Raw genomic sequence first — 72,089 nt, 5'->3', positions numbered from 1 at the left:
AGTATTTTACAAGTATTTTTACAGTATTTTACAAGTTGCTTAGACTTATCTTAAACTTCGTACTGCTTGATAAGCCTCTCCTATATTTGTAGAATTTCAGATTTGCACACTAGGAATGCCCCACTCATTTTTTCTTAAAAAATTATTCGTGCCCATTAATGTTAATATTTTTCAATTTCACTCTCTAAACTTTATTTAAATAGTGATTTAGTGTTCTTTGAGTAATTCATAACTGTCAGTATCCTAGTGTTAAAATTTTTAATGTTTTATTTTTGTTTTTTTGTCACTTGGATTTAGCCATGCTTCTCTTTGTTTATATTTGCTGTACTATTTTTTATTTGTTCATTAAAGGAGCCATCAGTAGATTATATACTCCAATTTCGGGAAGAAAAAGTATAAAAAATTTTAAATAAATAAAAATAGGCATGAACAGTGCTGCATCCTTGTAATATTTGCTAATTGGGAGGTGATGCAAAAGTACATCATGTTTGAGAGAAGTCACAGAAATTTAGAAACAGCATGGCTCAAACAATTTTAAAAAAACTTGTTGTAGTTCAAGATATAGAATTTTTGGGGTAATCTCAAGTATTACACATGACCTAAAGATCCAGAATTGCCAGTACTAAATATGTATTCATGAACAATTAAATCAGAAAATCGAAGAGATACCTCTGCATTTGTGTTTAGTGCCAACATTTTTCTCAGTATTAAAGCTAGGGACTCAATGTGTGTGCCGATCAATGTCAAATGTTTAAACATATGTACTTATATACTATTACTACTTAGTTATAACATATTTTGTCTTTTAAAGTATTATAAGAAATACATGCAGGACTTTGAATTAAGTGAAAGGTGGCATGCAGATATTAAGTTGTAGGGGCATTTGATTCACATGTGGAAGTCAGAAATTTAGTGAGCAAAATTTTGCTCACCAGGTACTGTGTTTTGTGTAGGGTTGATATTATAGTAAAAGTCTCCATATTTTTATTTTATTGAGCATAATAGGGTCAAGAGTTTTATTTTACCACATAGTGAGTGTATTGTGTTCTTCATAAATACTAGTAGAAGGAATACAATAAGTTGTGAGAACAAAATTAATAATTATATGAAATAATGATTGTTAATTTGGGGCTGGGGATGTGGCTCAAGTGGTAGCGCGCTCGCCTGGCATGCATGCGGCCCGGGTTCGATCCTCAGCACCACATACCAACAAAGATGTTGTGTCCGCCGAGAACTAAAAAATAAATATTAAAAAATAAATAAAATTAAAAAAAAAAATGATTGTTAATTCTATTTAGTCATTTTACCTTGTATATATAGCATAAAATACCATGATATATTTTTAAATCAACAAATTTGTATTTGTCAATAAAGGAAATTCTCATGTCACACGAATGTAAAAATATAAAAATCAATTTATTATACTTGATTGTCATGTGTTGAATTCATCCAAATATTATGACAATAAGCTATGCAAGCTTTTATAGTCTTTTCTAATGTTTCTACAAAAAATTTTAGAGACATATATGTGTATATTTCTTAGTAATTTTTTTGTTCATATTTCTTTTTAAGAGTCCATTGCCTCTTTACTCTTGTTGAATATTTATGGAATTATCACTAAAAATCTACTAGTTATTTTCATGTTGCTATGTCATGGTAGACAAAAATCATTTTTTGGAAACTCTTTGAAAAAACCAGAAATGTTTGTATATGTTTTACATTTCTCTTATTCTACTGACAGTGAAGGTAGCTGGTAGATATTTCCTAAATACCCAATACTATCTTATGAATGATTCTTTCCTACACTTTATTATATTACTCTTCTTAATGATGTATTCCTCTTGGATACTGTGGTCTCTACAAGAATTTGGATAATATTCTCAAGGTAATTTTTTTCTGTACATTTTTATTGAAGTAATATATTTTTTGGATTTATGGTGACTTTGGACTTACTAATCTGCTACACTCCTCATGTACTTATTTTACCTCAATTTCATGTTATGTATGCAAAATATATTTTTCTCCATCTAATAGGTATTGCTTTTTTTTATTTTTGTTTATTTCAGACATGACTCCTAATCATATCCAAGAATATTCACCAGAAAATGACCTAAAACATATATTACATGAAGTGATAAGTGCAAAATATGGAAGCTGTGATCTTGACTATTTACCACAAAAGAAAATATGGAAAACTACAAGTGAGAGTGAACACCAGAAATCATATAAAAAATTAGGCCTTGTTCATCACCAGAGAATTTATAATGGAGAGAAGCTCTACGAATATAAAGAATGTTGTGAAGCTTTTAGTAAAAATAAAGGTCTCCTCATTACCACAGAGGAACCCACAATGTAAAGAAGCCCTACAAATGTAAAGAATGTGGAAAAGCTTTTGGTAGAAAATCAAACCTTATTTGCCACAGAAAAACTCACACTGGAGAGAAGCCCTACAAATGTAAAGATTGTGGCAAAGCTTTTGGTCGAAAATCAGTTCTTATTTGCCACAGGAGAACTCACACTGGAGAGAAGCCTACAAATGTAAAGATTGTGACAAAGCTTTTGGTCGAAAATCAGTCCTTCTTTGCCACAGAAGAACTCATACTGGAGAGAAGCCCTACAAATGTACACAATGTGGCAAAGCTTTTGGTGACCCATCAAACCTTATTCACCACAGCAGAACTCACACTGGAGAGATGCCCTACAAATGTAAAGAAAGTGGCGAAGCTTTTGGTAGAAAAATAGACCTTCTTCACCACAGCAGAACTCACTGGAGAGAAGCCCTACAAATGTAAAGAATGTGGCAAAGCATTCAGTCACATATCACACCTTATTTGCCACAACAGAAATCACACTGGAGAGAAGCCTCACAAATGCAAAGTATGTGAAAAAGTTTTTACTCAAATATTACACCATACTTGCCACAGGAGAATTTACACTGGAGAGAAACCTTACAAACATAAGGAATGTGGCAAAGCTTTTAGCAATAAAACAGGCCTCATTCACCACAACAGAACTCACACTGGAGAATACCCTACAAAAGTGAATAATGTGGAAAAGCTTTTAATAAAAATAAAACTTTATTCACCACAGCAGAAGACATCATGTTGAATGTGAAATGTGAATAAAGTAATAATACTTTTTTAAAGAAAGACTAAACCTTGGGCCTGGTGTTGTGATTCTGTGGTAGAGTGCTAGCCTTGCATGTTTGAGATCCTGGGTTTGATCCTCAGCATCACCTAAAAATAAATAAGTGAAATAAAGGTATTGTGTCCAACTACAACTAAAAAATAAACATTAAAAAAAAGAAAGACTAAACCTTATTAACAACAGAATTTATATGTCGGACTGCCCTCCAACAGAGGTTGAGGCGAATCACTAGACCCGCTAGTGAGTGTCTCCGGGCTGAGCGAGAGGGTGAGTGTCGCGACCCGGCCCGCCACCCTGCCTGGCAAAAATCACACCGAGTCGGGAGTTGAGTCAGCAGAGATGGCGCAGCAACTCAGTTTATTGTGGAGGGAGAGGACTTGTGTAGAGAGAGGAGAAGGGAGGTGGGGACAAAGGCAGAGGCCAATCAGAGATCAGAGAGTCCCCCAGATTGGGGTAGCCTAGGCACCCCAGTAGCAGAAACAGAGCCCCATTACCCTAGTTAGAGAAATAGTACCCCATTATATATGTGTGCCCCTTTGCTGGGGAGTTATTCTTTGTTTGTGGAAGCCATATCTTGGGGCCGATCAGGCACGTATATGGAAGCCATTACTCAAGTTCTAACTGTCAGGTACATGGAGAATCACAAAACCAGAATCACAAGACTGGGGATTTCCCAACAGTGGTTTTTCTTCCTCTTTCCCCAGAGATTGCACTTCCTTGGTCAGCAGAGGTCCCAACATTTATCCAAAAAAAAAAAAAAAAAAAACCTACAAATTGAAACAATGCAGCAAAGCTTTTAATAAGAAATCAATTCTTTTCACCACTAGGCTGCTTATTCTAGAAAGAAGACATCTAAATGTAGAGAATGTAGAAACATTTTTAATTATATATCATATATTACTAGACATCAGAGAAAACACACTGGAGAGAAGCTCTGTAAATGAGACCATTGTACCATTACCCTAAGAAAGGGACAACATTTAATCCTCACCACAATAACCATAGCGTAGAGAAAATTTTGAAATGTGAAAATTGACAATGTGACAATGCCTCTAAAATTTATTCACAAATACTCAGCACCTGTGGATTCATACTGGTTAGAGAAAATACAAATGGAAAAAAAATGTAGCTACATGTTTCTTAAACACTGCTTATTTTTGGAGAATTCATTGTGCCCAGAAACTCTAAAAAGTTAAATAATATTTCCAAAATGTATTTAAATTTTAAATTCATTGAACATCTGAAAATTCATACTAGTAGTGAACATTGAACAGATTTTGTCCAAAATGTATGCCTTATATAACAATGAAACATTTGTAATAAATGTGAGAGTATAGTAAATTTATTATCTATATATTACACCTTGATGTATATGAGGATCAGTAAAATACAGAACTCATTTAAGTTTAGAAAACAAGTAGTTGTCTTTAACTTTTGCTTAAAATTATTAAGCATTATCAAGTTATTTTGTAGAAATATCAGTCATAAATATATACATAGTGAAGAAACCTCATCTTTGAAAGAATATAATTGTTTTTCTAAATCAAAAATTGTCACTTTTGAATACTGAGAAAAGAATTATATGAAATCTATTTTTGATGTTTAACACTCAAGTGTAATATTTTAAACTTCAATTTTTTGTGTATTTCAGTTTAATTTTAGGCATTTTTATACACTGAGCCACATACCTAAGCCCTCTCTCCACTTTTTCAAATTTTGAAACTGTCTTGCTAAGTTGCTTGAAACCACACTAAGTTGCTGAAGCTGAATTTAAATTTCTGAAATTACTCAGCTTCCCAATTTGCTTGGATTACAAGCATGGACCATCATGCCAGCTTTACAGTGCATTTCTTAACCTATATTTAACTTATGTATGCAATATGTCTTTATAACTGAATATTTGTTTATGTGTTAACTCTCATGTGTTGCATCCTGTTGTTAAATGACAGACATCATATTGTTCCACTTGACTAAATCTTCTATGTAACAGTAAAACGTACTGTTGAGTGAATAATACTCTAGCATCTGCTAATACTTTACACATTTTAATCAAACTTAATGTGGAATACAATTTGCATAAGTCAGATCATTATTTTTTTTCTGTTTGTATTTATGGTGAAATTAAGAACTATAAGAAGGATATAGATATAGGAAATAAGCCCCAGATTTTCATATCTTGATTTATAAATTTTAAAATTTTAACTTTTTAACATTTTAACATTTCCTAGTGATTTTAATAGACTGAATTTCCACAAACTTAAAGGTAGCTCTTGCTCTTCCAAGAATCAATTTTTTTTCTCTCTCTCTGAATTTTCCTGGGACACATATGGATACACACATGGCCAACAACTTTCTCCTCCTTATTTTCAAGTGGTTAGAGTTCCTTACTAAGGGAATTTTATTTTTGTCAGAGGAAACTCTGAAACTTCAAAAGCCTGACTGCGAACACCAGTCTTTAAATCCTTCACTTACATTAGGTATTCAGTCAATGTTTAATTCCAGCAAATACTTGCTGGAATGGCATTCCATGCAAAGAAGTGCCTATAATAAATATTATTTCATTTTCTTCCTAGGTATATTGCATGTGGAGGGAAAAAATTAAGCTAGTTTTCCTTATAGGCTTTATTCTGACTTACAAGAAGGAACCGGTGGTCACTGTGAGTTTGATAAATGCCTGATGAACTCCAGGATGAACCACATACTTTCCTAGGTACTACTGATTGTATTAAGATCAAGTTGGGAAGAATTACTATTATTCAGTTTTCCAATGTACAAACACAGTATATCTCTCTACTCATTTAGATTTTTTGCTTGTTTATTTGTTTTATCAGAGTTTAACAGTTTTCCTGATGTAGGTACTCTTAAAATTTTAAACTTATACCTAAATGTTTTATTTTCATTTTGGTTGTAATGGTATTGCTTTTTCTAAAGTTTTGAATTGCAGTTACACATTGTTGGTATATAGAGATCATTGACTTTTACAAGATTATCCTTATATTCTGCAACTTTGCTGTACTAGCTTATTAGTTACAGAATTTTGTTCTTGTCAACAATTCTTTGGGATGTTGTATATAGACAATGATGTCATCTTTCTGCAAAAACAGCCTTTTTCTTCCATTCTAATCTATGTACAATTTTATTTCCTTTTCTTGTCTTATTATGCTAAGGGGATGTCCAATATGATTGAGTGGGAGTGCCTTCTTTCTGTTCTCAGAAGAAAAGCAGCCAGTTTCTCCCCATTAAGAATGATGCAAGCTGCATGTTTTTTAGATGTTCTTTATTAAGTTAGAGCAGTTTCTGTATGTTCCTACTTTGCAGGAAATTTTTATTATGAATATATGTTGAGTTCTGTTAAATCTTTTCTGATCACCAGTTGATATGATCTTAGGCTTTTTCTTCTTATTCTATTGATTGGATAGTTTAAATTGATTAATTTGCCAGTATTGAGCCAGTCTTGCATAACTGGGTTACAATTTTTTGTCAAAGTGTACGATTCCTTTTATGTATTATTGATTATGATTTCATAATTCTTTGTTGAGGGCATTTGCATCTATGGTCATGAACAGTATATATAAAATGGCTGAAGATTTTCTGTCTTGTAATGTCTGTATTGAGTTTTGGTATTTGGGTATTGCCATCCTCACAAATTGAATCAGGAAGTATTCCCTCTGCTTCTTTTTTCTTGAAGCGATTATGGACAATTGATATTTCTTTCTTAACCGTTTGGTAGAGAACTCCAGTTATATCACATGGGCCTGATGGTTTTTGGGGGGAGGGTATTAGTTATTGATTTTAATAGATATAGGCTTATTCATACTATCAGTTTATCCTTGTAGTTTTTATTGTTTGTATCTTTCAAGATATTGGTATATGTCCTTTAGGCTGTCAATCAAGTTAATAGTCACAGAATTTTTTTTCTTCCTCCCCCACTACCAACCCTACAGTGCCCAAGATCATATCTAGGTCCTCTTATAGGGTAGTCAAGTGTTCTACCACTAAGCTACAATCCCAGTCTCAGCCCCAGTATCCTCTGATTTATTGATTTACTGAAGATCTCTCTTTCACTTGTGTAACTGATACTTTCTCTCTCTATCTCTCCTTTTTTGCAGGGGAGGGAGGCTGGGTTCATCTGATTACTGATAAAACAATTTTACTGATCTCTTCAAAGAGCCAGGTTTGAGTTTCATTAATCTTCTTTATTGATTTACTGTTTTATTGTAAATGTATTAAAATTATACTTAGGCTATTATTTTAAATACTTCCTTTCCTCTGCTTTTCTCAGGTTTGAATGATTCACCCTTATGTAATTTTCGAAGGTAGAAAAAATAGATTATTGGTCTTAAATCTTTCTTCTTTTTGAGTGTATGCTATCATCTACTAAATGCTATAAATTCCCCATTGAGCATTGTTTTTACCAAATCCTGCAGCAAAATAACTGGGGGGTGACAAGCAACTTGTGTACATTGATACAGCAGGAGTAGGAGCCCATTTATTGTAGGACAGGAGAGGTATTTATACATTCCACACAGCTTATCTTAATTAACATAAACTAGATACAGCAGTCAACCAATAAGAAATCTCCACACTTAATGGCTCCTGGTGTTACTTCACAAACCACTCCCCCTGGCAAAATACCAGGTGCCATCCTGACTTGTTTACAGAGTCTAACATTGACTGCTGCAAAATCCCACCAATTTTTAGTAAGTTGTATATTTATTTTGATGTAGTTCAGAATATCTCAAAATTTCTGTTGAGACTTAGTTGTGTTTTCTAGAAATTACTTGTTTAAGCTTCAAATATAGTATGGTCTTCTAGTTATTCTATTGTTTTATTTTAATTACCTTGTGATCTAAGAACATATTTTGTATTATCATTATTTTTTAATTCCTTGAAGTATGCTTTATAGCCTAGAATGTGACCTAGCTTGGTACTGTTCCTTGTTACCTTAAGAAGAAGAATGGTAATTCCTTTTGTTTTGTTTTGTTTTGTTTTACAAAGAATGGCATATATTTCATTTTGGTACAGTTGGTTGATAAAGCTATTGTAATCAACTATATACTTTCTGCTTGCTGGATCTATCAATTACAGAAAGAGGTAGGTTGAAGTCTCCAGCCACCAGAATGTGTATATCTATTCTCCATGCAGATGCACCAGTTTTGTATCATGTGTTTAGATGCAGAGATGTCTAGGACTATTATGTTCTTTGGGAGAATTGACTTTTTTATAAGGTGTCCTTTTGGATTTTTTTTCTTTCTTTTTTTTTTTTTTGTTCTCTTTTTTTGGTACTGGAGCTTGAGCCCAAGGTTGTTCTACCTCTGCTCTACATCCCCAGCATTTTTTATTTATGTTTTTAAATTTTGAGACCATCTCATTACATTGAGAAAGCTGACATTGAATTTGTGATTCTCCTTCCTCACCCTCTTTTGTTGCTGGGATTAAAGGGTGTAAGCCAATATGACCAGCCTACAGTGTCTCTCTTATTTCTAGGTATTTTCGTTGTACTAAATTGTGCTTTATTTGAAGTTAATATGCCTATTCTAATTTTATTTTGGTTTGTCTTTGCATTCCTTCTTGCCTTTATTTTCAGTATATATGGGTCTTTATATTTAAAGTGATATTTTGTAAGTTAATATATATGTGGGTCTTTTTTTCCCCCTGCTATGATAATTTCTTTCATTTAGTATACTTAAACCATTAACATTCAAATTGATAATTAATATATTCAGACCAGTAGCTGTTATGTATGTGATTTTTTCCTATCCACTGTTTTATTTTTTTATCCTTCTCTTTTTGTTTCTTCCTCTCTCTCCCTGCCAAAGCCAGGAGGGGAGCTATCTCAGCTTTTCACTTGTAGAATCTGTGGGGTTCTTCGAAGAAAGTCCACAAAAATGTGGGGGCCTTCACAAACTTCCCCAGGAGTTTCTTACTGCATTCTGCATTTAGACTCCGGTAAGTCATCAAAATTTATAAATTATTTATCTCTTACAGTTTATAGCTCCCTTGGCTTTTGCTTTAGTTAAGCAGGTCTTGGCTATGACACTGGATTAGCCTGTTTTTCTACATTTCAGCATAGTGTCCTTTCCTGCAATATTTATTCTCTGATAAATTAAAAAACATTATTGATTTTTTTAGTATGTATGTTTTTGTCTTGTAATGAAGACATGAAAGATGACTTTGAAATGTTACATGTTGAAGTTGAAACTTGAAGACTTAAATGCTTTTGTTTTGGTGATTGTGAGTATTAAATCATCTCTATGTAATTTTTAATGATTGAAATATAATATTCTCTAGAATATTTAAGATTCAAATAAGCTTACAAGAAAATATTAAAATAAGAATTATGCATTCTTCTTCCTTGAGTGTTAGTTCTTTCAATGTTCCAATGTTTTCAAGATTTTCTATTTTATTAGAGTATAAGTTTTCAAAATAGTTTCTGATTATCATCTGTATTTCAGTAGTGTCTGTTGTGATATTTCCTTTCTCATTATGAATTTTAATAATTTGAGTTTGCTGTCTCTCTCTTTCACTTTGTTAGCTTGGCTAATGATTTATCAATTTTATTCATTTTTTCAGAGAATCAACTTTTTGTTTTGTTGAGTTTTTGGATTCTTTTTTGTATCATTTCAATTTCATTACTTTCAGCTGTGGTTTTAATTATTTCTTATCTTTTACCGCTTTTGGTGTTGGTTTGTTCTTTTTTCCCCTAACTCTTTGAGATGTATTTTTTTGTTATTTATTTGGTGACTTATATCCTTTTAATGAATGAGTTCAATGCAATGAGCTTTCCTTTTAGACCTGCCCTCATATTGTCCCAGAGATTTTGATATGTTGTATTGATGTTTTCATTTACCCCTAAGTATTTTTTTTATTTCATCCCAGCTTTCTTTTGCTATTCTTTGGTTATTCCATAGCATATTATTAAGAGTCTAAGTGTTACAATAGTTTCTATTTTTTATTTTATCATTGAATTCTAATTATATTCCATTATGATCTGATAGAATACATGTATTATCTCTATTTTTTTGCACTTGCTAAGAGTTGTTTCGTGGCCTTTGATGTGGTATATGTTAGCAAAGAATCCATGTACTGCTGAAAAAAAAAGTGTGCTCAGTCATTGATGGATAAAATGTTCTAATATGTGTGCTACTCTAAATTATGAATTGTATCTTGTAGTTCTACAGTGTCTTTATTTAGTTTTGTTTGGAGGCTCTATGGAGTGGTGAGTAAGGTATATTAAAGTCACCCAGTATTATTATGTTATGGTCTATTTGATTCTTGCAGTTGAGAAGGGTTTGTTTGATGTATGTAGAAGCTTCGTTGTTTGGGTCATAAACATTTATGATTGTTATGTCTTGTTGATGTGATGTATAATTCCCTTAAGCATTTTGAAATTTCCTTCTTTGTCTCTTCTGACTAACGTTGGCTTGACGAGCACTTAATCTGATATGAGGATAGAAACCCGTGCTTGTTTACAAAATTCGTGTGAATGATATGTTTTGTTCCCTATCCTTTTTAGCTTTAATCTGTGGATTTCTTTGCTTAGGAGATGAGTCTTATTAGAGACAGTATATTGTGGGTCTTGTTTTTTATTCCATAAATTAATGAGTTTAGGACATATTCAATGTTATTATTAAGAAATGATTTTTATTGCCTATTTTTTAACTCCTGGTTTTTAATTTGAGTTAGTTTTTCATTTGATTGACTATTATAATGTAGTTCCTTTCTTTGCTGATTTTCATTTTTTCATTTCTTATTCATAAATAGTTTATTGATTATGTTTTTCAGAGCAGGATTTCTAGGTGTAAATTCTTTTAATTTTCTTTATCATGGAAGGTTTTTATTTCATCATCAATTCTAACACTTAATTTTGATGAGTATAGTATTCTTGGCTGGCATCCATTTTATTTTAGAGCTTGATATACATTATTCTAAGACCTCCTAACTTTGAGTTTGGGTTGAAAAATCAGCTGAGATCAGGATTCTTGCAGTTGAGAGATTGGTTGCAGTTGGTTTCCCTCTAAATGTGACCTGTTATTTTTCTCTGGCAGCGTTTAAAATTCTATCTTTATTCTGTATTTTAGGCATTTTCAGAATAACATTTCTTGGTGTGGAACTGTTGTAATTTTGTATATTTGGAGTCCTATAAGCTTCCTGTATCTGATTTTCCATTTCATTCTTTAGGTTTAGGAAATTTATTATATTTTTTCATTGAAAAGATTGTGTGTTCCTTTGGTCTATATCTCTGAGCCATCATCTATTCCAATAAACCTAAAAATTGCTCTCTTCAGATTATCCCATATTTCTGGAACTTCTGTTCAGGGTCTCTTAACATCTTCCCTCAATGGTCCACTACTTCAAGATTATATATTTTGTCTTCATTGCCTGATACTCTGTTTTCCAAGTGGTCTAGTTTGTTGGTGATGCTTTCCACTGGATTTTTAATTTGGTTTATTGATTGCCTTCAATTCAAGGATTTATGTTGACTTTTTCTCAGACTCTCTCTTTATTGAAGTGATCTTTCACTTCTTGCATTTTATCTCTGATTTCATTCCTTACATAATATTTTCCCTCAAAGATTATTTTAACTATGTTCATTCTAAATTCCTTCTCTGACTTTTAAACCACTGTGATGTTGATGAATTCTATTATTGAACTATAAATGAATTATATTATTGAAATATAAATAAACAAGGGAACTTGCTTATTTATGTTGTTTGTGTGTCTACTCATCTAACAGCAGGGATCTGAGGGAATAGTGTTTTACTAGTTAGACTTATAATATCCTTAAAATTTTCCAGTACTTCACCATTTAGAAGGAGAAAAATAATAACAACAAACAGTGCAAACCATATAGAGGACTAAACCAAACAGTTTCTGCTATGATGTCTGCAATGTTGTCACAATAAACAAATTGATATGATCATTTATTGCCTACAAGATAAACATTAAGTTTGCAAAAGTGTTTGCAATTTCAAAAGTTAGGGATAGAAGTGATATAGGATGTGATGATAATGAGGAAGGAGGAGAAAAGATAGAAGCAAAAAACAAAGGATGAATGAAGGAGAGAATAATAGAGGTTGGATTTTAGCAGAAGAAAAGAGATAAAGAGAATCAATGGAAATAGATATGTGTGAGAAAAAATATATACGAAGTAACAATTTAAAAAATTAAAAATGAAAAATAAAGATAAAAGAATTCAAAACAAAATTTAAATATACTAATCAAACATCCTAGTCCTCAAAAGACTGACCCATGACAAATAACTGGCTTCCAAAATTTACTAGAAGTGAGAAAAAGCAAATATGAACATGTATAAATGTCCATGAACTAGGAAGGGCACAATTAAACAGATTTAAAAAAAAAAAAAGGAAAGGAAAAGGAAAAAAAAAAAAGATCTCAATGAATATAAAGGGTTGTTTCCTTTGGAGTTCAAAAGATTCTCAGCTTCCCTTCTCAGAAGTGTTAGGTGGAGTCATCTGGAATATGATACTTGCTCCACCCTCAGGGTGGAGCTGCTACAGTGAGAGTTAATCCTGTAGGCAGAATTCCTGGAGGTGGGGTTTAAGCTTATATAGCTCTCCTGGCTGCCACTCCCTAATGCCATTCTGGATGGGAGAAGAAAAGAACATTTCCCTCAACATGACTTAATTACTGATGACTTTCTTATGAGTTGCACTCAATGCTTTTTTTTTAATCTTTATTGAACTCAGATTAATGACTCACTGTGTATATATCAGGAGACAGCCTCTTGTTGAAACTAACTAATATATTCCACTAAAACTCAGCCTCCAGAACTTACTTAAAGTATCTTGCTCATCACTTTTCTGGGCAAGTTACTTTTGTCTCATTAATTAAGAGTGTTGAATCCCATGTCATTTTCAATATAACCTAAAGAGCACTTGCTAGCACCAGACTGTTGGAAATGGATGTGCATATTAGCTACTAGTCTATTCCACCCCATCCAGGAACCACACTATACAGCATATCAGAACTTCCCAATGCAACAAGAGCTTGCTAACAATCCCACAAGAACTAAGAAAACTGAATTATTCTAATAAATTTTGCACTTACAATGAAACTTCAGAATTTGTTAAGCTTTTGGAAAAGTACACCAAATATTTTTTTTATCAGTTTCTTCACTTTTCCACACATATGAGTTCCTAGAATTAAATAAATCTTTCATTCACTTATTCTCCTTATCCAAATCCCAATCAGAAGTCTAATTTTTATAATGGTGGTTATAAAGATATATATATTAGGAAATGAATAGGTAAATATGTAGAAAGAGATGTATTTGATACATAGATATATTTGATATACCCCTTGGTGTGGCAAGTGTCTCCTAGGGATATTCCAATACATGCGATTTTTAGATTTGCCCCATTTGCATATTATGGCAGTAGAACTCTTAAGCCTACAGCCCCCTCTACTGGGTGGATTTTCCAAGATTTATTATATGTACCTTAAGAAAGGGGTCTTTCCCTATTTTCTTCAAGTGTTCTTGATCATCCCTGATTAACTCAAAATTCTAGCTCTGTTCTAACTTATAGGACCCTATATGGATTCAAGCTTCTCAAGTGCATGGATTCTCTCTCAATAAACTTTACTTTTACACACTCTGAAGATAGTTGTTGGGTCTGAAGTGTATGTTTACCATAAAAATACATGTATTTAACTTTTCCTCTTCTCAGACATTTGATATCACTAGTTCATGAACTTCTCTAGGGCCCTAAGCTAAATAACTGATTATTAAACATGATATATTAGATAAAAATCATGTATACCATACTAGAGTCTGCAGTCACATAGAAAGTTCTCAGGTATGTTGGCGTATTTCTCAATATGATATTAACATACACATTTTAAAAAAGAAAAACAAAACCAATCACTGAATATATAGTAAAGATAACTTTTAAATTTGTTTTCTGAAACTATCCTAATGTGCCTTTTTTCTTAAATATCAAGATATCAAGTTCCCATAAGACTATTCCCAGACACAAGTCAACAAAACTTGACCCAAGCACAGTGTTGAGCATGATTTTCTTCTCTGAAGTCCTCATATGTAAGAGCAATATGGCTTGGGCCAACTGTCCATGGAGGGAGAAAGAAAATTCTATCATAGTCTCATAGGTAAATAAGGGATTCCCATCAGGAGAACCTTGCCCTTCAGGGGAGACCTTCCTATCACAGGAGGAAGAGGCCATGGTAGTTGCCAGATCTTCAGAACTTTGTCTCTAAGGAGGTGGTATTTGCCTGTCTTGAAAGTCCATGTGTAGACAGGACACAGGGAAACTAAAAGAACTGACAATTTTAGTTCCTCTGGGTAACAGTAATGAACACATTAAAATCAGAGATTATGTGTGTATCCGAACACAAAATTGTGAAAGAATTTAAAATCAAGTAGGCAAATGGTGCAAACATTGAAATTGGAACTCACATGGTATTAATTGTATCTTTCATTAGCAATCATCATCATCATCATCATTGATGACATTCATTGCCATTCCTTATGTTTAAGTCTTTTCTTACTATTGTTCTTTGCAGATAATAGCCAAATTGTAAATCAGTTTTGAGTGCTGGAGGTTTTACAAAGACAAAACCCAACAACTAGAGGCATTGGGGAGTACATTTTGGTTATGTCCTTATGTTGATGACAGTACAGAAAGATAGAAGCTGCCAAAAGTGTGAAACTTGTATTAGCTTTCTATGTTAGGTTTTTGTTTTGTTTTGTATTTCTGCATCGACTGTGCATACAGTATTAAATGAATTCTCTGGAAATAAGCTTGAAAAAGCTAATCTGTAGAATGAGAGAATTTTATAGATTAACTTTTCCTCCCCTCCTTTGCTCCTTCCCTTTTTTCTTCTCTTCATCTTCCTTTCCTCGCATCTCTATCATTTTGTATCTAGGACAGAGCTTTTTAAGGATTTTGAAACTTTTTCATGATCTTTGGTTGGTACCTGGTTTGGTTTTGGGGTGGGTGCTCCTTAAAACACCATAGCATGGATTTGTTTGCTCTTGAATTGTTATAAAACATATCTGAAGGCACAAAGCTTCCCTGTTGACAACCCTTAAGTAATACTGGATATACAAAGGGATCAAAAATAACCCATTGTGAAGCTGGCCATGTAGGCAGCATTAAACAGATGGCATAAACATCTCTTTAGGAGTTGGAGATTAGTGTTAAAAAATACACTGAGTTAAGGCAGAGGTGTTTTCAATCTTAATGCTTATTTAATTCTATTTTTTTAAATTTGATTTTTCTTAAATTATGGCCACTTTTTTAGGGAAGATCTATGAATGACAAAGTCCTGGTACACAAGAACTAGGACCAAAATAACAAAGTAGTAGCTCCCATCCAAGCCTGAGGTTCTTTACATAGGGTCCTGGTTCCCTCTGACACCCTGGACTTTATTTTCCTTTTTTCTCTATCAAAGTCAGATTTCAGAAAGAGATTCAAAGGTAACTGTCACGAATTTGACATTGACAAAGAGCTGATGGTTAATCTTTTCATCTTTCTGACATTTGCATTTTAATGACAAGTATGTTTTAAGCAAAAATATTGGAAATTTTTATCATGGAATTTCAGGTATTTTTGGTGCAATTGGTGGGGAATGTATGTGGGTGAAGCATGGGTTCTCTTTGGTCCTGTTTTCTTGTTCTTTCCTCTTTTTTACTGAATTCCTCTTATATAGATATTTATGAACATCTGAATCTGAAACTTGGTTCAGTCATTAGCTAGAAGTATTCTTAGGCAAATTATTTAACCTATCTCTGAGTTTCACTTTGCTTCTCAGCAAAATCAGTAAGAACACAATGAGTCATTTAAAAGGTGTCATAATATCTGTCCCCTGACATTAGTTCTTCACGCATGACAAACGTTTGTTTTGTAGAGATGAATGGAATCATTCTCATCTCTTCTTTGTGGTCAAAATAAAACCATTCTTTAACTGTTCTTCCATTCTTACTTCTTCATGTACCAAAAAATTTGCAAACTCTCTTATGTTAACTATTGCAAAAAAAATGCAAAGTGATTAACATTTGGGGTATTAGGCATGACTTTAATAATAACAGAAAGAAAAAGACCTTTTAATTTGAAGATCATGGTTAAATTATTACATTACTCAACTAAAGCTTCAATTAACATATCATTTAGATGCTGTTGATAAGGTGGCATGATAGGAACAAAAAAAAACTAGTTGAGAAGTACATAATAAGGAATGAAGGGACAAGGGAATAAAATAAGAAAAACTACAAAGATAGCAGTAGAAGGATCCTTTGAGATGGTGAGCAGTGAGGGTAGAGAAGTCCTATGTGAAGCATAACCAAGATCAGTCTGGGTCTTCTAGGTGTCAGGGAGAAGGGACTGGACACCCATGCTCTACCCACATACATTTCCCACCAATTGCTCCAAGAACACTTAAAATTCCAGGATAAAAATTCCAATCTTTATGCTCAAAACACAGTTCTCATTAAAATGCAAATGTCAGCAAGACTGGAAAAATTAACTATCATCTCTTTGTCAATGTCAAAGTGGTATCATACATGAGGACTTTTCCAACTGGGGTGACTGTGACAAAAGAGAAAGTCTGGACATCTTTCTTTTACTGAACTAGTTTTCCAGGCACTTCTGTCTTGGTCTGTGCAAAGATAAAACCAAGAGACATTGAAGGCTACCCATTTCAGTCTGGGAAAACGTTCCTATCACAGAGCACCCGCTACTGTTTTGATCCACTATTTTTTTCTCCTTCTTCTTCTGCTTATTTTTTCCTGGAGCCAGTTCACAATGATGAAGGGTTCCCCTTTGAGAAAGTCAGCATACAGGCAATTCCATTGGCTTGCTCTTTTAAGTGACCTTTGTTAGAGATGTTTTCACATTTTCTCTTCTTCCAAGCCCCAAATTAAGTCCAGGCATCCCATCAGTCCATTTTCAAAATCACGTCACTTTATTTTTCTTGCATTAAATGTACAGATGGTGAGTCTTTTTAATAAAGCACTCATTCTTTACTGTCAGCTTCTTACAGGAGAGGGCATATCTGTAAGCTATCAGCTATTTGTAATATAGATAATTAAGGCACTGGAATTTGTGTTTTCTAATCTTTGGCATGCAAAAGAAAAAGATAACATGAAACAAGTTCTTTTATCATGGAAAGATTTGCTTGGCTTGCAATATACAATTCAACTAATTGCTCTTTCAGTAGAGAGTTGTTGGGGTGGATTATTACTTGAAGGCTGAGGCAGGTATAGTCTGTTATGTTGCCATGCACTTTGCTCAAAGTGAAATCGGAAAGGGGAAAGATTAATTTACTGAGAGTTGTGTTATTAATTACCATGTTCTCCTTTCCTTTGACAATTATAGCCTAGGTATTTGTGCTAAATTATTGCAAGAGACAATGTGGTCTGTGCAATGAACAGTATCTAGGAAAGGAATGGATGGGACATAGTTCACACTTTTTGTAGCTATGAGGCATGTAACCTTTATTCCAAGGGACCTCCACTTTCAGAGAGAGGAAATTTTCTCAAGAAGATCAAACCTATGTGCATTGGTTGGAAGCCGTGGTGTTTATTCTGCAAGTAATAAGTATGAGTAAACATAAGATAGAGGCACAAGTCTCCAAGGTCTAATCTTGCTGCTGATTAGGACCATATTATTAGCCCTAACTTCAGTGAGTTCAACAATTGAGATTTATCTAGATTAGGTTCTCTTCTATGCAAAAAATTAACTTGGTGCTAGAATTTGAAATTGGAAGTCAGAAAAAATCAGTGGCGGTGTTACCGTTGTTTACTGGTGACGAGTCCTTGCTTCCCCAAATGTTGAAGAATAAGACCAGAGAAGCCCGCCGCCGAGGCAAGTTTAGAGTGGAAAGTAGAAGCTTTATTAAAGAACAGCAGAAAAGACTTCTCCCCGGAAGAAGAAGGGGACCCAAAAGGTAGAATCCGTAGAAGGGGGAGGTCTTTCCTCTTTTATAGCTAAGGTCTTCTTTCAGCTTTCCCACACTCATGTCTTTTGTTTCCCTTTATCTTTCAGTGGTAGAACGCAGGTGGGAGATAGGTGGGCTGAAGGAGTAATCTGGGCAGGAAGGGCCTGGGGCAGCTTTTGATCAGCATTTCCCTGTTTGCTGGGAGCTGTTTCATTAACAGTTCCTTAGAATGGGTCCCAGGCCTTGGGGACATTAACATTTCAATTTCCCCAAGTGCTGCTCTGGTTTCCTGGACTCCATTCTCTATAATGGCCTCCATTTTATTTACCTTACCCTGATTTAACTAACTACACTAACTACCTATCTTTAAATCTGGCTTCAGTGGCATGATAGATTAATAGATGGTGATTGTGTGTGTGTGTGTGTGTGTGTGTGTGTGTGTGTGTGTGATGAAGGGCACATTTGAAAAAGACTTTGAATTAAATACAATGAAGCTTTAATCATGTTCTTTGCTCTTAAGCAATTATAAATCAGTGAACTATATAAAGGAGGTAAGCAAAGAGTTAATAATTTGCTAATTATACCCATAGATGTATGTCTGTGATTCTTCAGGAGACATGAGTCACTGGGAGGTTTGGGAAGGTAATGAGGAGGAGTTTTAGCCTCCATCAGAGATGGAGTTTGGGGTCAGGGAGACAAAATGGGCAGACAGAGGGGCAAAGAGTTTCGATGTTTCATTCCACATCCTGACATCCTGAGCATACGCCATACCAAATGAATAAATGAGTGAATATCTGCTTTGCATAGTACATTGACTTTGCAATGATCCCCTGCTGCATACACATAGCCATTAGAGAATTCTTTTCAGGGTGTTTCCATTTACAGCCATTTTGGGATGTGAGAAATTACATTCAACAGCCTGGAAAACTACCCCCAGAGCTTCCATTAGCATCTGCGTATCATCTCCTTGTGCTGGTTAATATCTCGATTCATGTCTCCAGTCACTCTGCCCCAGTTTTAGTGCTGGCTAATAAAACTCAAGCACTCATCAGAAAGTAAAATATTTACCCTGCACACCACCATAAACAAAGCTATTGGAATGGTGGTGCACCATTGTAATCACCATTGTGCACATGAATTTAATGGGATAACTGATGTATTTTATCAAGGACATAAAGATGTACTGGTAGCAGCCAGAAGAAATGTAGGGAGGAGCTTCCCCAGCTAGAGGCCCCCCAGGAAGATTTCCCCATCATGGTACAATGAGAGTAGGGCCGCACTCATGCAAATGCAAGCTTAAAAAGTCTATGATTTGGATAAAGTCTAGTACTGATTATGCTCTAATTCAACAAATACACACACAGCATCTATTGTATGCCAGGAGCTGCTCCAGGTGCAAGTGGAGCGCAGCTTTCAAGGCAGACACTGTCCACTCACATGTGCCATACATACTAGTACCAAGAGGAATATACCACGTGGGTTGCAGAAGCGTTCTCTGCCTCTGCAATTCAGGTTTTGAGATGGTTTTTGCAGGATGAGTAGGAGTTTGCCAACAGGTAACAGCATGTACAGAAGCATGACATTTTAACATTGTGTGATTTATTTAGGAAATTACATACAGGTTCAAAGGCAGCGGCTAGAAGCTGCAGTGACCAGGACACTTTTCATGGAAAAATCTTAAATTCCCACTAAACCAGAACACTTGGAATCATAGTCAAGGGTTGGCTATAGATTTACGGTAGCTTTTCCTTCAACTTTGGATGAAATCCCTAAATGAACTAAAAAATAAATCTTTGTCAACGTCCACTTTGGCTTCAGAAGCATCAGATAGTATACTACCTGCATGAAAAGAGCAGACACGATTCATAGATCCTCTTTCCTCTGGGTCACCCATGCCACCAGGCCTGCTTCAGAGTCCTGCACACAGTGATGCAGCTGATGCCCAATTTTCTAAAAATAGGCACAATCAATGCATATCAAAGAAGGAAAAGGAATAATCTAACCCATCTTGTTGGCTAGGCATAAGTTGCATTCAGAAGCATCAATGTTTCTATTGGAGTTCCCCAAAGGCTGCTGATTTATTACCATTCCTGATTTATTAAGTTTGTACTGACTCCGACAGCTGGGCTCTCCTCCCTACCGAGGCACAATGCTGAGGTCCAGGAGAACCACCTCTCACACACCACTTGCCTCGTCCTTCCTCCCTCTCCTGTATTCTTACTTTGAAGCAATTAGTGAAATCGAATGTTGTCACCTTCAAAATGGTGAGTGAAGCAGCAAAGCCTCTGCATGATATGCAATTTAAAAACCAAGAAGCAAAAATAGAAACAAATGGAGCAGGCACTCACTGATGCTTTCTGCAGGGGACAGCAAAGTGACTGAGTGTGTGGGACCTGCCACATGCCTAGTAGTTTATCTCACCAGTGGTGAAGCAGAGAGACAAGGAAAGGATTAAGGCTTGGGACTCTAGGAAATATTCTTGGAGAAAGAGATGGGGCAGAGCTTGACTTCAAGGAAAAAAAACCCCTCATATATAGAGAGAGTGATGTTCTTCAGATAAGGGCAAAGACTGCAAACTAACTCTGCTGGCACACCAACAGACGTATACAGGTTGTCCCTAGGAGAGAGGTGAGACCAGCGTCCCTGCGGCAGAACAGTGGAAGTCAGATACAGAGACCAAATTCAGAGGCCTTGAGTGAGAACTGAGCGTTTTGGACTTGACCCAACACAAACCAGACTGCATTTGGGTTTTGCTCCTTTGAGTCCCTGCACCTTAGCTGAGATGGACTTGCAGGATGTGAACATAGAGACTTCTAGCATATTCTCAGCTGCTTTTCCTTCAAGTCTGATCCCTTGGCAGCATTCCTGCCCAGTGGTTGCTGGGTTAGCATCCTCAATTATTTAGGGACAAACAAAAGAAGCTGCTATAGGCTAAGCCTTCTCTGTTAGCCAAGCCAGTTTCTAGGGCTGAGTACCTAGAGGCAGCTCATAGTTTTCATTCATTTCTGTGTTTATCTGTGAAGCTCAGAGATAATCCTCGCATTCCAGACTGGGTCCTGACATGAGTGACTACATTTAAGGTCCAGTTTTGATGAAAAAAGGGCAGGTTTATTCACTCTAAAGTTATTGTTAGGGAAAATATCTCCGACTCCTTGCTGAAATTCTGAGCTGATAACAGGTCCATGGAATTCCTGTATGCTAATTCATGGTGAAGCTGAAAAGTACATATTTTGAAATGCATTTTCAAATCTGTTGTGTTGTGTGAAATATTATTAAGCATGTGCTATTACCTCAGTAGCTCTCCGTGTCCATTGAACTATCATAGAATTTCACAGCTTATATAATATTATCAAAATGAATCAATACCATAACCTTGAAGCTGATTCCTCAATTACTGTAACTACCAGTTGCTAATTGGAATGTTTTTATCCACGCTGTCCATGTGAACACAACCAAGGAGCACAAATAAATTGAGCATGAACAATTAGACCATTCAGCTTTGGGTGGTCTAAAGTGAGATATGAAATACTATTACATGGCATAGCAAATTTGAATCTCAGGGCTGAGGCTCTATTCTGGCTTACTGAATTTCTTAGTCCTGCCAGGAGTAGAAGATGAGATTTTAAAAGACCTGAAGCAATTCTAAAGCATCTGATGTTTTCAAATGGTAATGAAGAGTTTAGTCAAGATGCTTTACATAGCATCTAACAGAGCTATTATCAGCCTATGATGTTACTCAGTGGGGCTGCCATTTAAAGATGTTTTCTTTAGGCAGAAGGGATCTAGCTTTGCATGGTGATTGAAGGATGCTAAGCTCCTGTCACTAGTGGGAGAGGTGTCACTTTGCACTCTAATGTAGGCAAGTGGTTCTAGCCAGAGGACCTGTGGGATTAAATGTGTTTGGGAAGGGGATTGACCATTTTTGCCCTTTCTCTCACTTTGGTTTTAACCTGAGACTTCTTTTGCTGCCCTTTGGGGAGGAGATAAAATCAGAATGGCAAAATAAGGGAGCTCCAGAGAACAAAGGAATAAATCAGGCAGTTTTCAGAGATCCTCTGAAGCAAAACAAATCAGGGATAAGTCACTGACTAATAACCAAATCTGTCAGTGGAGTTTACTCACCCTCTATGAGTGGAAGCTTTCTGGCAGGTCCCAAAGCAACTAGGTCTATATAATATAATCCTGGCTAGGGGAAAAAAAATAATTGTACCAATTATGTTGAACATACTGGAGATGAAAACCAGGGTTTTTGTTTTCACTCTCCATGTCAAATTCCTAAAGTAATGAAAGCCCAAGGGTGGGGGTACAAACCTAATGTTAACCAGAGTTAGGCAGATTAAAAAAAAAATCAGCATAGTGCAGGGTTTTCCAAATCCTACTATGTGTATGAATCACATGAGGATTTAGTAAAAACTGATTGCTGGGCTCTTTTTCCTGGAGATTCTGATTGGATGATTTGGGGTGGGGCGAGTGAATTTCCATTTCTAATGAACTTTCAGGTGATGTTGATCTACTGGTTTGTGAGCTGCACAGTGGGTAGCACCTGAGCACAAAAAAAGCACACTGGGCTGGGAGGACAATGCATTCAAGGGTCCTAAAGGAGGCTGAATATACTTAATTTCAGCCAGGTTTTGTGTAAGGATGAGTACTTGCTGTTGCCAAAGCCTCTGATTTTGGTGAAATCCTCAGTTGCCCTTGGCTAATTTGTAATTGTCTCTTAATATTCTGCTCATGTAAAATAACTCTCCTCTATTAGATAGATGTGGTCAGTAGCTAGAGAGTTGGCCTTGCTCTGTGTGGTGCAAGAGGAAAGAGGGGGGTGCTATGGAATGTAGATTATAAAAGAATGAAACTGCTGAATTCTCAAAGTATGAGAAAGAGGTAAACACTCACTTTCTGACTCTCTTGCTTTGGATCTCTAAATGGTTCTTTCTAATCCTCAACCAAGACAAAATACACAGGCTTCTTTTCCAGAGAAAGAACATGGCTATGTGAGCTACAAAATTGTGCATCAGACATTTCCTTTGTGTATCTCAATTAATTACCCTGAACTGAGACCTGGACTCATACGGCACCTTTGCCTCTATGGGGGAATGTTGGCAAATAATGTCTTATTTTATTTTATTTTTTCCTGTTGACAGCAGGGCCAATTAGGGCATCTGGGTTAGATCAGGAAAATGTGAGCTGAAATGAGGGTGACATTCAGAAAGGATTTCTTTTCAAGCGCTGTGTCTTTAGGAAGTCTCCGAGCAGTGACCTTATACTTGGAATTCAGCTTTCAGCTGGTGTATCCAGCATTAAAGGTGACAGGGAAAATAAAAGTCTTCCTTCCAAAGATTGTGTGTGCCTTTGGCAAATGTTATAGATGTGATATCTTTGAATATTCTTCTTCATGATGGCTCTGTAGCTGGAAATGGGCAGATGAGAGAAGAAATCTGCTACAAGAGGGCTGTTCTCAGGGTAATGGTTGTCAAATCCTGTGCCTCTTGAATGCAGAACAAGTGTGCGTTTCCTATTTACATCTAAATATCTGGTTTGCTTACCATTTTGTTCTTTCCCTCTCTTACTCTGTCATATCTTTGTAGACATGAGTGAGATACATAGGAAAAATTGTATTAAAAAAAAAACATTAAAAAGCAGCCTCATTCTGACGAGGCTCAGCCTCACTCTGAGCTAGTGAGTTTTTGGAATAAAAAGCAACTTTTATTAATTCTTAATGGTCCTGGAATTTTCTTTCTTTCTTTTTTCCTTTCTTTTTTAATAGATAATAGAAGGCAGGAGTGTTCACGGCCACTGCTTGTAGGGGTTGAGATGTTCTAAACATGGCAGGTTACAGATTATTGTCATTATTTTCAGCAATTATTTATTCACTGCCCATGTTGGGCTGGGAACTGGAGACAGGGATGAGAAATGCCTTAAAATGTACATTTAGATGAATAGTCCTTCCATTTGGTTTGCTGAGTCTCACGATGGCCATTTCAAGCTTGTGGAATATTCTTCATGCTCCTGTGTACCCATCAGAACCCTACAAACCAACACATGTATACCCCCTCCTTGAAGATGCCCGTGGCTACCTAGGCTAGCATTCTTTTATAGTTAAGTCAGACAGTGAAATGTATTAGAATAAGGCTATCCTTCTATACCTGACTCTCCTGCTAATGGTGGATTATACTATTCACCATTGGCCTTGTTCAAGTTTTGTCATTTATCATCATATTTCTGAGACCCCATGGTTAACTTGGTATCATTATCAGCTCCTCCTATACTTTTCCTCTTTATAGATCTGGAGCAGCATATCTTGGAAGATTTTTCCCTCCTTGGTTCTGAGTTAGACTTTACTATTTGTGGGATTTGAACTTGGATGAGGAGACTGATAAAGTTTCAGTGACAGGTGCAGGCAGAAACAAAGGCAGATGTGAACAGTTGTGAATGTCTTACTAGTGCCCTAGGGTGCATGGAGGAACACCCACAGAGGTGATACACCCCTGGCATTCTTTGGAAGCCCTTCCCCAATGAATGCTGATGATTGCAGATCCTTCTGGGTGAACATCTTTAGTCTTCTGCTTCAATACCTCAGGTGATAAGATCTTATGCACAGGTTTTCTGATTTTTGGAAATGCACTAGAGGTTTCCCTGCTTTTTTCTCCCTTCTCCCAAAAGGCATCCTGAGAGTTGTGCAAGTCTTGAGTTATTTCCGATGTTGCTTGGCCTGAACGCACTTTCCCCAAAGACGAATCATCTCTGGTCAATAACATTCTATTCCTGCCATTCTTCAAGATAATGTGGTGGCCCACACACAGTCTCTGGAGTCATTCTGACTTGGTGGAAGTATTGTGTTTACTAGTCAATAGCTGTAGGTCTTTGGACAAACAACTGAACATCTCTCTGCCTGAGATTGCTCATCTGTAATAAAGAGATGTAAAGATAACACAGTAATTGAGTCAGAATGTTATTGATAATATGTTATTTATGTAAAGTCTTTGCTAGCATATAAACTTTAAAATAGCATTACCTTTTACTACTTTGGTGGACACTATGTATATAAAACAGCCTGTATTTGCCTATTCTAATAACTTTGCTAATTTTGTAGGGAGAGAAAATGTGAATAAACTGTTGCATTATTTATCTTAGAAATTCATATCCAGTGTGGAGGATATGACCCATGTGTAAAAACTCAAAATACAAGGCAGACTAATGTCAACTGCTTTAACTTTCAGAAGGAAAGCAGAAATTTGGGTATCAAGGAAAGATGGAGGAAAGGTCAATGGAGGACTTGAGGTAGACTTTTCACCAAACATGTCATTAAGACTTGGGTGCTGATTGAAAAAGTGTGTGTGGAAAATAGTTAGGTTTGCAGAATTCTTCACTCACCAAAAAAAAAAAAAAATACTGAGGGTGCTAAGTAGTTGTCAGCACAATGCCTGGTATAAAATGAGCACTCAGTTGACATTGCTTTCTTCATTATTGTCACTAACTACAGGCAGTATTTCATGTAGGTTCTCACACCTGCTTTACGAAGTAGGTTCTGTTTCTGTCTGTCTTATACAGATGAGGAAGTGAAAACTTTGAGACTAAATAGCTTGCTCAACAGTACACATCTAGTGACAAAGCCAGTATTTGGTTAGACAGTTGGAAGTCAGAGCTTGGGATAATACCATGCTCTTGGGTGCTTGGCCTCCTGTGATCTCTGTGTTTTAGAAACCAGCAGCCATGCATTAGACAGGCATACAGAACAGGTTCTTTGCAAGGTAAAAGAGCCATAATAGAGGTATGTGGAAGGATCTTTCAGAGAACAAAAGAAGTCAGCAAACTTCTGGGTAAGATGAGAAAAGCTGCTCAGAAATAGTAATGCTATGTCTGAACCATAGGGATGGAACATTCTTGGCCACTGTGGGTATCAGGGAGGAGCAGAGTGCTGGGAAATGAAACATCAAGAGGGTGTGCTCAGGGCTGGGGATGTGGCTCAAGCGGTAGCACGCTCGCCTGGCATGCGTGCGGCCCGGGTTCGATCCTCAGCACCACATACCAACAAAGATGTTGTGTCCGCCAAGAACTAAAAAATAAATATTAAAAATTCTCTCTCTCTCTCTCTCTAAAAAAAAAAAAAGACTTGAATAGACAATTTACCAAAAAGGATAAAAGAAAGGCAAATAAATATATTAAAAGATGCTCAACATTATTAGCTATTAGGAAAATACAAATTAAAAAAAACATGATGAATTACCACTACAGATTTATTACGATGGATAAAATTTAAAAAAAAAAATTAAAAAAAAAGAGGGTGTGCTCATACACTCCTGGTAGCGGGCTTCATCAGCATTTATCAAAACATAAATGAGCCATGCCACTTGTATCTGTAATTTCACCATTAACTGCAAAAGGGAGGGAGAAAAATGAACAAAAAATGCTTATCTGAAATATTATTTTGAAGTGGGCATAAATGGAAGTTATCTAAATTGTCAGCAACATAACTTATGCAAAGTGATAGGCCCAGTCATTAACAGTGAAACCGGCTGCAACCCACAGCACACCAGATCACCAAGTAGCAAAGACAGGTAAAGATAATCCCATATACATAACATTGCACACACATATGCTATCGGCATAGAGAAAAACCTGAAGGATTTCATCAGCACATTGAGAGTGGTCACCTCTGGGTAGTTTGTTTATTTTTTAATTGAATACTTAATTTTTAAAATTATTTTTTATATAAGTTTTGTTGTTGGTGGACCTTCCTTCATTTTATTCATTTATTTATATGCGGTACTAAGAATCAAACCCAGTGCCTCACACACGCTAGGCAAGTGCTCCACCACTGAGCCACAACCCCAGCCCACCTCTAGGTAGAGGGAGTGTTTTAATTTCTCCAATTACTTTATTGCTATGATTTGAATTTTTGACAATAGATATGAATTCAAAAGAAAGCAGATAGAAAAGAGAAAACAAAATAAGTTTGGGAGACCAGGCCTGTTAAATATGGAGTAAGAGAATCATATAATATGTCTGGGAATACAATGCATAGAAAATTTAAAAAAATGTCAATGCAATTAATGTCTTTCTTTCTGTACATTAACTGATGACTTTGTGGCAGTGTGGTTCAAAGCTAAGAAAGATATGTGCTCAGGAGATTGCAAAGCTATAATCCTATGGATTTAATTCTTTAAGGCAGCACTACCCTCTGTGTGCCAAGTCACATCATAGGATCACAGTGGTTTGTAGGACTGCAGATATATTGATTCCTTAGCTTTTCTAATGGACTTATAGATCTTGGGGACAGCAGAGTTCTTGGGCCATGAGCTGCTGACCATGGACTGTGGCAAATGTTTATCCAACTTGCCATTAAAATATTGTGTTCTTTGTGAGCTGAGAGTGAACCACAGTTTGGAACCGTGGCTAAAGAGACCACCCTATGTGCCCACTGTTTTGTACAAATGGAAAAGCGCAAAACTAAAGAACTGAACGCCAACCAGGAATGACATATTCTGACAAGGTAAAGTCTCCTTGCTTTCAAGGACTCTGCCTGTCTGTGTCACTCTGACATTGATTGTTAGAAATAAAATCATCAACACATATTGAATGAATAGTTGGCAATGGAAAATGTGAGCAGAGTTCACAAAACATGATAGTTCTTGCCTGTTTTCATCATCCAGTCTTTTTGTTTTTGCTTCTTAACAGCCTCTATATAAAGAATCTTAATCCTCATGTGTTGTCATCTGCTGCAAAGTTCAATTCCAACTATTGATTAGTTATGATATTTATGTCCATGTTGGTGTGCCAGACAGCGCCAAGGCGCTTGCTCTCACGATGCCCTTCCTTGGGGCCTAGCTGCCAGTCACTTACACAGATTAGACCACTCAGAGCCGAGGCAATTTGGGATATGAAGTGCTGGCTTTGAGCAGCGGCTGCTGTGTATTGCTGAGTCGAACGTTCGTTTTCCACTTTATGATAGATCCATCCTCCACCTCCCAGGCCTCTCAAATCCGGGCTCCTCAAAGTCTTTATTAAAGTTCAACTACACATTGGACCTGTCTCTCCCTCATCATCCCTCAAGTTATGTGCCTTGTCATTGCTGTATCCTGGGTTGCTGGACTGTATGTTTGCCCATGAGCCGTTGGCTGGACAACAGAGGGAACAAGGAGCGGTAGGTCATAGGCTGACACATGACCAGCCAAGACGTCCACAGTGTGGTCCCTGGAGCCTGTGAACATTGCTTTCTGTGATGAACAGGACATGCATGTGATTAAATCAAGGATCTGAATATAGAGAGATTATTTTGGATTTTCTGAGTGGACTCAAAATGAATCACAAGTGGCCTCCCAAGTGGGAGGTGCAGAAGGAGATTGATTCTAGAATAGGAAGCAGGAGATGTAATGACAGAAGCCAGTGTTTGGAGTGTTGTGAGGAAAGTGTCACTGTCAAGGAGGGCAAGCAGCCTCCAGAGCGTGAGAAAAGCCCCCCAGAACCTCCAGGAAAAGCTGACCCTGCCAACACCTTGACTTCACCCAGCAAACCTGACTTCAGACTTCTGCCCTCCAGAGCTGTCAGAGAGTAAATCTCAATTGTTTTAAACCAATACATTTGTGGCCATTTTTAGAGCAACAGTAGGAAAAACACAGCCGCCTCCTCTGTGAAACGATCCCTCTCATCCTGCCTCCTCGCAGTTCCAAGCTGCCAGAAAAATGCACCCTCACTGGCACCACCTCTTTGTGTTTCTCTGTTTTACCATATTCTACTTTACAGATGAGGAAACTGAGCCTTATAAACCAGTGTGCTAGTCTCGGGGAGGCAACTTTACACACTGAAAGCCATATCTGGTGGCATCCCTCTTTTTCTCTACTTTCTCAGTGCAGGGCCTTTCTAATATATTCAGCTCTTTCCCCGAATCTGAGCTTCCCTTTGTTGTTTTGTGATGAGCAGAAGGCAGGGAGTCCCTTCCCTTTTGAGTGTGTACTTTGGTGCATAAAATGTCAATACAACCATGACTCTAATAATGATAAGCTGTTGATTTAGAAAAGCTTGGAGATGAGACTTCCTGGAAGCTTTTAGTGTGCCTTCACTCCCTATGGATTCTTCTAGATGGGAATAGAATCAGAGAGACAGAAATATCATCTTAAAAAAATTTTTTTCACTATGTGACCTCCAAGGTCCCTGGGAGCTTGATGAATAAAAGAATCTTTCAAGTGGTTTGGCCCAGTGCCACACTTTTGGTAATCTTTATGGGGGCACTTTCATATTGCTTAAATGGACTTGTTTCTCTTTTCCAAGGCTTTTTGTCTCCATTATGGATAAGTTATCCTTCCTATTCTCCCTCTGTCATATCCAACCCCAATGTAATATGGCTGTGAATCTATTATTGTAACAGTGATGATGAGAATGTTGTCTGCCATTTATTAAATACTTACTGTGTGCTGGACCTAGTGTGTGAATATTTGAATCATGACAATAACTTTATGACTTAAATACTTTTATTATTAATCAGGATTCTGAAACTCAGGTTGAGTTACTTGCCCAAGGTCCCATGCCAGTATATGGCAGAAATCAATAGTTGATCAGAGTCTATCTCATTTAAAAACTCATTTTTTTTTCATAACTACTATCCCTCTTATCCCCCTCTAGTAAAACTTGCTTTGCTGCAGTTATGCTTAGATTTCTGCTTAAGATCCTGTGGTTCTTTGGCTATGTAAAATGCAGTTCCCCAGACTAGGCCATCCAGAGGGACAGAGTCAGGTACTTCCAAATCAGTCCTTTTCCTTGCCTGTTCTTCCTAACTCCAAATCTATCAATACTCCTATATCCTCAGAAGCTGGACCAGGGGACTCACTCCCCCAAAATAAACATCTGATTTCCTTCCACCCACCTATATGTGAATTTGGAGTAACTATAAAGTCAGTGGGAAGGGAGGGGGAATGAGTTTCGCAGGAATAGTGACTGGTGGCATTCCACCTGCTTTTACAGGTTTGCTCATTTTTTATAATTTGCAAAGCCTTCTGCAGTCTTCCACAGGGAGCTGGAAGCTCTTCCTCCCTCTCACCAAAGGTTGGAACTTACTGGACTCAGCAGGATATTGTTAAAAACAATGACTTGGTGATTGATGCTTAGAGACTGCATTCTTATCCTTCTTAGGAAATTGGCCCAGTCTCTGGGATTCCCAGAAGTGTGATATGAAAAAATGCAAAAAAGCCTCCATGAGGAGGGTTTTCTGATGAAGAGCAAGGTCACTGCCCAGCCTTGCTTATTCACTGAGGGGGGCCATAAGGAGCCCATTGTCCTCTCCAACCCAGAACAATGTTCCTTTAATTGAGCTCCATATTCACTATCAAGGAGAGTGAATGAAAGATGAGAAATAAAACGCTTCCATTCTTTTCTACTGGCTATTACCCCAGTAATGGCACTAATAAATGTGGCATTAGAAAGAACTGGGGGGGGAAATCATCATTACTCTTGGAGCCGTAAGAAATGAAGATTCAAAAGGTTATTATAGGTAATAGATTCACATTCTAACATGGGAAAGATCCTGGGCTTAGATTGGATGCACTTGGTTTAGTGATGGTTTTCCAATAGAATTTATATGCTGGTTGAGTACAAGTGGAACTTTTGAACCCAGGAGGGAAACTGGGGGCTTTGCTCATCCAGGTCCCCAGGATAGGGCCCTACAGTGGTGTCTTATCGGAAACAATAATTTCTTTCCAAATCTGCTTTTGAAAAAGCCCAACTAAGATCAGTTTCTGCACTTGCCAGAATCTCAGAGGACAGGGAAGAAAGTGCCAGATGAAGACAAGGTGAATAAATGAAATCTGTCTAGCCTGAGCGAGCCTACTATCCAAAAGCTATTTGGAGAATCTGAAAGCAGCAGCTCTCAGGCTTGCTATGTTCACACTGCAACTACAGCTGGGTGCAGTATGTTTCTGCTAAAACCTGAGTTTACCAAGCCAGGAGCTTAAATAAGAAAAACGTTGCCATTCTTACCCCAGAAAGGAAAGGATTTAAAATGGCTGCTACTGTTTAGCCAGGAGCATAAATCCTTAGGCCTTCAATGCATGTATGAAATTGTTATTGCCTCTCTAAGGCTTTTAAGCCATAATTACATTTATACTGAGTTCTAAGGGGCGGGGGCTGGGGAAACAAAGGAAATGTAAAATCCTTCTAATGCTTTCCCCCACCCCCCACTGCTTTTCCTTTTAAAACAAAAGTCAGGTAATATTAACTATGAAGTTCTGCATCACTGTTATTCTCTGGAGTTAAATGGTGAGAATTCTTTCAAGGTTCTCCACCATCATGGAGGGGCATCAAGAGCTCTAGTTGAAGTCAAGATCCCCAGGTTTGATTTTCAGTTCTACTTGGAGCATTCAGTTACTCAGGACCCAAACCCTTCAGGCCTCCTTCTTTTGTGAAGAAGGTATACTTAGGTATTCTCATCCATTCCTTCAGCAAATCCCACACTTTCCCCATCTCTACTCTGATTCCACAAAGTCTTTGTGATCACCATCTTCTTGACACAGTTGCCAGAATGTACTTCTTTAAAAAATATTTTTAGTTATACACGGACACAATATATTTTGTTTGTTTATTTATTTTCTCCGTCTGGGCTCTGGCCACACTAGCTCTCTTGCTTGTCCACAGACAGGGCTCACCTGGAGCCTCCTGGAGCTGGTGACTCTGAAGGTTGTCCTTCCCTAGGCTCCTCAGAGGCTTGCCCTGGAAAACTGTGTCCTCAGAGGTCCCTTCCCCCACCACCACACCCCAGTCCCCACAGAGGCTGCCCCTCCAACCCTCTCCAGTCTTTTCCTGCTTTATTTTCAGCTATTCCTTTCTATTTTGCACTATCTTTTATTCTATTTGTAATTTACAGTTTTTCCCATTAAGATAAATGTTCTACCAAGGGACATTGCTCTTGTGGTTTTTGACTACTAGTGCTTAGTGCCTAGAACAGCTCGGCAAAGATCAGACCCTGGGTGAATGACATGACCATGTTGTCCCACTTCATTTGGTAGTTTTTTTTACAAAGAAGGCCTTGAAGTTTAGCATTTCTGAAGTATCATTTTGAGTGATGTTGTGGAATTCTACAACCTTTATATTATTTACTACTCTGATTATGAAACAAAGATAATTTAAAAAGTATTATATAGTTAATTAAAAGAAACAAACCCCATAAAATCTTATCTCCAAGAGGTGGACACGGTTAATGTTTCAGTGCCTCCCTCCCTGCTCCTTTCTTTGTGTATTTTTGCTGGTTCTATTCTAGTGATGCATCCAGGGATGAAGTGTGGACTGAGGAGCTAGAAGGCTCTTTCTGAGGCCCAGCTTTGGCACTTATTTTTTTGTGACTGTGGGTGAGTTATTTGCCTTCTCTGTACCTTTGTCTCCTTATCTGGAAGGTGGGAGATGGTAATCATCCAGATCTTATGGTTCATTTTGAGAAATAAGTGATTGCATACATGTAGAGATCTTAGAGTACCGATTAGCCCATTGTAAAGAGTCAGCGTATGTTATTATTTTAATTTGCATTTAATAATTATGCTATTACATTCTTTAGCCACCTTACACCTTGACTCCTCCTGCTGTCCCCAAGCCTTGATATTCTGATCCTCAGGGAGACTCTCTACATCTGATTCACAACAGTGAGTTGGACATTATGAAACATTCACTAAGATTAATTACTAAAGTAGAAATGGTACCAAACTCCTATTTGTTCTAAATGTGGTTTGGAGCACCCAAAGAAGTATGCCCCCATGTACTTATATAGTCTTTGATGACAGGCAAACCACACATGACAAGATGACAATACCAGGAAGTGAATCAACTGTTAAAGTCTTGGCACCATTAGTAAATGTTGAAAGGACTCTGGGGAACAGAGGGGCCTTATGATGAAGTTCCTTGGCCTGACCTAGGCTTCCATGGTTCTGCACGATCTATATCTCTCCCATATCATCTCTCTCAATTCTCCATTTGCTTCTACTGCAACCTTCTTGTATGCAACAAGTCAATCCCAACAAACTTATGTACCTCAAGTGTTCCACGATTCTATTTTTATACATCGCACATTGCTCTTTCTTCTATACCGATAATTCTTTCCCCATATTTTCTACATTTAATTAATACCCATTCAACTTCCAGAATGAGTTGAGGTAACATTTTGTCCTGGACATCTTGCTTAGTGTCCAGGTCTGGGCCCCTCCTGTATGCTGTCTTCACACACCTTCACATTAGGACAGCATACTTTCTTGCTAAATTATCTCCCTGAATTTTCATGTGGGAGAGTCATGGTACCTATAATTACCATCTGCATCCCCAGCATTTGAAACAATGCCTTTCATGAAATGTACATGGATCTATTTGATAAATATTTCTGGAATGAAAACTTTTAGGATGAGTTGTTTATATTGGTTTAGAAAAACCTATTAAGATACATAATAAAAAATCTTTCTTTGCAAGAAAAAGGAAAGTTACTTATAATATCCAGCAAACTACTAATTAGAAGACAGCTTCGGATTCCAAGGAAATTCATTATTTAATTTGTTATCTCTGCAAATCTCTTTTACTGAGCCTCCAGTGGCTGCACAATGTCCCAGTAATCATGGAAAGTATGCTCACTTTTCTCCTGAATGAGTTTTGAAATAGTCAGTCCTACCTGGAGCACCATCTTGTCTTGCTTCCACAGATGTACAAATATCATAACTTGTCTGTTCTCGTTTTGACAGAGCCATTTGGAGACATAGAATTTCTTGTTTCTTTCCTCTTCCCAAATATAGAGAAGAAGGCAGGTATAGAGGTGAAGTGGACTGGATAAAACTTCATTTCACTGACTTTTAATCTATGGGTTATAATTCCAGGGTCTGGGTGTTATCTTATTGTTTCTCAGGGAACCTTCCAACAGAGACTTTGGAGTGACCGCAAGTTGGCACTTGTATCATCTCCGTTGTATAATTTCTCACTCTATCATATTTCTTGGGTAATGCCCTTCTAGGTCTGGAAGACTAAATTGTATTTGCTATAACTTTAATTGGCTCCAATCTCTGATTACTGGATTATTGGATCAATTAGAGAGGTTGTCATTTCTGCACCATTTTTACTTATAATTATTTTGCTTCCAAATTCCCTATCCTGAGTTTCCAGAATTCTGGGTCTTACTGTAGTGATTTCTAAATCATTTTTTCAGGAACAAATTTCATTATAGTTACAGAGGCACCCTCTGTATCCTTCAAATAATATATATAGAGCCACCTCCTATTTTACAGATGGCTATCTTCTTATTGTACCCTCATTCAACAGAGAACAAAGAAAGATGAGGGAGAGGGAGAAAGGAGAGAAGAGAGAGAGAGAGAGAGAGAGAGAGAGAGAGAGAGAGAGAGAGAGAGAGTTTTTAATCTCCTCTTGTAATGAAGGCATGAATTTCATTTTTTGAAGGCCCTACCCTCATTCCCTCTTGACCTAATCCAACTCTACTCCCCAAAGGTCTTACCTCAGAATGCAATCACTTCGGGGATTAGAGTTTCAACATATGAACTTTCGGGACATAAATATTCAGTTCATGATAGACGATGCACATAAAGTTCCAAGAACTTATTTTATCCAGCTCACTGTTCTTTGGTGTTCAAATAATTCATAATATAAGGGTAAATTTACCAACTGTTAAGAATTCTCTTCTTTCTGGAAAAAAAAAACTGCAAGGGACAAAAGTTGCCCTCTTTTTTCCAGTTGTTTTAGACAGGCTTCAATTGTCTTGGCAGGTACATCTTTGACAAGGGGTTATTCAGTCCTTCAGGCCAGTGCTTCCTCCCCACACACCAATTACTGCCAACCCTTGTGTGGATGAGTGTGAGAGTCATGCTTGATCCTGATACACACAGACACCTCACAGAGGCCTCCAGTCCTACACCTCAGTAGGCTGAGATTATCCCCAGAGACAAGAATGATTCTGTTTAATCTGAAAACTACAAATGGTGCTCAGGGAAGTATAGAATGCTAATGAAAACATGCACTTATTAATATTTAATGTGCTTTAGCTGTGGCTCCTTATTAAGAGCTGCTTTTGGTCAAGTAAGCTGGTATTGTTTGGAGATAGCAAAACTTCCAAGATGGAGGACCTTTGTGAACTAAGTTTACCTGGAGCTGGGACTCACACATTTTTATTTACTTATTTTTAAACTAATTGCTGAATTTAATTGTTTCTATTGTTAGTTTGTGATTCTGGAGATTGAACTTAGGGCCTAGTGTACTCTATGTTGCTATAAACTTAGAGTAAATCTTTCACATTCACCTCGACAAAACTGTTTTTCTTTAAGTGCTAGGAATTGAACCTGGGACCTTGCATGTCAATAACACCTATAGCTGAGGTATATCAAATTATCTATGGCAATTAGTCTTCAACCCTGACCTCTGCAAAATACCTCATCCCTGCTTTCCTAGTTCATTAAGGATATATTTAGTAAGTACCCATTATGAGTTGGTTAAGCATTGTGAGTGATGGACAAAACCCAGATGAATAGGCTAAGGTCCCCAAATAGAGATCAAATAATCTGAATATCTACAACCTTAATCTTTCTCAAAATATATCCTCTCAATCTTCCATCCCCCACCAAGAAAAAGAAAAGATGATTTTTCAATCCTCTTTTTATTTTTTGCATTTTTGTCCATTAAATATAGAAAAATGAACCTATTTTGTCAGACACTGTTTTAGATCCTTGGAATGCAGCAGGAAATAAAAGAGGTAAATGTCCTGCCTTTTTAAATATCAAACTCTAGTTGTGAAGAGATAACTATCAAAAACAAATAAATGAATCATATAATGTTGTTAATGATTAGTGTTCTGAACCAAAGTATGTAGGGGGGAGTGGAGAGTCTATAGAATGTAAATAAAGCAGTTGGCCTTTGATGAAGACAAATGCAGGTACTTTATTGCAACCAGAGGAGAGGCAGAGATGTGGAAGTAGAGCAGGGAAGTGACAGACAGGTGAGAGGAACACCAGAGAGCTTTTGTTTCTATTTTCCAAGTGAGATTTGAGGCTGTGTCATTATCTGAGATTGAGGGAGGGAATTTCAGGAGATAGGAAGTTTGAAGAAAAGTTGACAATGTTAAGAACCATTTTGAGATTTGGTGCCATAAAATACAAGTGGGGTTATAAAATTTCACCAATATTTGGTGATATTATATTTTAACACAATGGAAAAAAATAATGTCTAAAGAGTGGGTATAATGACTACTATAGTCTTACATTGAGTGAGAAGGGAAATGAGAATGGTGAAGAGAATGAACATGGACAGGGATGTGTTTGGAGAACTGATGGACTAGGCATACTACCAGAGAGAGGGAACCTCTCCCAGGCAAAGTCCTTCTTTGTTGTACTTGGTTGGAACTCACATGCATCTCACTTGGTGTATTGTTTCACCCATTAAACCTTCTCTCAATTAATATTTAATGTTTCCCCTCCAGTACTTACTTCAATGCCATCTACAAACATTACCTATTGTCAAAGTAAGAAATTCACCTATGATCTTGTTCTCCCAACCCTACAACATGTCTCTCCTTTTATTCTGTTCCAAAGTTTCTGACCCTCAGCAGGGTTGACATTTGGGAAAAATAATATTTTGTGCATGTGGCATCTGTCATATGCATTGCAGGATGAGTAAAGCATCCCTGCCCCTCCACTAACTAAGTGTCACCAGAAGGCACCCTGCCCTGCCATGGTGACAGCTAATATGATTCCAGATATTGCTAAAGTTTTTCTGGAAGGTAAAAACATCCCCTTCAATTTTATACTGGTTACACTAGTCACCTCTATGTATTCTCTAACCACTCCTTCCCAAAATCATTTATTACCAAATCCCATTCTTTGGCTTCTGTATCATTGGCCAGTAATGGTTCACTTTCTGTGAATTTCAGTCTCCAACCAAATGCAATGACAACTCAGTTCATCTTCAACATTTTTGTTTCCTATCAAGCTTTTACAATCCCTCTTGATTTATTTCTTCTGTTGGTTTCCATGATATTTTATCTCCTCCTTCTCATCCTACTTTTGAGATTAATTTTACTCTCAAATCTCTTCTTCTGCATTTCAAATTTGAGGCTCTTCAGACCTTCTCTTAAATACATCTATCAGTCATTTCCTCATGTAGTCCTTACAACTTCTGTTACAACCCATATGCGTAGAAACCTAGGCCTGTTCAGAGTCTAGGTCTTTCTGCTGCCTTTCTCTTCCTGCCTCCTTTTGCTAATTTTTATACTTTTTCTCTGGAATTTGAAAGTCCAAACTCTCTGGCTGATCAAATGTAATTATTTCTATTAATGATATCACTAAGTTCCAAATCTTTTGCATCAAAATGCTTGTGTCATTTTTGATTCTACCTCTATAATTGCTTCTCCACTGCTACCTTATAGTGGTCTCATTACTTCATTGGCATAGTTATTACTCAAATTTGGTCACTCAGTTATTCTGCCTGGACCATTACTGTGGCCATTAGCGTGATCTGCTGAACTACAGCCACTCCCTCTTCTAATCAGTCTCCAACAGTGCTTTTCTACTCATTTCCTGAAGCACATATGTGATCATGGCACCATCACATCCCCACACTCTGTTCATAATCTCCTGTGATTCTTTGTTATATACAAGTATTTTTAAACTCTGTATCCAACTGCCATGTCCTAAACTAACTTTCTCATCTGGTCCTAAACTAACTTTCTTTTTTTTAAATGATTATCATTTGGATTTTTAAAATTATTTTATCTTATTTATTTATTTTTATGTGTTGTTGAGGATCGAACCCAGGGCCTTGCATGTGCGAGGCGAGCGCTCTACTGCTGAGCCATAACCCCAGTCCCCTAAACTAACTTTCCAAATCAACTTCCTTTGATCCCAACCCATTGTCACAAGGATTGTCTCACAGTGCAACCCATGCTTTGTTCCTGCTTAGCATTGCTTACAATTTTGCTCTGCCTGAATTCATTGTCCTTCTTCCTTCCCTTCCCTTCTCATCTAGTTCACCCATCTCAGCTCTGACAGAGTCTCCTAATCTTCCCAGACTCTTTAACTTGTTATTTTCCCATGACTACTTCCATCGTCCCACAATTAGAGGCAAACAAACACTGTTTACATGATTATTTTTGTACACCATGGACTTTATGATCATACATACATAATATGTATAGTTTTAGTAGATATCTCCCATATAAAGAATACTTTTATATCCATGTTCATAGATAGGAAAACAGTAACATAATGACATTTAGTACTTCCTTCACTTTATGTAGCATTTTCATGTTGAAGAGCCGGAATTCGTTCCTAGTTCTGCGTGGCTCTAAAACCTTCGATACATTCATCTGCTAGAATTGTTCTCCTGTATCTGAGGGGAATGTTTTCCAAGACCTCAAGTGTACACACAGATAGCTATGATGAAATTTAATTTATAATTTAGGCACAGTTAGAGGTTAACAAAACTAATAATAAAATAGAACAATTCTAACAATATACTGTAATAAAAGCTATGTGAATTTGGTCTCTCTCTCTCTTTCTTTTGAAATAGGACAAGTACTAATACTTTCTGGCTGTGATTGACTGCAGGGAGCTTAAGCCACAGAGAGCCAAACTGTGGATGAGCAGAGACTTTGCACAAATGTGACTTCATAGGTGGTATAATTTACCTGAATGCTATCTAGCTAAATTTCCCTTTGAGCATTTTACTTTCAGATCATGTAATGGTTTTGTAGATAGACATTTCATTTTCTCCTAGGTGCCTCCAAAGTCTTTACTTGAATCATGTGTGTATCTACCAAATCATCTAGCCCAGCACCTCCCACATTTTGGTGAAGATTGCTAAGAGCTTACCTGATGGAAGATGCAATTCGATTGTTGTGCATATCAGCACTGAGTGGAGATCTAGGTAGGAGTTTCAGTTCCAGATCCAGAAAGGGTGATGGATACTTGAGACATCTGAACTTGAGACTTAGACCTCTGCCATTCTTAACAATGTGCCTAGTATCAAAACTAAATAGGGTTCTTTCCCTTAATACTACAATGTCTAAATTTCCACCAATTGAAATTACCTTCTTGGGGAGAAAGTCAGTATAATCTATTAAAATTCACATTTATTTGGTTGGAAAAATACATTCATTTGTAATCAGGTAGTGTCATAGCCAGGATTTATTTTTTATGTCTTACAGCAAAATCCTGTGTCATATTATAGCAAAGTGTTGAAAAGAGGTTAATATCAGTTCAAATTCCTTCTCTAAAATTAAGTAGTTGTGTTGACTTGGCCAAATTTTCTAAGTGTTTGTAGCTTTGGTTTTCTCTTCTCTAAGTGAGAAGTTGATTCATATCTACTTCACAGACTTGTGGGGGATTTGATTGGAAAATTAAAGGAACTATCAAACTGCTCAGCACATTCCGAGAATTCAGTATCTGATAAAAAATAATAATATTAGAAAGCAAAATTTTTTCATTTTACAGTGCTTTGTGGGAAGGAGAGGAAGTAAAACAGGAAATAGAAACCACTGAATAAAAATCACAGACTTTTAATTTACCCAAAATTTGATGACACATGGTTCTCTGGAGTCTCTCTGTGTGTGTTCGTGTGCATACAGGCGCACACATGAGCACACATACATACTCATGCAATAAATCGTGAAGAGATGATGCCCTTATAGTGAGTAGTACAGTATAGATCCTCAGCCTCCTCTCACACCAGAGTGAGCTTTTGTCATCCAGTAAAATGCAGCATCAGAAAATGGCCCCTGGGTCCATGGAGTGGCCAAATTCTCTCACACTTTTGTATTTTCTCTCCCTATTAGGACCTTTTGCTTTCAGAATAGGTTCTTGGGATGCAATACGAATTGGCCTTTTGACGGACTTCAGCACTAGGGGTAATGGTGTGTGATCATTTGCTCTGACACCAAGCAGGACACCATTTAAAAACTGCTTTTGGCATCTCAGAGGGCCCTTGTGTTTGCTTCTTGTGGCGGATGGTGAAAATTCACATGCTGGTATAAGAGCCACAAACCTCTTAAAGGGAGTTTCAGAGGGGTGTGGAGCAAATACCAATGGCAGACAAACTAGGGGTGGGGGTAAGCAGAGAGCTTGTGAACTCATCATCGTGGGGGTGTAGATTATAAATGGAGGAAGATGATCAAGATGAGCTACAGTTCCAGATGGCAGGGCAGAGTACCAGGAGGGCCAGTGCCAGGCCTTGTGTGAACCTACTTCCTTCTCTATATAATAGAAAGATGGTGTAAAGCTCACAGTCTGGATCCAACATTAAAAGACAGGTATATGACAGTGTCACATAAATATGTTTTAATACCTTAACAGATGGCTGTTATGGCTTTCAAAACCTTGACTATCATTCTATTAAAACTAATGATCTAATAACCTCAATTTTCGTGATCTGGGGATTTCTCCTGCATGTTATACCAAGGAAATTTTTATTTCTTTATTAGCAGGACTAAAATCCTCTGAGGACCTGACTCGGTAGACAGGAGAGTCCTAGTCTTTTACTTTATTGGGTGATTTCTCCTTTGGGAAACATCTTTTTCTGTATTTGGAGAAAGGATATACACCAGAAGCCAGAAACTAGATCACAGACCAGAAACACCACAGTTTGGTAATTCCTAAAAAGGAAAAGGAATGAATAAAAATAAAGCATTCTAAATTTCTCAATGTTTTCTTCCATCTATTATTTCTGAGGCCTTGCCCATTGGATAAAATACTAATCAACAAAAGGTGACATATGACCATGATAAACAAGATTACGTCTGACCATGATACACAATTATTACATGATAAACAAGTGAAGATTCTTAATCACCCATTTGGCAGGTTTTTGTTGTGTAGCTACTATGTGCTGGGCTTTGTGCTTTTCTGAGTTTGGTAGAAATGTGCAAGTGGTGTGGATATGAATCCATGGAAAATGTAAAACTCAAGATGGGGAAGACCAAAAGTGCCTAGAGGGGCTACCTAACTCAGACCTGCAGTTCAGAAACCCTCTCAGAGGAAGTCACATCTTTTTGAGACTTCAAAGATGTGATCCAAATGAAGATTAGATTTAAAAAAAAGAACATGTTTAAGTTGGAAAGATCAATAAGTGCTAAGACAGTGTGTATGTGCACACGTACAACTATCTTCATGGCTGAAATGTATATTTTGATCAGGAACAGGATGACTTCAGAAGCTGGGAAGGTATCAGGGGGTCCAGATTATACAAAATCATGCAAGCCATCTTGATTTTGTACTTTACCTTATGAGCAAGGGTAGGTGGCATTGAAATGTCATTTATAGGCTTGTATCTCTGACTGCAGTAAGACTGAGGCTCAGAAGAGCTGATATATCCAGGCAATGACAGCCAGATCAAGTGCATTCTGAATGTATATTGTGCTACCAATTTTATCCTGAGCCTCGATGAAACAGTAAATACATGACAGTCCCTGCCCACAAAAGAATGGTGCCTATTCTGACATAGGTTTCCCAAGTAGCTCAATGGCTCAATGACAAAGGAGAAGGCAGGAATATTCTCAGAACTGGCCAAACAAAAAATTGTACTAGACAAAGCCCAACAATATGGAAGACTTAATTCAAGGATGTTACAACAGCAGAGAGACCAGAACTCAGTTTGAACTCAGCAGAAATTAAGATGACTAGTATATAAGAGCTATTGTAGAGAGAATCTTAGGCCAACTGTGTTTGCTAATTGGCCTTTTACAAAGGAAAAGTAAACTTTCTTCTGTATTAAAGACAGCAGGCCATTTCACAGCTCAGAGCAAAGCATCCATAGTATTTAGACTCCTGCCCTCCCACAGAGATTTGGAGACAGGGACACTGTTTTCCTGGGTGATTACATTTCAAAGGATTGACTTCCAGGTCCCAAGCACCTGATAAGAGCTAGGAGAAGAATCACATCTCAGAGGGGCAGATAAAGAATGTGTAATTGCAATTTTTTTAAAAAAGTAAATACTCTGAAAAATCAGAGGGGCCCAGGACCTAGAGGCAGAGAGGTATCTGCCTGCAGTCTGTCAAACTGAAGGAAATATTCAGGTTAACATGGTCAGAGTAGCCAGAAGCAACTGTCATAAGCACATATTTTTCCATAAATATAATTTTATTTTGAAATTATATTCGTATTGTGTATTCTCAATTTTATGTTTATAAAATGTGAGGATCCATGGTTTGATGCCACTAAGAATACCTGCTTCTATTTTGAGTAGTTTCTTTAAGGGTGGGCAGTGAGACATGGAAGGGACAAACCCAGGGCCACCTAATAGGAAGATGTTTTTATATATGTATGTGTTTATTTAGTTAGTTAGTTAGTTAGTTAGTTTTGGTGCTGGGGAACTAAACCCAGGGCCATGCACATGCTGGGCTCTACCTCTGAGTTACATCAACAGTCCAGGAGGACATGCTATTGTGTTCAAGTTGGTTATAAGATCTGAATTTGGCAAGGACCTCTGAAGGTCCTAAAGGGATTTAAAGAAAAAAAAAGGGGGGGGATAATGCAAAGAGTTTAATGGAATGTGATATCAACTTCCCTGCCTCAATGGGTTCTGAGAAATCAATCAATATGTATAATGCCCTTCCTTTCCTACCCAGTCTAGATTTAACTCACCTTTAGGAGAAACCCGGCCTCTGGATTCCTCCCTCCCTCCTTTCCTCCCTCCTTCCTTCCCTCCCTCCCTCCCTCCCTTCCTTCCTTCCTTCCTTCCTTCCTTCTTTCCTTCCTTCCTTCCTTTTTTTCTTGGACTGGGGATGAAACCCCAGGGTGATTTACCACCTTCCTTTTCGTTTTTTACCTTTAGACAGGATCTCACTAAGTTGCTTAGGGCTTGCTTAATTGGTGAGTCTGGCCTTTAACTTGTAGTCCTCTTGTCTCAACCTCTGGAACTACTGGGATCACAGGCATGTGCTACTGTGCCCAGCTCAACCTCTAGTTTTCTTACATGCTGTGGTGACCCAATCCTTTATCCCTGAGGGATAGATTAGCTGTGGATTTTCTTGCATTTTTCAGACTATTTGCTCTGATTTTTCTACTCAATATGAAGACCAGATTGAAAGCCCAAAGAGAAATTATAGTAAATTTCTCTATTTCTGCATATAGTTCTCCTCATTTCTGTGATATATATAGTAACCTCATTTTCTCATGGTACCAATTGTTTACAACCCTGTCTTAGTTTGGGCTGTCATAATGAATATCAAAGACTGGGCAGCTGAGGACAACATTTAATTCTCACTGTCCTAGAGACCAAGTCTCAGACCAACGTGCCAACCCATTTATTTCCTGGAGGATTGCCATTTTTCTGGTTTTCAGGTATCTGTTGAAAGAAGTTATCTCTCTCTACTGTTTCTCCTTATAAAGGCATTAATCCTATCCTGAGGTTTCCATTCTTATCAATTAATTACTTCCCCAAAGTTCCATGTCCAAATACCATCTTATTGGACATTAGGATTCAAATTATGAATTCTTGCAGAACACAAGCATTCAGTCCAAAGGAAACCCCAGTCTTACTTTGCTTGTTGACCTGCCTTCATGATGAGCCTAAAGTAACCAGGAACCACAAGTTCAATGGAACTATCACTATGTCTCTTGGAAGAATAGTCTTTTCTGGAAAACAGTGCTTTTAAAGCCTAACATTGTGAGGCCAGAAGGTACAAATTTTGTGATTGTATGCTGGAAATATGGAAGAGACAGGTCAATCATATGTCCATCTCTTAGTTTCCAAAATGATGCATTCTAGATATTGATTTTACTGTTGTTAAAACAAAGCACACACAACATCCTCGGGAGTAACTTCCCACCTCATAGAGTGGAATCCACAAGCTGGTGATTTTGATGAGCCTTTAATAATTTATTACAATTCTATCAATGCATGTATTTTGGGGCAATAAACTCTTCTGAGAGGAAGAGTTAATAACTCATGGGTTCAGTGTCATATCTTGCATTAAAATGGGTCTTTTGATCCAAAGCAATATTATATAAGATTCATATCACTAAATCAGGTTGATGTTAATAATTTTATAAACCCTAAGATTTTTTAAGCTGACAGAACATGGTAGTAAGGGATGCCAAACTCATACTTGAACAAATTGTCATTTACAATAAGGAAAAACCACTGCTCCCTCAGGTTCGAAGGAGACTGTTGGGTTCAACATGTTACCAAATGACTGTCTAGTCATCTTTAAGGGTAGTCCTATATTGTGTGCTCGGCTTCTGTCCTTGTCATTGACTGGGTTGGCAGCAGAGGTCAAATCTCCCTTGAGTAGAGCGAGCCTGTGCAGAGCTTCCATTTCTGACACTATAATTGCTCCTTTCATTAGCCCCATTGCACAAGCCATGGAATGGCTGAGGATAGAAACTGGTTGACATTTACTATGTGGGTTATTCTATCTACCTGATTATTTAGTTGAAGTTCTCTCTTGGGCGTTGAACTATGACACAAAGATCTGCACTTTTTTTCCTTTAGATTTATCTACATGCCTATTCCTTAGATTTTCTTTTGCTTTCTCTTCAAGGGTTCCTTATTCCAGATCCCTGACCCAGCCAGAGGTAGAGTCTCTGGATTCCCTACCTAAGTTTACCTTTTTCTTTATACCAACTTGATAAAACAGTATAGTAAACAAGGGCATGTTCACAAGCCCTTTAGACCCCCCAAGAAGGACTTATCACCTGGTGTTATTTCAAAATAGGTTTCCCTCCAACTTTGGTCTCCATGTGGCCAGGCAACCTGGCTTTCACAGCATGCTGAGACTGTAGTTGTCCAATGGAATCTTGAAATTCTGTCTTTGGAATCTCTAAAGAACTTAATAAAACCCAGGCAGCTCCACAATTCTTGAAATTGTTCTTGCTCCTAAACCATCCAAGCACTATAACTGCTGCATAAACCAATCCTTGCCCTTCCATTTGTGTTATATTCCAATCTTCAAAAGTTTGAGACTCAGTAATAGTGCTATTCAAAAACATCAGATATTATCAAGTCTTCTACTAACCACCAGCCATCAAGTTGCTTGTATTGCCATCAAAGAGGTTCAGTAACAGAATTCTGTACCTAGGACCTCTTTCCTAGGGACTTTTCTGTCATTCTGAGTTGTTTTCTCCTATTGCAAATGATTGGATGAAGGTATTTCTTTTGGAATGTGATCCTTCAAAAAATAAATGGAGGAATAGAGACAGTTATACAAAGAATAAAACTAGTAAGATTTTCATGATCAAGTTTGCCTCTGTAGGAATTGGTGACTCAACTCCACAGGAACCACTGAGAGCTACCTAGATACCTTCCAGAATGATCTAAGAAAGCTTAAGAGAGTCACATGTTCATCTATTGTCTCTTATATCCCAATTTTGGAAGGTCATTCCCAAGGTTATTCATAGTCTGCAAATGTAGGTTCTGCCTTCATTTGGGCTGAACAGGATCCCAAGGCCTGTAAAGAAGAAACAGAGAGAACACAGTGGGTCCTTGAAGGGTATTAATATGATTGACAATTCTGTGTCTGAAACTAGTCAAGGCTTAAGAGGCTGTGATGTTGAACATCAAAGGAATAGTACAGTTTTCCTCCTCAGTTACACACACACACAAAAAAAAACAGTGAGCAAACAATAACCACAAAACCAAGAAAACCAACCAACAAAGAAAAATGTTCTAGAATGATGAATCATGAGTACTCCATGAATGTTGGTGATTTGCATCAACATATTGGAGAGACAGGACTTTAGGAAGACAAACTTTCCATAGATTACAGATCCTGAGAAGCAAATGGAACATCCTTATTGATTCCAGATCCTAATAAAGGCATTTCAGGAGATGTTGTTCCCGAGAGATTGTTACTCAAATAGGGAAGATTCTGCAAGGAGGCAAAGGGTCTAGGGCTCCGTGCAGAAGAAAGCAAGGAGGGCAGGGTCTTGAAATTAAGGAAGAAAAGCTCCCCGTAGTGGGGGAAATCCCGACTCCATAGAGTAAGAACCTGGTGACTTGGAATTTGAAGAATAAAGCCATCAAATAATTAAAAGATGATAAGGAGAGTGTAAAGGAGCACTTTCAAAGGAGGCAACAGCAGAAACAGTGAGGAAAGTGCCAGGTTGAGTGTAAATACCATATATTTCTAGCTGAGATGATTCAGGATGAAATATTATTATTTTTTCTCAAAATGAATTGTACAGAAAATAAATACTGCCAAAAGGTGAAGGAAACAATTTTCTGTGGGAAGTCTTAAGCCCTAGTGATTCACCTTGTTATCCAGCATGGCACTGTCACCCACTGACAAGCGAACAGCCAACCACGAGGAGCGGGCAAGCTCTGAGGTCTGAGGGTGAGGCAGCCATTAGGGGACGTCTACATTTTGAATTGCATCCTCTTAGGAGGAAAGAATAGACCATGCTATCCAATAGTGTCAAGGTCTTGCCAAGAAGAACACAGAAATAGAAAACACAGCATGGCAAGAGTGTGATTTTCCCTAATTATTCACTCTTGAAACTTGAGACTATTCTCAAAGTAGAACAGAACTGCTCTTTTTAATTTAGTTTTTCCCCAAGGGCTGGGCTGGGGTTTCAACTTTAAAGTGCAGGGGGTCTTTCAAGTTATAGCACAGCAGGTCTCCCTGTTACCAACAACAATATTTCTTTCATCAGTGTTCCATGTTCAAAGGGAAGAAAGGCTTCAAATGCATATGCGTTCAAAGGAACTAAAGGGACTGATCATCTATAGAGCCAGCAGCACCTGTGAGTTCATGCCAATCTATAAACATGCTTGGGGTGTGTGTGTGGGGGGAGTCTCTTAGGCCAAATACTCTGATTTTTTGGTTTTATTTGGATGCCTTCCAGACATTTAGCTCCAAGGTGTTGATGAGAACCAGGTCATAAAAACTTTGTTTTCTTTATCTTTTTCTTTTAACATTTATTATTAATATCATTATTTGAGGTGTCTGCAGGAAGCAAAGAAGACAGCACAGAAGGGATGCAAACAGTTTTCCCCTCTAATTAGAGCTGATGCTGCCATTGTCAGACTCATTTCTGGATTTGGACACGTGAATAAACTTTCCTCTCAAACTGAACATAGCACATGGCATCTGACACTGGACTCCATCCGAGAGCCATCAAAGGTTCAGAGTCAGGTGGGTCCTGGCCCAAGGGATAACAATGTGTCCTTATTAAGTTTTTCCATTAGGCATGTTTTTATCTAATAGAGACATTCAGAGGAGTGGGGTCTGGTACACTCCAACATCTAAATTGATTTAAGCAAACCTGTTAGACTGTCTAGCTTTTGCTGGTCATTCTAGAACAATGTTGTCATTTGGGATAAACCATGAAGGACTCTTCTGAGAACTGTCTTTCAGTATTTCCAGGGGTAAATGATGAACATTTTCTAATGGAATAGAATGACTGCATCAGTGAAACAATTAATCTAACAAGCATCATTTTTCCTTTGAGCCTCTCCACTTTCTGGATTAAAGGGGGACCATGGCATGAACAGAATTTCCACAGGGGCTGACAATTGCTTCAACACAAGTTTGCTTAACTTTCAGGAAAATTGACATACAAAATATGCAAGTTGACTGATCAGGGCATCTGCAATTGCTAAATTTAATTTAAAGCAGAGTCCTTCTTAAGTACTAGTCCTTTGTTCTTATGTCTGGCTTTCCTCTAGATTATAAGCAACTTGAAAATGGAAACCAAGATTTTTGTCTTATTTAACTAATGCATTAGTTTGTTTTTTGTTATACCACTAACACTTAAATAGACACTTGGCTATAACCATAATAGTAATAATAGTAGTTACTACAGCTTTCACACATGCCATGTGTCAAGTGCAAGTTTATGTGTGCTTTGCATGTATTATTACATGTGCTAATCACAACAGACAAGTACACTGATGTAGGACCATGATAAGTATGTATTCCAAAATCACACATCTAGTGTAATGGAGATGAAGTGCTGATTTCACTCTAGTGCTGATTTTAGAATCCATGTTCTTACTCACCTTAAGTTTCTGCCTGTGATTAGATTCCCTGGGAAGGAGGGCCTGAGACAAGTATTTGAATACAAAGAGTTATTTAGAAAGTGATCTAAGAAGAAGAAAGAGTAAGAATTAGGAAATGATATAGAAAAGGAAAAGACAGCAATGACAGGGTGCCTCAATGAACAGGTTACCAAAGTGTTGGAGGCTTGTCCTGCAGGAACCTTTGAGAGACTGTATAGGACATGCCCCAACTCATACCACCCATTAACAAAGCAGATAGTTCCAGTAACTCCTATTCCTGGAAGGCTATTGGTTCCTGGCCTGACAACTCTCCAGCATGTGTAGCCTGCCCTAAATGGGGACTGTGCACAATCCCATGGGCAGAGGAAGGTTTCGCCAAGGGGTCACATGGGCAATTACTGCTGCAAGTTGTTGTTGGAAGAGTCAACATTAAGAAGTCATCAGTGGGATCAATATGGCATTTGCTGCTTCAGTATGAACACCCATTATTACAGAGAAGAATGAATAGGAATGACGTGTGTATGTGTCAATTCTGGTCCTTCTGATAACCAGTTAAAAGAAAATTAGAACAAATTCCTAATGGGGCTTTCCAGTTGCTCATAAAAAGCCATGCCTATTTTTTAGATCCCTAGTCTCACGATGGGGAGATGAAGTTTTTTTTAGTGACATTTCAAAGCTGCTCAGATGTTAACTGCGTGGATATTTTCTCTTGCCAGAATCGTGGGCCCAGCCTTCCCTCATACCAATTAAGTAAAGAGGGGAAAAAAATAAGGAAAAATTTAGAGTTTGCTGTACTGCTCCATTGCTTTACTTAATTGACTTGTTTGAGTGTGTGCCAGAACTGGATATATCTTGTTAGAGTGGCAAAGTTTAAAAATCAACTTGAATTTCAATTCCATGCAGCTTTCAACATAGGGAGTTTGTAGCTGTTGTTGATGGGGGGGTGGCAACAATGTGCCGAGCAAGAGAATGTATGTTTAGGAAAAGGAAACAAATTAGTAGCTTCATGCTCTGAAGTCTTTAATAATACGGTAATCTAGAGCTGACATTATGAATTCTGAATAAGCATTGTCTGCTGTTTAAAATTTCCCATGGCTTACTGTCAAATATATTAAAATGGATTTGGAAAGTCTGTAAGCCTTCTAATCACGCATAAAATATATTCTTTTATAGGGCTCTAAATTTGTGGTAATTATGTGCCATTTAGTTAATCTCTGTATATTATTTACCAAGAATATTTTGTAGTCAAATACTTGAAGAGTTGACAGGGTAATGTTCAACAGCAACCAGGAGCAAAAATGGAAAAGAGAGAAGTTAGGGGAAAATGCGTCTGAATGTAAAAATAATTTGTTTTCATGTTAGTTATTTATGGATTAAGTCAGTGAGGTAGTTAGCAGAGGCATCCATGTTCTATTAAAACACTCAGGCTTGAGTGCGTGCAAATGCATGTTGAAAAAGATAGAATCTTATCTTGGCTGAGAGTGTGGAGATAGGGAAGTTGGATAATAGGCACCAAAACACAACTATATAGAGAGACTAAGTTGTGATGTTCAACAGTTCAGCGGGGTGATTGGAGTTCACAGTAACCTATTGCCTGTCTTATGGAAAACAGGGGAACTTGAAGGCTCTAGACAAGGAAATGCGAATGAGATGGAAATGCTACTGACTCTGAGTTGACAAATGAATGCTGTGTACTCGTGCTGGAATAACACACTGTACCCAATGATTGTATATAATTATACACATCGTATACATAAACTGCATAGATTTTAGGGTACTATGTGATATTCCAACACATATCAAAACTTAAAATTGAAAATTTCAATTTAAAATATAGGATCTGACAAATGATCCCCAAAGAAATATTGACTTAATGAGACTAAATATTAAGAACCCAACTGTACTGCCCAAGTCAGGTACTGGCAGACAGCTGAGGTAGATGAGGGCAGGGCAGCTTCCCAGATCTTCTGGAACCCCACAATCAATAACTTTTCTGAATCAATTCATAATAGGAAGAGTTTTATTTTCCTAAGGAGTGATTGACAGAGATCAAGAATGATGTTGTATTGTTCATTTATAGATCCTTCTTGCTCAGACATGGTGACTGAAATCATATTGATATTTATAAACTGTCCTGGTGATAAACACATGGTGTTGAAACTCAGAATAGTCCCATAAACTGGTAAATATTTATACAATCTGAAGAGAAAACAAGAGATAAACCTGGAATAAATTGTGTTAAGTGAAATAAGCAAGGCAGAGTGGCAAAGACGACATGATCTCACTTATAAATTGATTCTAAGAAATTGATTTCATAGAAATAGAGAAAAGGCTGAGGCAATAAACAAGAGGAACATGTCCAATAGTTAATGACATTACACTGTGTTCTTGAAAAAGGCAAAAAGAGTGGATGTGGGTACCTATCACAAAATTATTACTTTGTAATATCATTTGACACTGCTTGGGGAGTGATAGTGTTGAACAGGAAGGAAACTTAAAATGGAAAAATTTCAATTTAAAATATAGGATCTGACAAATAATCCCCAAAGAAATATTGACTTACTGAGACTAAGTATTAAGTATTAAGAACCCAATTGCAAGCATGGAAGATCCTGGGTGGAGAGGAAATGGTATGCTTTTCTTTCACCTGAGCCTTGGTGTACTCCATCTTCACCCCAATAAATTGCCCATTAATCATTGTCATGATGGAGCATGGGCTCAGTTCCACAGTTCTTTTCAGCATGTTCTTGGTTTAAGGATCACTACAGGACCCAGTTCTTGCTGCCTGGAGCTGGGTCCTGTAGTGGTCCTTAAACCAAGAACATGATGAAAGAAGCCCAGCAACCTCCTTCTGAAGGAATAAGGAGATGCAACAGGGAATTTCACTCATGCACTTAAGGGGAAACAAGGAAGGAGGCTCCAACATAGTCAGTGGGCACCCATTTCAGCTGGGACAGGTGAAGAAGACCAAGACCAGGAGCACAGGACTAGTGAGGAGCACAGGCCTCCCTGGCAGAGCAAAGAGCTTGTGCAAAGACCTTGAGGAGTGGGCAGCAGGCAGTTCTCTGTGGCTGATCCAGAGGGTTGAGGTGGAGGGGAGAGGAGGCTCTGAAGCAGGCAGGTGTCTGTGAGGTCATTTATATATTAATTGTTCAGATTTATCCATTCCACAATGACTGTATACTTCAGAACATCATGTTGTACATGATAAGTACCCACAATTTTATATCTTACTTTTCTAAAAAAAAATTAAAAAAAAATTGGCAGTGGGTTGGGGGGAACTGGTATTTTGAGTGACTCCAAAAAGGGAAATTAAGACTTTGCAATTTTAAATGTATATTTTTATTTTTACGGTGGCAAAAACACTTACTGACAGATCTATCTTCACAACAGATTTTTAAGTATAGAGTATTGTTACTGATAGTCACAAGGTTGTATAACAGATCTCTAGAACTTATTTCTCTTGCATTACTGAAACTGCATTCCTCTTAATTAGCAATTTCCCTCCCATTTTGCCCTTTTCCCCACCCCCAGCAGCTAATATACTACTTTAAGTAATTCATGTAAGTAGAATTATTTCTTATTTGTCCTTTTGTGATAGAAGCAACTGCAGCCCTTCTAAACTGTTGAAGGGAATACAAAATGGTGCAGCCATCATTGAAGACAATTTAGAGATGCCTTATAAAACAAAACAAAACAAAACAAAACAACAACAACAACAACAACAACAAAAAAAAACAGAATTCTCCATGTCTTTAAAGGAGTTTACTTAGGCTTGACCTATCATAGGGGCTCACCACTTTCTGGTAGCTTCTTATTTATTTTAAAATTGGTTAATGATATTGACAACCATGAAAGTTACTCTGGGAATCTTCATTTTCTTCTTGGTGCTCATGAGAGCTCCCTGTGTGGCTGGTCTTCTTATTACAGGGTGTTTTGTTGTGGAGGCAGATAGTGAGGTTAACAGCAATAGACTGGGAGCTCTTAGAGTCTATAGACTAGAAGCACTTATTCAGTTTTGCAAATTTCCCCAGAAAATAGCACAAGGCTTTACCAAAGCATGTGACAAATGAATGCTTGTTGAAATAAATAACTACATGACCTATCTTTATCTTCACTCTGGAAGGTCCTGTGCTCTAAATCAATCATCAAAAGTCCAAACATTCTGCTTGGAGAGCTGACTTTAACCACCTTGAGATGCATTTAAAATACTATGAAGATAAACTAGACTATAAATCCCCTGATGTTGAGTCAACAGCCAAAATACTAATAGGTGGAAAAGATAAACACAAGCTGAATTAGCTGAAAATCACTAACACATGATACATTTGGTGGGGTGAGGTTAGGTGGTAGGAGGACACATGTATCTATTCTGGAAGGAGGAATTTAGGAGGACATATCATCATCACCTACTGTTTTGAATCTAGAAGCTTCTTGGCTAGAGAGTTGTCCAAATTCATCTATCTTTTGTCTCTGAACCAATCTATGAAGATATGGAAGGGAAATGCGATTATTCCTATTTTAAAGGTGGCAAAATTAGAAGATATAAGGAGAACTGTATTTTTTTTTAAAGTCACTCAGATTATGGTGGTGATGAAATGAATCTTCCCCCTCTTCACTGTGAGTGCAGGGCTTTTTCTCCCTAACGACATTCACACTTTCTTGTTCTCCCCATGTCCTCTCTTGGATCAGTAGTCAAAGGTGTGCTGTGATCTAGGGATACCTGAAATGTGCAGCCCTGTCTTAACTCATCCGCAGATCAAATGAGCACATCTTGAACAGGAAATATAAAATGAGTCTAAAAGGGTACATTTCATTTCATTTTGTATATATGGTAGCAAAATAGAAAGGACTTTATAATGTTTGCTTATGCTGACTTATAACCATGTATAAACTTGCCTTGGGAGTAATGACAGTGTTTGTTTACTAGCCTACACAGAGAACTTTATACAAACGGGAGCAAATCCAGGGCACATAACTGTTGTATGTATTTGTGCATAATTGTAAGTGTTGTTTATTTTTTTTAACTAGCCTGCTCACTTTTACCACAGTAAATACTGAGAATGTTTATATTCACTAGTCCTATTTTTCTTTAAATATGACTTACCATAGGAGACAAACAAGTAGCAATTTTATTGACTCACTGGAGATAATATACCCTAAAAATCATACTATTTCCTCTTATCATAATATTTATTGTGCTGTTTAAAAAAAAACTCTTTTATTTAGCAATGAATACCGCTTACAGGGCAGAGCCAACACATTAAATAGAATTCCAAATCATAACTATCTAGGATATAACAAACACATTAAAGATAATGTCAAATCATAACTATGTCCATGAGAGATCACATAGACTGAAGAAGTAAAAATTGGTATAGCCTAAAAGAACTAATGTGGTCTGATATCATTCATAAAAAAGAAAAAGAAAGAGAAAAGAATATACTACACTTCAAGTTCTCTGGGATAGTAAAGGATCAACTATATAGCAATGAAGGCAATGTCATTGCATTGCAAAAAGTGAAAATGGCAATGATGGCATCCTTAGACAAAATGGCAAGTCCAGCCATGTGACATATAACATGAAGACCATAGTCAATAATATTATATTGCATTGGAGTTTTGTTAAATGAATGGATTTTAGTTGATTTAGTTGATACCAAACACACACACAAAATTCATTATCTGTCAGATGACAGATACTGTAATTTGTTTCACAATAAAAACCATCTTGCTATGTTTAAGTAACTCATAATATCATGTGGCATGCCTTAAAATTTTACCATGAAATTCATTAAAATTAGTAAACAACAAAAATTAGAAAAAAGGAGTGCATGAAAAGGAAAACATGAGATTAATTTAAAGTAAAAATTGAAAAAGTTTATATTACACTATATGAGACAGAGTTAATGCAAAGCTTTTTTTAAGTAATAAAAATAAAAAAAATAAGTACACATATCAATAAGTGAGAAAATCTATAAAAAGTAGAAGGGATGGATTAATAAGGATGCCACAAAAAATGAATTAGAAAAGAGAAAAATAGTAAAATTAATCAATCTATTTACTTGTTGCTTGAAAAACTTTAACTAAATGAAAAAGCTGTTATTCACTGAACTAAAATTAAAATATGAAGATAGCACAGATGCAAGGTAAAAGATGGGTCTGGGGAAATAAGCATGAGTACCAAGAACATTACTACAGTAAAACCCTGCAGCTCCAGTTTGTGAAAATATGTTTAATATCTACATGAAATAAATGATGTTCTTAGCAAGTATAAATAACTAAATTTACCTGCAGAAAAGAAAATAAAAGAGCCAAAGAAAAACCATAGTGGACATTTATTTAAGTGCTACAATCAAAAAAGGAACAGGCGGAGTGGTTTCAAAGTAAACCCTACTGACACTTCAGGAAAAGATTAAGTAATGCTGCTTAAACGTAGATTTAAGCAACCAGAAAAGAGATGAGAAGGAATATTTCCAAACTATCTTTTAAAAATAAAGTCAGCAAATAACAGCCACATAATAGAAACAGGGACAAAAAAATTCATAAGCATCTGTCAATCACCGAAACCTTTTCCTTTAAGATCAGGGACAAGACAAAGATGCTCACTCTTACCACTTGTATCCAAGGTAGAACCGGAAGTCATATCCAAGGAAATTAGGCAAGAAAAAGAAATAAAGGACACTTGAATTAGAAAGTAAGGATTAAAATTGTCTCTGCAGATGACATGATATTTCATAAGAAAACTGTAAAGGCTCTAGCAAAAAATATTGTTAAAATTAATGAATTTGATAAAGTTGTAAGATATAAAATCCACATGTAAAAATTAGTTAATTTTCTTTATAACAATAAACTCCTTGAAAGTGAAATTTTAAAAGTTCCCATTTATGTTAGCATCAGAAATAAAAATTACTTTTAAATAATTTAACAAGAAAAAGGAAAGATTGATACACTGAAATGTATGAAACACTGATGAAATAGATTGATGAAAATAGAAATGAATGAAAAGACTCCCTGTGTTCATGGACTGGAAGCATTAATATTGCTGAAATGTCAAGTTATCCAAAGTAATCAATCTACAGATTCTATAAAATGAAATCCTAGTTAAAAGTCCAATGGCCTTTAAAAAAAATAGAAAAAAAATCCTAAAATTAATATGGAACCACAAAGCACCTTGAATAGCTAAAATAATCTTCAGCAGAAGAACACTTTTCCTGATTTCAAAATATGTTATGAAACCACAGTAATCAAAACACCATGGTACTTACATAAAAATAGACATATAGGACCAGTGGAGCACAATAGAAATATATCCATGCATGCTACCATCAGTTGATTTCCACCAGGATTTGCTGCAATGAAAGAATGGGCAAAAGATAGTGCCTATAATAAATACTGCTAGGAAAATTGAATAGTCACATACAGGAGAATGAATTGGATCCATGTCCAGCACCATATAGAAAATCCAACTCAAATGGAATAAACCTTATTAAATGTAAGACCTGAAACCATAAAACTACTAGAAGACAACATAAGAAAAAAAATTCTCAACAGTGGTCTGGGCAAAACTTTTACAGGTCTGACACCAAAACCATAGGTAAAAATAAAGTAAAAATAGATAAGTGATATTTAATAAAACTAAGATGCTTTTGCAGACCAATGGAAATACTAGAGCGAGGAGTCAACTTGGAAAATAGGTGAATATATTTGCAAGTGGGTGAATATATATTGCAAGATGAGGAGTAACACTCAGAATATTAAACACTGAAGATATCAAACAATCCCATAGCCAAATACCCTAAATAATGTGATTTAAAAATTACCAAAAGCAATATACAGATTAAATACAATTCCCATCAAAATACCAATGTCATTCTTCATAGAATAAAAGAAAAAAATCCCAAAATTCATATGCAAGAATAAAAGGCCCAGAAGAGTCAAAGCAATACTTAGCAAGAATAAAGCTAGAAGCATCACAATACTGAGCTCAAATTATATTCGGAGCTATAGTAACAAAACCAGCAAGGTATTGACATCCAAACAGACATGAAAGACCAATGATGTAGAACAGAAAATATAGAGACTAATCCATAGTTACAATCATCTGATACTCCACAAAGGTGTCCAAAATATGTGTTGGAGAAAACTGGATATACATATGTAGTAGAATAAAACTAGACCCCTATCTCTTACCCTGCAGAAACAGTAAACTTGAAGTGGATAAAAGACCTAGAAATTAGACTAATTTCTAGAAGAAAATATTGGCTCAACACTCCAACATACTGACTCAGGCACAAACATCTTAACGAGAACCTAAAGTTCAAGAAATAAAACCAAGAATCAATAAATGGGAGAGCATTAAATTAAAAACTTTTGCACAGCAAAGAAAACAATTAAAAGGATGAAAAGTGCCTACAGAATGGGAGAAAAATCTTAGCCAGCTACTCCTCCAAGAGGGGATTAATATCCAGAATATATGAAGAACTCAGAAACCTTAATAACAAACCAAACCAAACCAAACCAAAACAAACAAACAAACAAACAAACAAACAAACAAACAAAAACAGAAACAAATAACCCAATCAGTAAATGGACAAAGAACTAAGCAGACATTTCTCAAAAGAATACAAAAATGTAAAACAATGTTCAACATCCCTGACAATCAGGGAAATGCAGATCAAAATTAATTTGAGATCTCATTCCTATCAAAATAGCAGTTATCAAGGGGCTGGAGTTGTGGCTCAGCAGTGGAGTGCTCGTCTAGCATGTGCAGGGTGCTGGGTTCAATTCTCAGCACCACATAAAAGTAAATAAATAAAATAAAGGTATTGTGTCCAATTACAACTAAAAAATATTTTTAAAAATAGGAGTTATCAAACATGCAAATAAATGCTTATGAGGATGTGGGCAAAAAAGTAACACTTATACATTGTTAGTGGGACTCACTGCAAATGAAAACCCCTTTGGAAAGCAATATCGAAGTACCTTAAAAAACTAGGAATGGAACAATCATATGACTCAGCTATTCTACTCCATGGCATTTCCAAAACAACTAAAATGAGCATACTACTGTGATATATGCACATTAATGTTTATAGCAGTTCGAATTACAATAGCCAAGTTATGGAACCAACCATTTGCCCATTAACAGTCAAACGGATAGAAACTTGGTGGTATGTATACACAATGGAGTTTTACTAAATATAGAGTAATGAAATTATGGCATTTGCTCTAAATGGATGGATTGGAGAATATCATGCTAAATGAAATAAGACAGACTCAGAAAACCAAAGGTTGGATATTTCCTCTCACATGCAGAAGTCAGAGTGAAATAAGGGCCACAAACGTGGGCACATACCATTAAAATAGAAGGGAGATGAGTGGATTAGAGATAGGAAATTGAGGTGGAGGGAGAAGGGGTGGGAAATGGGAGAAACTGCAGAAGGAAATTGAACAAATTATGTTAAGTTTTACCACAGTGAATTCTACTTTTATGCATATGAATAAAGCACACATTGAAAAACAAACAAACAGAAAAAGACCAGGAAAGTAGAGGCAGAGAAATAGGCTGAGAGCTGAGGAAAGAAAAAAAGGAAGTAAAGGGAACTAAAATTGGGCAAATTATATTTCATTCATATGTGATTATGTCAAATGAACTCCACTGCTACATATAACTCTAGTGCTCTGATAAATATGAAAAAATGTCATCTGCAGAAAATTAGCAAGGGAACTGAAAGTTATTTATCAAAAGAAGACCTATAAATGGCCAACAATATACCAAAAGTTGCTCAGTATCTCTAATCATCAGAGAAATGCAAATTAAAACTACAACTAGATAGTACCTTTTACTTTCTAGAATGGTTTTTATCAAAAAGAGAAAAAATAACAACTGTTGGCAGGAATGTGGAAAAGGGAACCCTGTATAGTGTTAATGGAAATTTAAATCAGTACAGCAACTGTGTTTGAAACAGTATGGCAATTCCTAAAAAAAAAATTTAAAACATGTAACTGCCATACTATTATTCAACAATCACACTTCCGGATGTATTCCTAAAGAAAACTAAGGCAGCATATTGAAGATATAGCTGCACTTCTATGTTCATTGTAGCATTTTCCACAATATCCAGGATAGAGAAACAACCTAAGTGCCCATGGAGAGATGAATGAAGAAAGTGTGGTATGCATACATATATATACATACAATGGAATATGACTCATGCTTAGGAAAATATGGAAAAATATGGATGAAAGTGGAGGGCATTATGCAAAATGAAATAAACCTGCCATATGGAAAAATACGGAGCAAAGTGGAGGGCCTTGTGCAAAATGAAATAAAACAGAAACAGAAATACTGCATGGTATTACTTACATGGAATCTAAAATAATCAAACTTATAAAAACAGAGAATGATGACTTCCCAGTGACTTGGAGGTAGAGCAAAGGGAGCTGTTGGTCAAAGGGTATAAAGTTTCAGTTATGTAAGTAGAATGATTTCTGAAGATTTTATGTACAGCATGATGATCATAATAAATAAGATTGTATTGTATAGTTATCCAATTACTGAAATTTGACAAAAATATTTAAAAATTGCAAATGAATAAAATTCAGCAACATATTAAAATAATTTTGGTGCTTAAGTGTGTCTTTAAAATGCAATAATGTTTCAGAATCAGGCCTATTAGTATATTTTGCCATAATAGTCCCCAAAAGAAGAAGATGTTGTCTGTTCATGATTAAAAGACATTAAGATTCAATAGAAATTAAATTTCAAGATCTATTCCTGATTCAAAGCATGTTTTTATATTTTAACTACATATTTATATAAAAAGTATTATAGATTTTGGCTAATTTAAATATTTTACATAGATTTTTATTTTAATCTATCAATCTTTTTGTAACATACTTTTTGTGTTTCATATGTAACTGTGTTCTCAGTTTCAGCTTATTTCAAATATTATTATGGCACTAGTGATTTATCCATTCTCTTGTTGATAAGCATTTAACTATATTTGATAGTCTTCTGTAAAAGTATGGTTCTACAAGCATGCCTTTACAAGCCTTCTTATAAAGAAACGTAATATGTTCTAATAAGTTATATTCCAAAGAGTATAACTGATTGCTTCTAGGGTATGTGTATGTTAATGGTTACTAGAAATTACTAAATTGGTGTCCAACTTATAGATGCCAAGTTATGTTCCATCTAGCAGGATTTTTGACTCCATATCTTTCCCAGCACATAGAATTGACAGTTTTTAATTTTTGTTTTTATATGATATGTGTGAAACAGCATGACATGTTTTCAGTTGCACTTTTCAGGTTCCCTGTTCCACACACGTAGAAAAAGAGGGGCTTCCTTATTCTTTTGCTGAAGTCAGTGTAACAGTAGTGCTAAAACACAAAATATAACACAAAACACAGAAACATAGGACACCTCTCCCATATGAACAGAAAAGGATGTTTAGTAAGTACAAAATTATCAAAATAATTGAGAATCATATTGAAGGAAAATATTAAAATGAACATGTGTGTATTTTTGCCAAGAAAAAAGGATGATTCAATATTATAAAATTTCAGTAAACTATTTTAATCAGATGAAATAATTAAAAATCATTATAAATTAATTTCCAAATATGATTATCAAATTTTCATGATACTCAAATGTCATTGTTTTTTTTTTTTTAATTGGTCGTTAAATGTCATTGTTAAATGAAAACTAAAGAAAACATAACTGAGTAAGAGTAAACAAAACAATACTTCTATGATGTGCCTTATTCTTATTAGAGAAACTCTGGCAGTGTTCTCACTTTAACCAACATGGAGGCACAATTGTTTCTTTTCATTTCTATTACTTACCATAGTTTTAGAGGTATAACCAGACTCCACTGAACAAATTAAATGAGTGGAATTAAAATTTGAAATAAGAAGTTAAGAAACACTGTTCCCTGTTGCTTACTTGATTCTACACACAGAAAATCCAGTGATTTGATTTAAAAAATAATAAACAGTTATTTAGTAAATTTTACCCCACTTTAATAAAAATATTCCACAGCTTTTTTTTATTATAAATGAACTTTTTAGAATTTAAAATGATTTTATAAAGTAATAAATAAATGTATACAAATTAGTATAAATAACTACAAAAATATACAAATAAGTCTGTATGAAAAAATATATATATATATACACAAACTCACGCACATTAGTCAAAGTAGAATAATGATAGCTGTCACCAGGTGTGAAGCATCGTATACAGCAATGGTTATTAAATAAGTATTGCCTATTCATCATGCAATGTGTCTAATGACACATCCGTGAGAAAGTTTAGAAATCATAAAATGATTCAAAAAAATGTGTTTTTTAAGATCTGATAAATGGTTTTTCTAGATTGAAGAGGTGAGTTTTCATTTAAAAATAATATGAAATAGCATGTAAGACTTATGAAAAGTTGTATTCTGACAAAGGAAATTTCATATGGGTATTCCACATCTGGCCAAAAAAAAAAGGTATCTTGTTTTGGATATGTGCTTTTAGCAAAAAAAAAAAAAAAAACAACTTTAATGCTAGAAATAATGTAAAAGCAGAGATAGGAATTTTTAGTTATCGACAACAGGCAATGCAAGTTGTTCATCCTGGAAAGAAGATAAAGACATGAATATGTAGCGAAAACCAATCAGGATAAATGAGGAAAATTCCACTTAGTTATTAAATAATGAAAACCCCAATATAAGCAATATGTTTTAAAAGCAATACGGGGTAGAAAGATATCCTGCAAATGTATGAATTATTAACTGAATTCTCAGTAATAATGCAGATCAGAAGGTAAAGGAATGCTCTCATTAACATGCTACAAAATGTTGATCCAGAATTCCATTCAGGGAAAATACCTTTTGACATCAAGGATGACACAATAACCCCACTAACCTTAATTCTTCAGTATAAATTGTGTATGACTTTAAAAACTTATATTCATACCATAATAAACTGATCAGGTCAATGCCATCAGAAGAATCTGCTTGTAGGTATATTAAGGAAAATATGTTTACATTTTAAATTAAGTTCACCCAAAGGCAACATCATTTGTCACTCTTTCATTCAATGTATTATCTATGCTCTCTTACTCCTTACACATTCTCTATCCTTTTCACCCTCTATCTACCTTGGGATGCTAACCTCTATAGCATCAACAGGCTCCCCCACCTTCCAGCTTCTAGTTGGGTGCAACCAGTGGACACTACCAGTAGGAAAGTAGATGGTGAGAGAAGAAAGTCTGGCTCTTTATTGCCTGGACCCCCTCCTGGGTTTGCTAAGTGTTGTTCATGGTAATATTCCTTCATCAGAGGCCCAATTCCCTACTGTAGTCATATGCTACAGCTGCAGACCTCATACAGCCCTGGCTTCCTCAGAGGTAGAAAGCTTATTGACTCCTTGCTATTGCTAGTACCATGTGCTTCATGAGAAAGCTTTTATAGCTTTCTCTTAACACTGCCCGATCTTTTGTCAAAAGTGTTTCTTTAAACCATTTTCAATCATTCTGTTGATTGCACCATCTGTTTTCTATGAAAACATGAACTGATGCTGGGCCAAGTGGGTGCGCACTTGTAATCCCAGCAACCGGAGAAGCTGGGGCAGGAGGAGTGCAAATCCAAAGACAGCTTTAGCAACTTGGTGAGGCTCTAAGCAACTTAGCAAAACCCTGTCTCAAAAAAAAATGGCAGGATGAATGTGTTGTCTCATTGTTTAAGAATCCCCCTGGGTTAAGTCCCCAGTAGTAAAACAAGCAAACAAAAAACCTGGACCTTTACAGAGTTCTTATTTACAAACAACAGAAAGAAACACTGCAACTTTATAGCAAATGAGAAATTCTTAATGCCAATAGTACTGGAGAGTCAGAAGTACTGGTTAGGCAGCAAAGACCGTATCAAGTATGGTGCATGAGAACTGGTCCTTGGGCATCTTTGTGCCACTCTTGCTAAAGACTGCTACTCCAGCTTGTACTAGTGATACCAACAATGCCATATTTGGGACACTGACCACCACTTACCTGAACCTAAGGAAAAGGATTGCAGATGATGGTGGTCATCTGTAACATCCACCACTCTGAATCTCCACACAGCCTACTTCCCAACTTCTGGTTCTTAAAAGAAATGTAAGGGAAGATAACTTTTAACAAAATTTACTGTATCATGCCATCTAACATCCTCATGAAAAAAGTGCAGTCCAGAAATATCAGTTACTGCATCTTATTTGAGGTCCAGAACTTGCATTATATTTATTATTTTCTAAGATGGTACTTTTGTTTTGGGAGAAGAGGGCAACATGATCCTCTTCCAATGATGATTTTATACATATTAAAATATCCAAGGATTAAATATACAAGGGGTTTCCCTGGCAATTCCAATAAAAGAAAATGAGGTTGGAACTAACTTAGATCCTTCAATAGATGAATGGATAAAGAAAGCATGGTATATATACATAATAGAATATTACTCAGCATTAAAAGAGAATAAGATTATGGCATTTTCAGGTAAATGGATGAAGTTGGATAATTCCATGCTAAAAGAAGTAATCAAAGGCCGAATATTCTCCCTGATAACTAGATGCTGATTCATTATGCAGGAGGGCATGAGAAAAATGGAGGAACTTTGATTGGGCAAAGAGGAGAGAAGGGTGGGGAGGGATTATAGGGAAAGGAAAGATGGTGGAATGAGATGGACCTCATTACCCTAGGTACATATATGACTGTGCATATGGTGCAACACTACATTGTGTACAACAAAGAAATGAAAAGTTGTGCTGCAATTGTGTGCAATGAATCAAAATGCATTCTGCTGCATATATACCTAATTAAAATAAATAAATAAATTACTTAATTAAAAGAAAATGAGGAGAAGGCTGGAATTGTTTTGGAGACTTGTCAGAGCATGAAGGGGTCCCCATCAATGAAGGACAGTGGGGAGGATGTGGATATAATACCACTGAGTGACTTGACATTGGTTGTTGCCACTGCCAAATGAGATATTTAGCAGTGGCACAAGCCAGGATTAAATCCAGTTCTCTGTCAGAGAGTCATAGGATAATTAGACTTCAGGATACCCGGAAACAGTGGTCTAGGACCTACAGGTCTTGGGACTTGCATGAGATGAAGGCAAGCTCAGAGTTTAAAGATGGCAGGAAAGGCCATCACAACTGGAAAAAAAGAAAAGCAACATAGAGAAAAGTGTAAAACTGGCCTTCCTCAGAAGTAATTCACATAAAAGCATATTTCTTATTCATTTAAGGAAGATTGGTGATTAGTCTAGGGACATTGAAGTAGCAGTTAAATCTTTCGTTGATGGATATTGATTTTAAAATTCTGGCTCTTTTACGAGCCATCTGATCTTGGTAAATGAGCTTGCCTAGTCTGTTTTCTTATTAGCAAAAGAGAAAAACTGAATTTTCTTTCTTGTAAGATTGTTAACCGATACTTGAAAAAGTTTCTGTGAAATACTTAGCACTTTAGACAGCATCTTAAGGGTTTTAAGGGTTTAATAATGGTATCTAGTACTTTAGGAAATCATATATTCTCTGGAAAACAATTTTTTCATAATTTAAATTGAAAACAAAACTAAAAAAAGGGAATGGTTTATGTATGATCTAGGAAAAAAAAATCCCTGAACCATATATTCTCCTGGCTTGTGCCACTGCTAAATATCTCATTTGGCAGTAGCAACAACCAATGTCAAGTCACTAAGTGGTATTATATTCATGAACAAGTGTGAAAGATATTTCATCTGATATAGCTTTTGATGTCTTTAGATATATATATTCCATTATTAGACAGAAGAGTTCTCCAGGATTTTTCCAGTCAGAATAAAATTTTCCTGAGTAAAATCAGATTTTGTGGATTTCAAACCATATTCTATAACTCCCCAGATTTTAATTTGGAGTCTCAAGAACTCTGAAAAATCTATTTTCCTTTGTTTTCCTTTCTTTTTTTTCTCCTCTTTCCTACTTTCCTTCCTTCCTTCCTCAACTATTCTTTTCCTCCTTCTTTCCCTACTTACTTTTTCATTCTTGTTTAAAATTTTGCAGAAAATTTTGTTATTTCCTTCATTAAAAGTTTTTTTTTTACTATTAAAATTTGAATGATATTGAGGTAAGGCCATGCATGAGTAGTCATTTCTCCCCCACCTCCATTCCTGCCATAGAGCTCAATGGGTGTGGTGAATACAGAACCTGAAAAGCCAAAGTCAAGATTTGAAAATCCAAAACTTTCAAAATTCTTGAACATATCTGATACCAAAGAACTGGGATGAGAGAATGCAGACCTAAAATTACCAAACTGGCTTTTTAGGTGTTCCTGACTTTTGGAGGGAGTATCTTGGAAAGTAAATAAGAATATTCTAGACATGGGAAGAACCAGGACCTATTCAACTGAGAAATTTCCAGTTGTGCCAAACTTTAGGCTTCACTTTAGTAATCCTACTTTCCACTGGGTTATTCCTACTTGAGTCTCAGCTCCCCACTCTGTTTCAAGTCTTTGTACCCAGACTTGGCCCCCAGGACATTCTCCTCTTCCTCCTCCATCTTCCTCAGCAGCAAGGAGGTACCAGCTTTACAGGGGACTTTGGGAGCCCCTGATTGAGTGATGCTCTACATGAGATGCTACTTCTCAGGGCCTCACAGTCCACCTCTAACAGGTGAGTGTGGTTTTCTGTATTCACTGCTTTATTTTTTCTTTCCTTATAAAGTCACACTAGTTGCCTAAGTATCACTTCTGGAATTCCAATATGTAACATTATAAACTAAAATTGTCACATTGGTTGTCAGGTTTTTAAAATACACATGGGTGCTCACATAACCCTTATTAAAAAAATAAACTTTTTTATAGTTCCTTCCATGTATGGGTTATGAAGGGGAAAAAATAAATGAATTGAAAAAATAATTGTAGTAATGAAAGAAATGGTGGTGCCAGCAATAGTGGCCACAGCGCCTTGTTCTTTATGCCTACTTATGTGCCAGGTACTATGCAAGGTGCTTAGCAGGTGTTTTCCATGGAAGTTACCTAATGAATGTTATTCTATTGGACTTATGGGAAAAAAGATATTTGAAGACTCTATCTACATTTCCAAAATTCATGTGACTATTGAATAGTGAAAACATATTTTAAATATAACCATATTGGAAATAAAGCAAATATTCACTCTGCCATTGAATTTTGTTTGTTTTATTTTGTTCTGGCTTGTCTTATGTAACTTTGCTCTTTGTGGTGCAACTCTGTAGATTATTTTGCCTGCTATCCTTCCTCAGGCTTCCACCTGTAGGGTAAGCCTCTCAGAACTTCTATTTTTCTTTTCTCCTCCTCCTTTTCCACTGAGCTTCTGAACACAGGGTTCTCAACACAGCAGTTGTTAAATAAATGTTTGTTAACTAAGTTTCCCTTTTGTATTCATGTAAAACATTTCCCACAGTGTTCACTATTCTGCAAATTACCTTGTTTCAAATCTCAAAGTCACTCCATAAATTAAAGCTTAACATGGGGCTGACAAATTGACAAAAGCTTTGTTCATTTTCCCAACCACAAATGGTAAAAATCACCAGTGAAGTTCTTAAAGGAAAAAAAAAATAAAACGACAAAAAAAGAAGGAAAAGATTTGGGGGCTAAGTAGTAGGTAAATAGAAAATTTAAATCATGCAGTAGTCTACCTAAAGAGTGAGAGGAGAGAGTGCAAGCAAATAAATAAAAGATTTCTAAATTAAAATAAGCAATGAGGCATTAGAACAATTTGACATTTCTCAGAGTGAAAATCCTGTTGGTCTATTATACCAAAGGAAGAAGGTAAATATGCGTTTTCTATATTTCTAGTTTCAGTTAATGCTGGGGAATGAAATTACATTTGCTGAAGAGTTTAGAGATGGCTACCAATATTTTCACTCAGGTTCAAAAACAAAACAAAACAGAACAAAAACTTCTTCAAAAATAAAATATGCTCAGGTTCTTTAGCAAACAGTGTTCTTTAGAATTAAACTTCAACAGGTGCTTTAAAAGTTTGAGATTCATTTTTAAAGTTATGTAACTTTTAAAGGTTGGTTGACTGATATTTCCCTCTTGCAATGAGTGATAAGGAGAAGGCGTCACAGAACAAATAACAAATGACACCCTGGAGCAGCCAACTTTGATCAAAAAGGAATGAGAACGAAAAATCTGCTTTGGCTTGTCTGGTCCCAGGTAGTTGGGACATAGAAGTCAGATCTGGCGCCAGTAGGGTCATTAATCCCAATCACTTCAAAAAAATTAAGGCCACTGCTTTAATAAATCTTACTCCTATGGCCTGCCACTAGTCAACTCTCTTCCCAGTCAAAACAAGTCAAGTTAAAGGAAACTTCTCTATAATAGTTGGGGAATTTAAGATATGTGTTTATTTACGTTTTTCTTTTAAAAAAATCTAGGCAGTTCACACTCAATGGAAAGAAACAAGTCTTCCATACTTAATTTTAAGCCTTTGTTTGGACAATAGTAATGTTATGGTTTGGACATAAGCTATCCCCAAAATGCTCCCTTATTAATGTCAGAGGTGAAATAATTAGCTGTATCCTAATTGGTGGATCAATCCATTTGATGTAGTAATACATTGGATGGATTACTGGGTGATAAATGCAGGCAGGTGTGGCATGACTGGAGGAAGTGGATCACTGGGGACATACTTTTTTAGATTTTGTATTTTGTCCCTGGTTCTTTGTGCTCTCTTTCTTCTTCTTGGTTATCAGGGAATGAACAGATTTCCTCCACAACAACCTTCCACCATGATGTTCTGCCTCACCTTGTTCCGAAGAAAAGAAGTTGGTCAACATGGACTGTGATCTCTGAAACCATGAACCAAATTAAACTTATCCCCCTCTAGTTGTCCTTATCAGGTATTTTGGTCACAGCAATGAAAATCTAACTAAGGTAAATAATAACAACATTGCTTATCAAACTATTACTTAGTATCACCCTTTCAATGGAGAGACAACAATGATAATAATAAAGCAAAAAGTTATTTTTTTTAAAGTTAGAAAGAAGTTCAACTTTTGGGTGTACATGCCTTGGCAAATTGACTAGCAAGTAGAATAAACTATCTGAAAACTTTGTGAAAAAAATGGAGAGCTATGATTAGGTAAGCATCTATACATGTGTGAATAGTTAATAACATAAGGCATACAAATTTAATAGGATTATAATAAAATACAAAAATATAAGGAAGTTTACAAAGAAACAACAGATATTGGGCAGACACATATCAGGTATCTTCCCTATTAAAGGGAACTTTGATATTACCTTGAAGTGGTTTACAGAAGAAATATCCAGATGGGCACCATTGCACAATACATTCCCCACAGAAGATGCTAAGTAATTATTGGTTGAGTGCAATAATGATGGGATCTATTTAACTCTTCTTTTCTACAAACTTCCTCTTCTCTTTGAAAGAGAGTTGACTTAGTTAAAATGATAGTATGGGAAGATCTAAACAGAGAGAAAAATCAGGGCTTTATTGTCAGTGAATACAATTTCCTAACTTTTGTGATCTGAGGCAACTCACTCTACTTTTATATCCTTGGGCAATATGATTGACAAACCAAGTGTATACCACTAGGTTCAATAGGAGCTCATGGACAAGTGCCCTAATATACTTAAAATTCAAAAACACCTGTGGAGCGAGGAAGCTAAGGCTTAGAAAAGTATATAAATGGAGCTTTGACCCCTGAGATAACATTTATAATATTTTAGAAAAACATATTATAGTTGAAAAATGACTCAAAGACAAAAGAACACTTCATTACTTTCCACTCAGCCTACATTTTCCTTTCCAAGTTACAAGGTGCAACAATAGATGATCCTGAACTCTGGACAAAGAAACATGTTTCACCCTTTTCAGATTCTAGTCAGGATGAAAACTCATGGAAATGGGATGAATTTTGTCATAAAGATATTTTAGAAAGGAAATTTGCAAGACAGTCAATTCCCAGGATCAGATGACTCCATGGTGATAGGCTAATAATGGCCCATGTAGAATGGTGGCAGTGATACTGGGCAGGGTTATTAGATACTGAGACCTAAGATCTTTCTCCCATTCTGTTATGAACTTGAGGGACAGCCTTAGGCAAGATCCTCCATCCCTTCCACTTTCCAGAATTATTGACTCTTCTACCAACTTTGTGCATAACTTGTACAAACAAACAATGTACACAAAAACACCCTTAAAGCATAAAATCCTCTATAGGTGCCATACCAACCAACTTTTGAGAAAGTAATCAAAAGGAATAGGTGAGGTGTTTTAGATCCGTAGTTTACAAAAGTGGTGATTCCCTAACCCTGGCAACATTTTGGTTGTCAAAACTGGGCGTGGGGATTCTTGTAAGCTACTGTATCTAGTTGGTACAGACCAGAAATATTGCAAAGCATTTTATAACCCACAGATTAGGTCCCAACTCCACCTCAAGAAAAAAGAACTAACTCATCCAGTAGTCAAGAGGCATGAGAGTGGGAAAGCTGGTTTAGACAAAAATGCACAGTTTGGGAAGAAAAAAATAAGAGAGAATCCTTATAGCCAGGTTATCCTCTTCTACTATCTAACTCTGTTATAAGGTTTAGAAAAAAAATTCAATATTTCAGAAGCTGGCATATTCAGATTTAGAGAAGTTCAGACCCATTAGTGTTCCAAATGAATTCAGGGTGTGTGTAGATTAACCCAGATAAGCCTTTCTTACTGATGCAGGAGTTAGGAAGTGTCCACAAACATCTTTATCTGGAATCTCTTAAATCCTCTAATCTCTAACTCCTCAACTTCTATAGAGAATAGAGCATCTCTCAATTCCCTTAGACTGTATGATTTTTTTTTTGGGGGGGGCTCACTTGGTTGATTATTGTGGTTGTCAGCTTTTTGTAACTGTGACCAACGTGGAGGAGGAAAGATGTATCTTGGCTCATGGTTCAGAGGTTTAAGTCCATGATTGGCTAGTTCCATTGCTTTGAGCCTAAGGTAAAGAAGAATATCATGGCAGAAAGGCTGGAGCCAAGCTGTTAGCTCATAGCAGCCAGAAAGTAAAAGAGAGACAGAGACAGAGACAAAGGGAGAGGGAGAGGGAGAGGGAGAGAGAGAGGGAGAGAGAGAGGGAGAGAGAGAGAGAAAGAGAGAGAGAGAGAGAGAGAGAGAGAGAGAGAGAGAGAAGAACAAGTGTTCTCGAGTGCATGCCAAAGTGACCTACTTGCTCCAATCTTGGTCTACCTGCCTACAGTTTCTACTACATCCAGAAGTCCATTGACCTATCAGTGGAACAATTCGCTTGTGATGTCAGAGCCCCAAACCCCACCTCTGAATACACATGCATCATAGACAAATGAGACTTTGGGGGACATTCCAGATCCAACTCATAAAAATTATCCATAGACTCAGGCTCAGGGCATGTCTCTTCTCAGTTGAAAGTATATAAAGAGATTTGTTCAAATTACCATTAGTGCTAACTGTCTACTTCCATCCCAGACTGACTAGATGAGAGAGATGAGAAGCAATGAGAACCTGCATGGAGGGAGGGGCAGGAGAACAGTGAGTGCTAGGGGATGGTTATTTACTTTGTGGCAATGTGCTCTCTCCTGCTGAGTCCCAGCATCACAACAAGCCATTATTTTCTGCAGAAATAATAGAGTTGCCAATTAATTCCACTGAATTTCTGACAGGAGGTGCCTCTCCAGTATAGAGCAATTAGCTGACACCGTAAGCTGTTGGAAGGGTATGAATGTACTCTGTGGGAGGCATCATACTCTGTACAGCACACAGCAGAAACCTCAGTGTCCTTGCCTGACCTCTGTCAGATCCAGCACCAAGCTTGAAAAAAAGCTAATCTCTCCAATGGAAAGGGTGGGGGAGAGAAAGAGAGAAAAATGAGGACAGATGCAGAAGATATTTCCACTTTCTGAGGGGAATTTCCATCTGTCTAGCTGTCCATTGCACAAAACACCATGTGGCATTTTCTATTCAATAAGTGTTTTGTGTAGATCGAAGAAGCTGAGACATTTATTAGAGAATATTCTGGAATAGCTGTGATCTAAAAAAAGAGGAAATTGCCAGGGCATCTTTCTGGAATTGCAAGAACTAAGGTGAAAATAGATCCAGCAGCCAGTTTGAGTCTTTCTATAGAATCACAAAAATTCTGTGATTCATTTGATGTGTGCGTATGGCGGGGGGGTTCCAGTCCCCTGTACCTTTGAGCTTTTCTCCAAGTAATTCTAATGTGCAACTGACTTTGAGAGTCTCTAGAACAGGACTATAGCTGTCATCTGGGAATTCATCAGAAAAGAAAATTGAGGGCTCCACTCTAGAATGCCATGGGTTGGATCCAGCAATGCGTGTTTCACCAAACACATCAAGTTATTCTGATGCATTCTATACTTTGAGAATTGCTGTATTAGAAGAATGAGTTGCTTTGTGTTCTTGCCACTCTCTCATTTTAGAAGTATTCATACTAGTAAAGTCCTAGTCCTTGTGTTTTTAATTTTTCAATCTCCCCAAGTTGAAATCCACTGTCCTAACCTTTACAACTGAGATCTAAAAACTCAGTACCTGTGTGTTAATCCAGTCTTATCTTTGAGTCAATCCTAACTCTACATCCTGTTTTAAAATGAATAAAAATGATAATTCATAATCATTCAATATTAGTTGCTAAGGCTGATTATTTTCAATGGTCACTACCTCCTAACCACATGCAAACTGCATTTCCCACCCTTCTTGACGGAGCATTCTTTGGTGGAGAGTTGCTTTAAAGCATAAAGCATACACAACTCTTTCTGATAGAAAGCTGATTACTTAGCTTTAAATGAAGAGTCAGCTTCTTTCATATTTGGAGAGATTTGTAGGCCCCCTACCATTTTTGATGCACAGATAAAAAATAATAAAAATGACAAGTCACCTTGAACACCATGTTCTATGGCTGACCAGAAGGGAAATAGTATGAAGTCTGGACCTTTCCTTAAAATTACAACATACAATAAAAATGGAGTAAAAATGTCTCCCTTTCTACCCAATGAGAAGGATTATTAAAGTAATGTCAGAGGCTGTTGGCACTGGCCATAAACTTGAAACTCACAGGGGGAGCTTTAACTGCAAGGACTAGAGCAAATGTGTTTTATACTATGGGAAGGGAGTCAGTGAGTGGGTGACATGATAGCCATTCTCCTCTTGGGCTCTAGAATTAGGGAGGGAATGGAGGAGAAACCCATGATGAGTAACCAGAACTCTGTGGCTTTAGAATGGAACATTCTACCTCTGGGCTCCTGGTGGAGTAGATGTAAAACTCCAGGGCTACTGTCTGCTTTATAACCCTGAATAATTGCCTTGAGAAGACTCACCCATTTATAAGCAATTGCTTGGGGGAGTATGGGTAGATCCCATCACGCATTTGTTACTGTGCACCTGCAGCCAGATTGCCAAAGTCTGATTTCTGACAATGAATTAAACCAAAATTAATTTACAACAAGACAATGTATGAGTTTGCTCTCTGGCATTAAACCTTTATTAAAACAGATGGGTGAACATAATCTCTCTGAGGAACCCATCTGAGCAGAGTCACTGTCTCCAGGCTGCAGGTTCAGACATTTGGAGGGCCCTCAGGGTCACCTGTGGAAAAATAGAAGTAAAGCAAAAACCTAGCAAAGAACTGCAACATCTGTGAGTTCCTGTACCAGGTTTTTGAAAATGTTATAATGATGAGTGAAAACATGTTTTCATACTACATAGATGTAATATGCAGATCTGCATCTATTTGATTTATTGATTCGATTCTCCAGATCAATGAATTAAAGATTTTACTGTGCTTTTAAATTTCTTGTGCAATAAAAGGCTTTCAAGCCACTTGAGCATGCCCCAAATTATAAGTGTTCATCAAAGAAGAAGGAAATATCAGTGAATTAAGTGTGGCTTTCTGGATTATGAGCTTCGCAAACAGAATATCTCTTTGAATTCTGGCTCTGTATATTGTAGCTCTGCTACGTTGGAAAATATTGAAAGTTCTAATTAATCTTATTTTCCTTACATGAAAGTTGAATTGTTTTGAGGAGTATACAATA

Source organism: Urocitellus parryii, unplaced genomic scaffold, assembly GCF_045843805.1.
Source record: "Urocitellus parryii isolate mUroPar1 unplaced genomic scaffold, mUroPar1.hap1 Scaffold_45, whole genome shotgun sequence".
Classification (NCBI taxonomy): Eukaryota; Metazoa; Chordata; class Mammalia; order Rodentia; family Sciuridae; genus Urocitellus; species Urocitellus parryii.
This window is presented reverse-complemented; position numbering follows the sequence as displayed.